The following is a 50,696-nucleotide window of genomic DNA, read 5'->3' on the forward strand; positions in this document are numbered from 1 at the left end:
AAAGTGAAGTGTCGGAAGCCAAGAAAAACAGATGACAAATGGCGACGGGGAGACGATGACAGGAGGGGGAGAGGAAATAATTATGAAGGGATGGCAAATGGCGGTGACAGGCATAAGTTGACGGCGACTGTGATCCCAATAACCATAAACCATATGCAATTTGGTGAGACGTTGCCCGTTGCTACTCATAAATGAGCTGCAAAATTCTGGTACATAAATAAATCTCCCATCCTTATCTTAACTCATCTTAAGCGAAAAAGACAGAAAAATGCACATTTAACTTCAGAAGTCCAAAAACGTCTGCTGAATTCAAGAAATCCCATTTTGGTACCATGAGACCAAATTGGGATTAATATGTGAAAGGAAAAGATCAAATTACCCTTCATTTTAAATATTATTTTTAAAATATCACAGCCCTTACTGGCCGGCCGGTCACCGGAGCTCCGGCGACCAGCCGACAATTGGTCGCCGGAGCTTCGTCAGTCGGATTTTTTTTTTTGAAAATTTTTACAACTTCAATATAATGGTTAACAACTTTTGTAATGCTATTAACAACTTCAATATAGCAATTAACAATAGCTTTTCTGAGAAATTCAACAAACTCCGGCGACTGGAAACAATTTTTTTGAAAATTTTTACAACTTCAATATAACGTTTAACAACTTTTGTAATGCTATTAACAACTTCAGTATAGCAATTAACAACAACTTTTCTGGGAAATTCAACAAACTCCGGCGATCGGAAACAATTTTTTTGAAAATTTTTACAACTTCAATATAACCGTTAACAACTTTTGTAATGCCATTAACAACTTCAATATAACAATTAACAACAGGTTTTCTAGGAAATTCAACAAACTCCGGCGACCGGAAACAATTTTTTGAAAATTTTTACAACTTCAATATAATGGTTAACAACTTTTGTAATGCTATTAACAATTTCAATATAGCAATTAACAACAGTTTTCTAGGAAATTCAACAAGCTCCGGTGACTGGAAATAATTTTTTTTTGAAAATTTTTACAATTTCAGTATAACGGTTAACAACTTTTGTAACCCTATTAACAATTTCAGTATAGCGGTTAACAACAGGTTTTTGAGTTATATAATTTTTCAAAAAAATCTGTTGTTAACTGATATACTAAAGTTATTAATAGCGTTACAAAAGTTGTTAACCGTTATACTGAAGTTGTAAAAATTTTCAAAAAAAAATTATTTCCAGTCACCGGAGCTTGTTGAATTTCCTAGAAAATTTGTTGTTAATTGCTATATTGAAATTGTTAATATAATTATAAAAGTTGTTAACCGTTATATTGAAGTTGTAAAAATTTTCAACTTCAGTATAACGTTAACAATTACGTTTTTTTAAAAATTTTTACAACTCCAATATAACGGTTAACAACTTTGATATAGCAGTTAACAACAAGTTTTTAAATTCAAAAAGTGGCATTTTTATAACTTCAGTAATGCCTTTAACAAACTCAAAAACCTGTTGTTAACCGCTATACTGAAGTTGTTAATAGAGTTACAAAAGTTGTTAACCGCTATATTGAAGTTGTAAAAATTTTCAAAAAAATTATTTCCGGTCGCCGGAGTTTGTTGAATTTCCCAGAAAAGCTGTTGTTAATTGCTATACTGAAGTTGTTAATCGCATTACAAAAGTTGTTAATCGTTATATTGAAGTTGTCAAAATTTTCAACTTCAGTATAATGTTAACAATTACGTTTTTTTGAAAATTTTTACAACATCAATATAACGGTTAACAACTTTGATATAGCAGTTAACAACAAGTTTTTCGAAAAATTCAAAAAGTGGCATTTTTATAACTTCAGTAATGCTTTTAACAAACTCAAAAACCTGTTGTTAACCGCTATACTGAAGTTATTAATAGGGTTACAAAAGTTGTTAATCGTTATATTGAAGTTGTAAAAATTTTCAAAAAATTGTTTCCGGTCGCCGGAGTTTGTTGAATTTCCCAGAAAAGCTGTTGTTAATTGCTATACTAAAGTTGTTAATCGCATTAAAAAAGTTGTTAATCGTCATAGTAAAATTGTAAAAATTTTCAAAAAAATTGTTTCCGGTCGCCGGAATTTGTTGAATTTATCAGAAAACCTATTGTTAATTACTATATTGAAGTTGTTAATGGCGTTACAAAAGTTGTTAACGGTTATATTGAAGTTGTAAAAATTTTCAAAAAAATTGTTTCCGGTCGCCGGAATTTGTTGAATTTCTCAGAAAACCTGTTGTTAATTGCTATATTGAAGTTGTTAATGGCATTACAAAAGTTGTTAACGGTTATATTGAAGTTGTAAAAATTTTCGAAAAAATTGTTTCCGGTCACCGGAGTTTGTTGAATTTTCTATAAAAGCTGTTGTTAATTGCTATATTGAAGTTGTTAATAGCATTACAAAAGTTGTTAATCGTTATATTGAAGTTGTAAAAATTTTCAAAAAAAAAAAATCCGACCGATGGAGCTCCGGTGACTGCCACCGCCAAAGGTCCGGTGACCGGCCGGCCAGTAGGGGCTGTGATATTTTAAAAATAATATTTAAAATGAAGGGCAATTTGGTATTTTCCTTTTACATATTAATCCCAATTTGGTCTCATGGTACCAAAATGGGATTTCTTGAATTCAGCAGACGTTTCTGAGCTTCTGAAATTAAAGGTGCATTTTTCTGTCTTTTTCCCTTATCTTAATTATCGGAAGGCATTACTTCGCCACATGACATCCAAAATTTGAATTCTCGTTTATGTTCACAATAAGGTGATTATGTTAAGTATCTCTAACAGTCCTGATAAAAAAAAAATCTCTATATAATTTTTTTTAGAAACAATAATTTATGAATATTATGCCTCAATTCAGATATATAATACTCAGTTGATATCTATTCACACCGTAAATGAAAGTTATAACGTGGGAGAAAAAGAATTGTTGAGAATTGAGATATGAAATAGGGAAAATTTTAAAGAAAGAATGTTGAATTTCAAAATTTCCAATCAGGCTACTATACTCATAAAAAGAAAATGACTACACTCAAAAAACAAATGATAACATATTTTTTTAATAATTTCTATTTTAAAATTTTAAAATTTAACAGCTATTTTTTTAAGATTTTCTTTTGAAATATCTAATATTGATGTGATATGATGGGTAACGGTTGGGAGTGCGAGTGGGGGCGGAGGGAAAAATTCCAAAAGCCGAAAATTAAACGAGAAAGGAGGGAAGAGAAATGCGGAGAAAAATAAGAGAAATTTAACTATAACTACCAATTTAGAGAATTAATTTTTTTGTTACCAATTTAATTTAGAGAATTAATTACTCAATCATTCCTGAATTTGATATTGTATGTATTCATATATCGGGATCCCTTGCAACATTTTTCAAATTTAAGAGATTATTGGGCAACTAATTCTCCAAACAAATATTTATGAGAAATTTTCCTAAAAATAATGTGCCATCACATAATATATAGAAATATGAATACATACATAGACATGGTGCTTAGGGACAGGGCGTAATTATAATTATAATTATGAATAGAGGCATTGTTTATAATTATGAATTTTATATGTTATATTTTTATATAATACTAGAACCTTCTCCACGCTATGCGATGTGCACAGGATGACACATGTTAAAATAGTTGATACTACTGAAAAATAATTTATGAAAATTCATCTTTTGTTATTAATTTTTGAAAATATGATTTTTCTTATATATGATTTGGACAATAAAATATAAGATTTAAGTATCTAATGTCAACGGCTTTACTAAATATTGATTTCACATAAATTTTTTTTAGTAAAACTACCCATAATGTTATTCTTCTTGATAAAATATCAATGTTTAGTTCGAAAGAAATGTGAAAGGTGCAGTCACAATTATTGTGTCATTAAAATAATTAAATTCACAAAGGTACAAAACAAAGAGGTTGAGTGTCGGTCTCAAGAGAACATATATTACATAAATCAGATGGTAAGAAATTCTATGAATAATTTGTTTCTCGAACTCCATTTGCATTTTTTCCTAATAGCATTTGTAGTGCCCCTCTACTATCAATTTCATTGTATTAAGGGGGTGTTTGGCAACCCTAAAAAATGCTTCTAAAAAGCTTTTTCAGTAAAACGAGACAAACTCGTTCATATATTTACTTCGTAAATCGTAAAAGTATTTTTAAAACCAGTGTTTGATTTCCATCTAAACACTCCCTAAGCATCAATTAGATAGCCATTTAATTGCCTAACCCGACCCATCTTGACATCATCAGGTATTACAAAATTTCATAGTTAAAGTAGATGATCTTGATGGGCAATTGCAATTTAAAAAGGGCGGTTTTCATCTTGTCTTTGAACTTATTGGGTTATTTTGGCATCATATTATAACAGACTTGCTGTATCTTAGAATTTTTTTTTTTTAACCAACATCTTTGATTCTTATTTGCAATATTTAGTTTTACTTTATTATTTTTGCTCATAAGATTATATTAAAAATTCGCACCCCAAATAATCAGATTTATGAACTTAAATTAAGAAATTTATGCCCCAGCTTACAATTAAGAGAATTAGGTCGCGCGTCCAACTTTTAAATTTTAGGAGAATATATATATATAAATATATATACACCTCGTATTTTGATTAAAGAAAAACGGATTGGTCTAACTCTTCTCAAAATTTGCTTAAACATCATTTTGTTTCAAGTAGTGCATTTATCATACTCCAGCAATTTGGTCGTTGTAATAGATATACATATATTATTTTTAATTTAGATATTTGAAATTAAAAGTATAAACCACCTAATTAATTATGAGATTGATCCACCTTTCCTTCAAAAATTCATTTATTTTGGCTTTTTGGCCATTGCCAACTTAATTCCTTCAATATATATGGTAAAATAAATAGTTATGAGAAAATGGCACTACCGGCAGCTGCTAGCTAGCGCTCAGGGGAAGTCACTCTTAACCATTGTTCCATTTCATTTACAGTAAAAAATCCCACTTAACAACAATATAACTGAAACAAATTAAAAGTCCTATATGCTCTACCAAGCGCATACTTTGATCTTGTGGCTGACACGTGGGCCCGGGTTTATGATTTTGATTTCCATGTAGGGGGTATTTGCAAGTGTTAAAAATAAATAAATAATAGAGAGAAGTTCTAAGAAAGTGAAAGCTCAGTGCTAATTTCTTGGATGTCGTCTTTGCCACCTCCCAGACTCAGCTCCAACTGCAAATCATCAGGCACCCATTGTTTTTCTTCCCGCAGCATCGCTTCGTTAAGCTTCACACACATATCATAAAATCAATAATGCTCCAGTTTTCCAAAAACAAGAAGAAGATAGAGATCTCAATATATATATACTCCTCCGGTCCTTATTATAAGACCCAATTTGACTTTTATTTGGTCCTAATTATAAGACCCAATCCATTTTCTCTCTTATATTTATACATTTTTTCCAAGATAATCCTTCTAATAATGATAGTTTTAGCCAATATACTTAATTAGCAAGGATATTTAGAAATAACAACACTTATTTATTATAAATAACCAACTTAACTTACTTCCTTAATCTCCTCAAATAAGTCAATTGGGTCTTATAATTAGGACCGGAGGAGTATATATTTATATTATTGTTACCTGGATCCGAAACGGGGTTTCAAAGTTATTGCAATGGTTACTGTGATTGTGAGAGTAGTGGTTGAAGTTTGAATGATGTGGAGGATCTGGTTTTGAGCTGGCATTACTCCAAGCAGCGTGATGATTGGTGGGTAACCTTCTGAACTTCCATTGATGAGCGTTCATCATCTCTAATGGAGGCCACCTTTTTTCTTGCAGATTCATAGGTTGATGATCCAAGTGCCATTGATGTGATTGCTGCCTGCCACATCTCAAGACAACAACAAGAGCTAATTAACGTGCGTAGAACTGATGGATCAATAGACTAAAAATCCTTTATATATGAACCAATGTTTAAGTTACTTTACTATACGTACCAGGAATCATCAGGAGGCTTTGTGTGTGGACGTGAAGATAGGGCGAAGGAGGGCAGATAGAGACCTGGGCCGACGACACTAGTTTGGTCATTACAATTATTACTGGCCAGGATGATTCCCCCGTTTCCCATCTTCAAATATTGGTGATGAGCGTTTCGAGACTGATGATAATGCGATATCTGAGACATAAGACCTTCCATTTGGGTTGATGGTGATCTGTATCTTCGTCCAACAACTGCATAATGCAATATATTCCTAGTTTATGTAATATAATTTTACTTGCTTTCTCTCGTAAGATGAGAAAACATAACGCGGTCTTCCTTTTAACTAATAACTTTATAATTGGAATATTGGTATGTTTTTTAACCAATCAGATAGTCTGACAACTTTTCTTAATATATATATATGAAAAATGTCAATAACATCTTGTATAAAGGACAGACGGAGTAGTTCATCAAAAAGCTTAATGTAGGTGAACTCGGTAATTTGGAAATAATAAGAAGCAGGAAACTCCTGCACGGGATATTTCTGTTAAAATGTACGTAAAAATAAAAAGCAATAGAAAGGAAACTTTGATTTGTTTGGCCTAAAATGGAAAAGGATATGTACACGACAATCTCACCTTGCCCGGCCTCATCAAGTTTCTTGCTTCGATACATCTGAAACAAATTAAATTTCATAAACATAGAATCACTACGACGAAAAGAATTAACCAAAAAAAAAAAACAAGAAGAAAATTTTCAAATTAAGGCAAAGCTGATTCAAAAAGATAGATAGCTCTTTCTTAATTATGTATTTTGGACGAAACTAGCTCAAATCATCTAAAGGAAAACTTTTGTAATTTGTGTTATATACCTGCAAGTGACTCTTGACATGAGCAATGCTAAGCCCTCTCACATTCATTAGCTGAAGCACCAACTTTGGTGTGGCTCCTGCACAAATTTATGCAGAAACGTAATAAGTTTCATAAACAATTTACAATTACGACGAAGGTTGCTTTTTCACGTACACTGTATAGAGATAGCTGCAAGATTTAATTAGAATATACAAATCCTTAATTAAGTATTTATCTGTTATCAGATTCGATGGAAGACGACGAGGATGTCATATATATACAGTCAATAAAAAACTACACACGCACCTATTTTCTTTGTCTTAAAATGAATTGATGAGATCGTACTTACTCTCTTGACCACCAAGCCTTTCAACAGCTTGAACAAACGAGAGATGAAGTTCAGGAGTCCATCGAAGGCGAGGCATCTTTGATCTAACATACTGTCTCACCGTTCTTCTTTTTCCGTTCCCTTCCCTCGATGTGCTTCTATAATTAGTTGAAGCACCTTCTTCATTACTATCCTTTGCTTTCTCATCATCATCATCATCATTCTCCTCAGCCATGATGATATCACAGTCGTCTGTTTCGTTGTTGTCTTCTATGCTCGCTCCTTCATTCAAATCAAAGGACGAGCCTGTCTGAGAAGATCCCAATGATGTGTCCTGGGCTTCCTGTTCCTCATCAGTACACCTGCTGTTCTTCTTGTCTTGGATCTGGAATCCTTCTGATGACATTCTTATTATTCTGTAATAATTCTCAACAGATCACCCTCGGGGCTTCCCTCCTCTTAGCATATCACTGGGAGACACAGAAGATTATATTTATAAGAACATAAATCTCTGCATTGAAAGTTGGCAAAGTGTAGGACAGAGTAGAGACGCACAGGCTGTAGTTTTTACGTTTAGCATGAAGAATTATTAGTATTGTAGCTCTGATGACAATCGTGAACTTGAATACTTTTTAAGTGCATTCAATATTCTTGTATGCGAAATGCTACAAGTAGATGGGGGACATTTACTGAATATCCCTATTACATATACGTGTGCAATTATATCATTTAACCTCACAAAAAGCAGTGGTTGAGCCATTTAAAGATTAAGAATTCTAGTATATAAAGAAGGCAAACCAACTTCTGTAACCCTAGCTGGAAGCTTCTGCTAAAATTTGGAATCGGGTGCAATATATGTGTGGCAGATTCTGATTTCTCTCAGCGGCCACACACACACACACACACATGTAGACGTATGCATTCAAGCTAAGGTTTGTTGACCATACACAATAATGATTCATAATTCGAAGAAAATACCATAATTAAGCAATCGGGAGAGAGATAGTCATTCATCAACATAAAAGATCTTTTATATATGTGGACTGAAAATAGCAAATAGGGAAGGAATCAAGGGTCTATGATTTTATTCACCGTTTCAGTGGAAAATCTGCACAACGCACCTGGGGTAAGCAATGCAATCCAGACCAGAAAGAAATCGGAGGAAAAAGTTTACTTTGTTAGGAAAGATAAATATGTGGGACTTGAATCACAAATTCAAAAAGTGGCTATCTGAGACAAGTTAATTATATATCAAGTAGCTTGGTAGCTAATTAATTTCAGTATTCCATTAAGTAGTAGTGTTGCAGAAGAACCATCTAGCTAGAACGAGAAAGAAAAGAAATTTCACGGACCTATATGGTCGGGAACACACCTAAAAGGAAGATGAGGAGAGGAAGATGAGGAAGAAAACCACAAACAGGCGGAGGAACATGATCTAATCGCAGCATGAGCAGGCTTTTCCCAAAAGAGTGCGAAGAAATCAAATAACAAAAAGCCAGCGAATGGACTTTGGTATCATTTATGGTGTTGGTTCTCCTTCATTCTTCGCTTCCAACACTATTGAACGCATGTGCAACACGTATCTAAGCCCACAAAACAAAAGTAGGAACGAAGGAGACAGAGAATTAGTAGAGGAAGGAGAAAATATAATATATACCTGGTTTTACGAGTCGAAATGATTCAGAACATCTGGAGTATTCGTCAAGTTTAAAGTTATTAGAAAGACTTTGTATGGTTCCAAAGGAGAAAAAGAAAAATTAGAGAATTATCAACAATGTTGCTATTGACAGGCTACTTGTCTCTGTGAGTTGAAATAAAATCACATAATGTGTACAGATGCCAAATGGTCCCTGGATTGTACGGTCGGAGATCATGTGAGAACTCCTAATTGACAGTTGTAAAAATCTCTCGCTTCCTCGTGATTATTTTAATTGCTCTTGACCCTCGCCAAGCTAGAGATTTCTCTCTTCGTTGTCAAAGCGATGTATGTATATTTTTTTCAATTTGTCAATTTCACCAAAGTAGCTAGTTATAATTAATTTCAACGCTGTATGTGTATGTATATTGTAGGGTCCATTCCCCTCATCAATCTTTCAATTTCTTCTCACCTAAACTACGACTTTCTTTCCATTTCAAAACTACTATTTTCTTGTCCCCACGTGAAATTTCGCAGCATATAGCCTTTCTTTTTCCCTTCTTTTAATGTGTTTTATTTGCCTCTCTTATGCATATATGTGTAACCCTGACGTGTGATTTTTTTTTTTCTGGGGTCAGTCTTGAAGAATATTAACGATTGAACAACCTTTTTTTTTTTTTTTTTCTGGTCAGAAACGATTGAACAACCTTAATAGTGGAGTAATCTGTGGGGAGCTAAGGGGGTTGCATCCGAATAGTCAATCTTGGTGGGATCAATATGTGCATTAAAAAACGACATAATTAATTAGCTTTTGCAGCACTTTCAAAAAGCAGCTTGTGCCTTTATGTGTAAATGATTGGTGTAAGAAAATAAGTTCGAGTCCGACCAATGCATGTTGCAGTCAACATAATCTAGGATTATATATATATTACTGACCTTTGCAAAAGAACCAGTTATCCGCAGGCAATATTATTTCCCCTTTTAACGCAGAAAGTCTCAAAAGTTAAATATTATTGCTGAAAAGAGAATGAATTGAGACTATATACATCACCTACTTGTTTGACATTTGAACTTTTTCCACGAGAGGGAAGAGCTAAAAGAAGAAAGGGGAATGGAGGAGGTGAAATTTTTATCAACTTTGTTGACTTGCGATGATCCATGTACCCAACTTTTAATTTTCTCGAATATCTCACCATATATATGCGGTGTTCAGCTTAACGACGTCTTTGTCATATTCCGCAGATAGTATTAACACGAGTGATATCTCTTCAGGCTTAATTAGTTTGTTACAGAAATTATAATATTTGCCCTGGCTAGTGTTAGTTTCTTCTTACAAATACAGCCGGTTTTGTTCTATCCTGTAACATGCAATTAATATATAAGCTATCAGACTGGCGTTTGAATACAAAGATTCCGTTTTTGGGGTGTATTGTGTTGGATGTCGATCCCCATCTGTTATGCTTTTTTTTTTTTGTGGGTGACATCTGTTATGCTTTGCACATACATATACATACATACTGACACACACGCGCACATATATATATATTCAAAAAGCCGGAATTCAAGGAGAATTAATTATTATAGCGAGTTTGCTGATAGAAGTTGGGAAAGGTGGATGAGCCATACCAGAAATTAAGTAGGAAATCAAACAAGAAGAACTTGTTTGCTCAATTTAGTATCCTGAATCTGATCTCAGGGAACAGCATAAATTAAGGAATCGGTTCTCGAATTAGGTTTGGCTAAAACACACCAAACTCCAAAGAATTTGATCATTCTGCATGACATTTGTCGATCCTAAGGGGTTTCGGAGGTGTGGAATGGGAGGGAGATAAGAGGACCTATCAATGAGATTAAGAAATTGATTACACTCCCAGTCCCTAATGTAAAACCTATTCAACTAATATAATTAGATTAACAAAATTAGATAAGTTAGTCGATTATAAAAAATATGATATGTTTTTTCTAAAACATACTATAATTATTTTCCTTATGGGGTGTTTGGATTGCTCAATAATCACTTTTAAAAAGCACTTTTCGGTAAATCGAGGCAAACTCTTTTACATATTTATTTTCTATGTCGTAAAAGCACTTTTAAAACCATGGTTTTGTTATTATCCAAACACCCTTTTAATATCCTCCTCCTCTCCTACTTAATTATAGTTGAAGGAGTATGCATAAGAATAATTAAGAAAAAATTAATAAATGTAAAAAATAATTCTAACATTTAAAACCAAATTCAATTCAACAATTAGATCCTATATTAAAAATTGGAAGAGTATAGTATATAGATAGCTTGAGAATATATATATATATATGTAATGTCGGTTTTGTCTCCTTATGTGTGCAAGAGTTGACATTATTTCTCAATTATATTAGGAATCTATGAAAGAACTAGACGTCTTAATCTTCTAGTATTTTAATTTGTTGATGAAGACTTGCAACCTACCATTCCATATGGATACTTCAGCCATCTACAAATAGAAAACGTATCACTCACTAATTAACTATTTCGCATGGACCCCAGGAATCTGATATTATCGTCAATAAAACATATAAAATTATTTACTTATACTAAGGGAGTGTTTGGATAGAAACTAAACCATGGTTTCAGAAGTACTTTTACGGATTACGAAGTAAATATGTGGAGGAGATTATCTCGTTTTGCGGAAAAGTGCTTCTGAAACCACGGTTTTGAGACACCCAAACAGGCACTAAAATGTGGCTCCCTTTCCCATTTCGTGTTTGTTGTTGACGTCATGCTTGGATAAATAAGATCAAGGGAAAACTATGTTGACTTATAATTGATTTAAAGACCAGTATATCATTAATATCACAAAGGGATTATTTTCTACTCTCTTGACTTCGATATATACATATGTAAGATGTTGGCGTCGGAATGTATGTGCTTTGTTAATCTACACACACACACACACACACGCACACACACACACACACACACACACATATATATATCCCTGTGGAGAAGAAATTAAATTGATGAATGAATATGAACTGACCAAATAAGATGGGCTTATTTTTCCTAATCTGATTTTTTCATTGCGGTTCCAAATATTTCCTCTTTCCTTCCCATCTTCCTCTTCTTTTTTTAACCATTCGATTAATATTTTAATGGTTAAGATTTAAATCTTTTTAAAACTATTATTAAAATATTAAATTATAAAAATAAATAAATGATAAATCGCAAACTCTAATAGAATTGAATTATAACGTTTTGCAAATGCATTGAATATTTTTAATTTTTTTATAAATAGTTTATAAAAATTAAAATCTGAATCGTTAAAATATGTTAATCCAATTATTAGAACAAGAAAAAAAGAGGAAAAAAGACAGGAAGAGAAAAGGAAAGGTTTTGAACCGTGAAGATGCATTTATTTGGTTTTCTTTCAAAAAAATAAAATAAAATATTAAATGTATTTATTTTGATGCAAATGATAATCTCAATTTAAAATTTATACTTACAAGATTTGATGATAAAAAAATTATAATTTCAGATATAATAATAAATTTTTTTATCATAATAAAAAAATTATTCTTAAAAATTTTAGGGAGAATTACAATAAGGTTTGAAAAAAGAAAAATAATTACAAAACAAATTTTACAGGTTTTCATTTTCTATTCTGAAATTTGTCATTACAGGCTGCTTAGACTGTTATTAAAATTTTTTAGTAATTATTTTTCTTATTTGAGACCTCATTATAATTCTCTCAAAATTTTAAACATTCCAAATAGCGAAATTTTTCAAGTGTAATTTTTTTTTTCCGCAACTGAATTTTCCATCAGCCTTGTAAGGCACGAGTTAACTCCCCGTGCAAGGGCAAATAGACAGGCTATCGAAACAATTTGTTTTGGTTTTTATCGGACAACTTGTTTCGGACGTGGACTGACAATTAGTGGGCTTATGATCCCAAAGTCATGGGCTAACATGGCCCATTTTGATGAACAAGCCTACAATTAGTTGTTTCCCTATTCCGGCCCGCCACTCATTAGAGACAAATAGACACATGCTAGTGTATGTATAGTCAGAGCCCAGAGCTTCTATTGTAGTTCCAGTTCCAAAAGACAATTCCCTTCAATTAGGATCTAAGGGGTGTTTGGATGAGGCAAAACCATGGTTTGGAGAATAGATTTTAGAGAGAATAGATTCTGAAAGAATAGATTTTCTGAAAGAGTGATTCTGATAAAGTGAGAGTGTTTGAATAATTGTTGTCAGAAGTGCTTTTTGATATGTAGAAATTACTAAAAAGGACATAAGTTTAAATGATAATTACATGTAAGATATATTTCATAATATATGTTTATTTGAAGTAATAAATTTTTAATAATATATATTTTGGCAACATAATAAATAAGACATAAATAATATAATTAATAAAAAATTAAAGTGTATATATATTAATAAAATAATTAAATATGTTTTTAGGAAAATGATTTATTTTGCCAAAAAAATATTATTATTTCTTAAAAATTTTAAAGATGAAATCCCATATTTTTTTTTTCACAAAATTAAATAACCACACAAAAAAATTTCATATTAATTGTCTTAATAATAGAGGTTGCAACGAAATATATTTGTACAAATAATTTTTTTTAACAACACATTACATTATCTGAAAAGAAAAAAGAAAATAAAAGGGACATGATTATTCTTGTATATAGTGAATAATTTGATCTCTTATGGAGTCACAAAGCCGAGCCATGTGAAACGAAGATTCTATTGATGAAGGTATTAAGACCTTGTCTATATATTAACTCTTTAATTAGGTTTTACATTAATGACCGGAACAATAATCTTACATTTAAGACCAATATTAAATCTCCAATTAGGTCCTACATTAAAAACTGAAATAATAAATTTATTAATTTTTTCTGCCAACATAATAAACAATGTATAAAAACATATATTAATTACTATATCCAGTTGTAAATGTAAGAATTAGTTGACTAATTTGAGTAAATTAAAAAAATAAGTTAAGTTAGTTATTTATAATAAACAGGTATTGCCTTTCCTACAATATCCCTATTAATCAAGTTTATTGGTTATAACTTAAAAAACGATAGACAAATATGAGAAATAAAATAGATTGAGGTTTTATATTTAGGACCAAATACAAATCAAATGAGGTCTTATATTAAAAACAAAATGTGGTAATTGTTGATATGTGTATATATAATTATAAAATATAAGATTATGTTTTTAGAAAACTAAATAATTATTTTCAACAAAAAAAAAACCATACGTAGGGGGTGGGGGGAGAACCACTCAAAAAGCAAAAATTTTTAGCTTATTACAAAACCTTGGTTTTGATAGGCAAACCATGGTTTTATCATAAAACCATGGTTTTGAAAAATTGATAGGTGTTTGGGTAATTTTTTCCCAAACTATGGTTTGAGCAATCACCCAAACACCCCCCCTAGCCCAAAAAAAAAACTAATTCCCCATAAAAGAACAAAAGTTCAAATTCCAACCGAAAGATATGTCTACGTTTAGTATCCAACAGCATCTCAAAAAAGATTGACTCTAATAAGAAAATATTTGTGCTTAATAAAAAAAAATTAAAAATAATTTTTCTTGACTAAAAGGAGTGTTTTGGTGAAAACAAACTGTGATTTTAAAAATAATTTTACAGTATACAAAATAAATATGTAAAAAGAATTTTATTTCAATTTGCTCAATTTGTATGAAAGTATTTTTTTAAAAGTGCTTTTAAAATCAACTAAATACCCTCTAAACCATTAGTTTGGATATTGGATTATAGAACAGTTTACATTTTTCTCAATCGGATTCTCCTCTCTAGAAATTGCTTTAAATGAAGAATTAGAAAGTAGTCAATTAATTTAGAGTTCTTGAAATGAATGATTTTTTGTTTTCAGTTGCTAAACCCACTGTGGGATGTTACCAGTTCACCAGTTGGAGCTACATTTTATTCTCCATCTCTTTTGCTTGTTAGTGAGTACTACTCATCACATCGTCTTCAAAAGGATATTATTAATATTTTTTCATGAAAACTCTCGCAAATTACTTTTTTATCCTTAATATATAACCCAATTGAAGAATTAATAAAAATGATTTAATTTCTGCAGCAACATTTATATCAAACGCGAAGATAATTTACTTAAATATTTCAGATCAAATGATGCCATCTTACTCTTAAAAAAAATCATCATTTTCCTATTTCGTTGCTGTATCATTAAAAATATTAAATATAAAAAATTTAGTTTATCATATCAAATCATCATCGTCATCCTATTGTTTATTTGCAAAGTTTACTTAAATATTTTGATATTTTCTTCACTATGTATTTTTTTTTTTGGAATGAACATTTTTTACTTGACCAAAGGGATTAGCATCTTTTCATTCCCTTCTTTTTTTTTTAAGGAAAAAAAATCCTCATATGAAAGCGATCAGTTAAGATGGTACGTGTGGGCGCTCAACCAACGGTTAATTCCCAACGACCGACGCTGGCATTTTATGTTGGCAGCGAAGCCTAAAGAGGGACGCACGCAAGCACAGAGACGTATACGCGCGCGCGCGCGAAATGTGGGCCCCCGTCAACGGTTTCACGCTCGACAAAAGCGCGTCCGACTCTCCGACTTCTTCGGATGTGGGCCCATCTCTACCACTCTTTCTGATCATCCTCTCCTGGCCGCCGATCAGATTCTTCCTGTGGGGTCCCTCTCACTCAATCGCTTCTCCTGCGGTTGATTCTTTGGGACCCATCACTTACTAAAAGAAAATTTCCAAAAATTTCTAAAAGAAGGAAAAAAATGGAAATGAGATGGAAAATTTACACACATCTTCTGGGGTGGCTGGTGGGGGTGATGAGAGAGAAACGAGAGGGGGTAAGGGAGAGAGACGGAAGCTCAGAAACCCAGAGAGAGAACGCCCAGATGATGGTCTAAGAGAGGGTCCTCTCAGATCATCGTGAAAAAGGCAGCAATTAGAAAAAGATTCTTTTTTTTTGGGACCTCTTGCTGCCTTTTTGTTGACTCTCAATCACCCCCAGCGTGCCGCATTGCATTATCTTCTTCTGTTTATTCATCATCGTCCTCCATTGTTAACGTCCCGTCACACGAAGTCATCTTCCTGCATGGTATTTTCACTTTCTTAATCAATGGTTTCCTGCTGTGCCCGCCTTTTTCCCCCTTTTTCTTTTGTTTTCTTTTTTATTCTGATAACCAGAGACTTTGCTTGGTGATGAGGTTATTCCTTCTTTCTTCTTTGTTATGGTATTGGTTGGTATCTGACTCATCCTTCTTCATTATTGTTTTTCCTTCTCTGGTACAAGTTCATTTCATCTGGCTAATTTCTTATTGTGGGTGAAATTTTCTTTCAGCTCCAGCCATACTGTGGAGGGCCATTGAAAGGAAGATTTTGAGCCGGGTTATGCCTTTGTTGAACAAGCTTTAGACGAAGAAGATAATTATAATCATGAGGGACCCTGATGTGATCTTCGGAACCAGTTGCCTACATTTCTTTTGCTTTTCGTAAAATAGTTTGTAGTTAGTGAATTGTTTTATTGGTTGCGAAGTACGGGTAGATTGAAGGGGTATTTGTGTAGGAAAAAACCTCGCGATTCTATATACTTAACGTCTAGCAAATTGGCTCTTACAAAGCAATGGGTTCTAGATGTGGCTCATATGTATTATGGAGCAGAATTTACTCTGCTTTAATTTGTCTGTGGGGTATTCATGCATGTTGGTCGCTTAATGACGAAGGTGATTTTTAGATACGGTCCCTTTTTATTCCTTTTCGAAGCAACATGTAATGTATTTCCTTTTGACGTATGATTTTCGTCTTATCTGGAATGAAAATGCAGTAATGGCTTTGTTAAAGTTCCGGGCTAGAATAGATTCTGATCCTCATGGAACTTTGGCTAACTGGAAACCAGATGATCTTGATCCTTGTGACTGGGTGGGTGTTCAATGTGTTGACACTAAAGTACAAATGCTGTAAGTTCCTTTTGTTTTCGCTCAAGATTTCTGGCAAGGCACAGATATTTTTGAAGGAATAGAAATGCATGGAGCAGTGCATCCCTGTTTTTTGGGGAACTAAGACTGTGCCTCCCTGTTTCTTCTTTTAGGAACTTAAGTGGGCTATCTTTGGAAGGTACACTGGCTCCTGAGCTTGGGAAACTAAGTAACTTAAAATATCTGTAAGGATTCGACAAATATTTCCATGCCTCTGTTTCTGAAGTTTTGATGATTGGAACTGTCTCAAGACAATTTTTATACTTTCCAATTTCGTAATCATGCCTGTATTTCCTTTCACCCGAAATGAAACTTCAAGTTTGTGCTGTGTTGTAGTTTTTTATATTAGATTGCCGCAGATTGGTCCCAATAAACACTTTTCATTTTATTCTCTTCTAGCATTTTGCCACTTTGCCTTTCCTTTCCCATCTTCTAGATAATGTAGTTTTTTAAAGCTTTCATGGTGGCAGTTTTTTTCCTTCAATCATGCAAAGATTTGAGCAATTACTATTTTCGAGCGAAACAAAACTATTACTTTGCTTGTTTATTTAGTTACTGTTAGAAGGGGTGTATATGGACACTTTTGAAGTCCATCATCGTACTTATTTTGTTGGACATGAAAATATGTAGTTCGTCTGCTTTATTGGTTCAATTTTTTGATTTTTTGATATTTTTTGATGCCTTATCAGCGTATTTCCTTATTTTGTGATTGATGTCCTCAGACAAAGATTAAGTTAAAGGAATTTGATAATGATATTTCATTTGTGAACAGAGAAACCATAGATTAGTATTTTCTTTCCACTCTGTTTTTTCCTGATCGGCTTCCTCTGTTTTTCTTAAAGGGTATTATGCAAGAATAACTTTTCTGGCACCGTTCCTAAAGAGCTTGGAGACCTAACTAAGCTGGAGCTGTTAGATTTGAGGGACAATAGCCTGACTGGAAGTGTTCCGGCAGAAATTAGCAAGATGTTGTTTCTAAAAGAGTTGTAAGCTTACTCTTTTTTTGGCACGATGTTGTTCCTAAAACTAAAACATCATATTCAAAAGCATTTTTTATCTTCAATAAAACAATGTTACCCCAGGTCCCTTTTTGGCAACAACATTGAAGTCACTGTTCCTCAAGATCTTGGGAAGGTGGAATTACTCTCTAAACCACAATTGGTCGACAATCATACATCTCATCAGACAGCTGAACTTGGTTGCATGAATAGAAAACTTGGACACTGGTTAGTGTATCTTCTTCTTCTTCTTCTTCTTTTATTTTTTTATTAACTGACATAGTGACGTTTATTGTTTGCCTTGTCCTCCAAAGCCATTGAGAGATAAGGACTTTTTTCTCACAGACCCGGCGATGCATAATGTGCCTATGAAGAAAAGATGTTTAAGTTTCAGGTCGATTAAAAAGGAAAAATATTATTACACAAAAAGGGGAAGATCTTAAAGAGTCACAGGAATGAGTTTAGATGTGAAGATTATCAGTTTGAGCTAATATGTCATCATAATCGGTGTATCTATATTTTGGATAGTATTTTGGACAATTTTATAGTTATTGGGAGTTCATTGCATGTATTGGGTTAGATTAGGGGGTTAAAACGTTGAAAGTTAACGAATGGATTGTTGGGAGAAGAACTGATTAGTTGGTGGTTAAAATAGATGCTCTTAGGCATCACCTCAGCATTGATGGAGTTTATTAATTGAGTAAGGAACTTAAGAAATGAATACTTTGAGTTCTCGAAGCAATGATCTACTACCCTTGCATGTATATTTCTTCTCTAGCATCCTTGATAAATGGCCTGTTGTCCCATCGAAGCTTCCCCCACAAGATGTTCTATAGAGAACAAAATTCAAGCGGGCAATGTTTGATGGAAAATCAAAATATTAATTAACATTTAATATGTTAATAATTGATAAAAATCCAAACCATTAATCACATGGCTATTGAAAATCCATGATGTACTAGATCCATCTAAAGTTGGACATGGAAAAATATGGGCTCAAGGTTTTGCCATTTCCTTTGAAGAACAGCAACCTCAACTGTGACAATAATTTGATTCATTGTCATATGAGGAGTTGCAAGTTGATAACTGAGACATGGCTATATTGAGCAGTCAAAACAAAATTTTTGAGTGATATTATTCTTTTATGGAGTTTCATCTACTGGAATTTATGATTACACCTAGTTTGTTCATTCCTATGTAGTTAGCCAAGTTTACATATGGTTTTGAATTTGCATTGTTTGAAGCTTATGATGCATGGCTTTGGCAGCGTGTGGCAGAGCAATTTCAAAGAATGGAACATGAGACAATCGCTTGTCATTCCAATTAAAGGAGCAATTACAAAATGCCTCAATTCCTTGACGCTGCCATTGTGTGTACATATCTCTGTTCCCATTAAGTATCTCAAGAAGTATACATATGTTTTGTTCTTTCATTGTTCTCTAACTACTAAAACTGTCCACTCTACTTTCAAGGTTCAAGCTACAAAACTACCATAACTATGAAGAGAACTGCTTTGACAATCAGCCTAGTGAGTGGAATACTCATATCTGAATTTTGGACTATTGAGTGATAGAAATTTATGATTCATATTGAGAATAAACATATTCTTCGTAATATGTATGTTCAGGTGAGTCAGCAGTTGCTCAAATACGTCGTAAATTACTTGATCAGTCCAGCAACCTTGCAGCGGCACCTTTTAGTGGTGGGTCTGCAAAACAGATCATTAGTCTCCCAACTACACTGAGTAGTGGAGCTTTTCCAGCCATATTAAATACCAGCAAGAATCAAAATCAGTCATCTGCGCCATTACCTTCTCCTGCTTCTTCTGGAAATGAAACAAATCAACAACCTTCAGCTGAAGATAAGGCATCTGGAGATGCTTGGAAATACATAATTATTATATCAGGTGTGCTTGTGTTGGTCATTGTTGCTGTTGCCATATTTTGCCTGTGGAATAAGAGAGCAGTAAAAGCAATTAGGCCATGGAAGACAGGATTAAGTGGACAGTTACAGAAGGCTTTTGTGACAGGTAAGTTTTGTTACAGAAGGCAATTGAACCCTTTTGTTTTATATTTTGAGCTTTTCACCTGGTTCAACTGTTCACTAAATTATAAAGAAAATGACAATGTCATTTTGCATTGTAGCTCTTGGTTTCAACCACATCTTTTGAAGCTGTTTGAGGGTGTCCAGGGAATCTAAAATAAAAAGTTCTCAAGGGAATCTTGTCAAGGGAATTTACTTATCTTGAAAATTGACTAAAGAAACTAATTAATTTTGATAAAAAATTAAAACATCTTTGCATGATGTACATCAATTTTCAAACTACCCCTATAAAGCTCCTTGATCTGTAATGATGGCCTATTGCAAAAGTATCATATGTCCGAAACCTCTAATGTGTATACTGTCTTACCCGTTCAATTTATACAAATCAAACATAATGAATAGAATTTGACTCTCTGCATTTTATGATAGTGAGTTTGCGTCTTCTGTTATAATATTTAATCCCCAATTTTAGTTATGAGCTCAGTCAATGGCTTTCAATAATGTGTGGGTTTTCTCATGTTAGAAAGCAGACATCACTGTTCACCATGGTGACGAGTGATAACTTTATCAATTGTTTCATATCAAATCCAGGTGTCCCTAAGTTAAATCGAGCAGAGTTGGAGGTGGCTTGTGAGGATTTCAGCAATATTGTTACAAGCTTGCCTAATTGCACCGTATACAAGGGAACCCTATCCAGTGGAGTCGAGATTGCTGTTTCTTCAGCTCTGATATCTTCTGCCCAAGACTGGTCAAAGAATATGGAGATTTCCTATCGAAAAAAGGTTTGTGCCTTTTAAAGTCCATGGAAAGGAAGTTCGATAATGACTCCTAATTTAATTGAGAAGATGGATCTCAATCCTCAATCCCTTCTGCTGCTAATTTTCTCTTTAAATGACGTAGATTGATACCTTGTCTCGGGTAAACCATAAGAACTTTATCAATCTTATCGGCTACTGTGAGGAAGAAGAGCCATTTACTAGGATGATGGTAACTGAGTATGCTCCAAATGGATCCCTGTTTGAGCATTTGCATGGTAATATTCTTTCTTTTAGTGATTTTTTTGTTGGGTATAGGGCAAGTCTGAGTATATTTATTATTTATATCCTTTTTGCTGAATGACCAAATTCTGTGGACTATTGAAAAAATAAAAAAACCTTAGTTGAGGGGCTTGAACACCTTGATTGGAACGCGAGGATGAGGGTTATTATGGGCGTGGCTTATTGTCTTCAGTACATGCACCATGACCTGAATCCACCAATAGCTCATAGCAACCTCGATTCACAATCAGTCTTGTTAACAGATGATTTTGCTGCAAAGGTACACCCGTTTGTGTCTCCCATGTACTGTTTTTAGGGACGTACTCTTTCTTTCTTTGAGAAGTTAGATTTTATAACTCTTCTCTCTATTTTAAGAATGAGCGCTTGTTTCCTTAAAATCAAAAGATACTACATTTATCTATCCTATATAATTAGTAATTACACTTATTTTGACCAAGACAATTTTATATATATATATTTTATACGATATAACAAGTATTAAATATATATTGGACCACTATAAAAGATTCAGTTTTCTCAACTTGACTGATAATACAATTGTTCTTCAAAAGTATTTTGGTCCAATTTCAGTTTCAAGGGATAATTGTATACCCCAATACAAAGGAGAAGATAGGGTAATACAGGAACTTTGCGATTTACCCTTTTCTTGATTACTTTCATTAGTTGTTGAATCCTAAGCAATTGTGCATTTTATATTCTATTGTTCGCTTAGGTTGCCCAGGTCATGTTTACCCCATCAACTGAGGATAAATCAAATTCAAAGAATTCTGAATTGTCATTCAACTCTGATCCTGAAACGAACGTTTATTGCTTCGGAAAATTGCTATTCGAAATCATTTCTGGGAAATTACCAGACTGTGAAGAACAAGGACAACTCGAGAAGTTGGTAAGCTTCAAATGCATCAACTGATCCTTTTCTTCTGCTTCCCATTGTTACTCCTTTCATTTTTAAGATCTACTGTTTAAATCTGAACCTACATTTATTATTGTCTATATAATAAAACAATTCGCGTTAACTTCATAGGCTGGTGAATTTTCAAATGGTAAGAGAAGCATCAGTTACATGATCGATCCTTCCCTTGAATCCTTCAAAGAGAAAGAACTTGATGTGGTTTGCGAGGTGATCCATCAATGCACCCAACCTAATCCAAGTTTGAGACCCACAATCAAGGATATAACCTCCAAATTAAGGGATGTTATTGGAATATCACCTGACCAAGCAGCCCCAAGACTTTCGCCGCTTTGGTGGGCCGAGCTAGAGATCTTGTCAGAGGAGGCAACATAACTTCTGTTTGACTCAATGTAGTAAAGTCAAGTGACCAGAGCCCAATACATCTTCCAGTATATATGTACATCAATATATATATTTGCGACCGAAATTTTATATTGTCCTTGTTGCTTTGTAAGTCCTTATGGTTCATAACATGGCTATTCATGCTGTAATGAAAGTGTGTTATGATGTTTTCATAGCGGGGGTGGTTTAAAATGCTTTTTTTTTTTTTTGTTATTTAAGTTGGAAATGTAAAAAAGTGTCTAACAATTTTTAAATAGGTCTGTCAGTGAAACGGGTACTTGGTTTATGATTATCAAGCTCCTTGTCCCATCTCCAAAACGCGCACCAGAAAAGACCGACATAAATTAATGAAAATCCTGCATAGTGTTATAGATACAGGGTTAGATTATTTGATTAAAAAAATGCATCCTTTTGACAATAAATAAGATGAAATTAGAGTTTTAATCCATTTAAGATAGACGTGTGTATCAGAATTATTCAATATCAGACGTCCCAGAGAAAGAGAGTTGCCCCCCCTCCCCCCCCAAAAAAAAAAAAAAAGAGGAACTAAATTTTATTTTCTTACGTGTTTGTACCCTACAGAGATAAAATTAGAACGACAGCATGTCTCCTCAGGGATGTCAACAAGAATGCAATCGTCATTTTTTTTTTTTTGAGAAAATCCTTTAAACGTCATATGGTTTCGAATCTTATGGTGCGCCAGCTGGATTGAGACTTTCATGCTGGTCAATGTTAATATTCAATCCACCTGCCTCTGTTCTATAACGTCACAGGGCCGGCATTTGATTTGGATAGGGAACATGGGAACGTAGCTCGGAGATTTTTTTCCCCTTTTCTTAGCTGACAAAAATTGTACTCTTAGCCAATCACCCATTATCATATCTAGGGCGGCCCATCCCAGTTTTGGTTTCGTTGAAAAATTATATTACAGAACTACGATATTCCAAGCTTTTTCAAACCCATTACTCTGTATATAGTATTCACTGTTTCACTGATGTTTGCGATATGCTAACTGCAACAAAAGCAGCAAAATTAATTAGCTGAAACAAGCTAAAGCCTAAGGATTTACAATTGTATGGCGATCACTACTTGTCCTGGATATTCAGTTCGGAAGCAGCCAGGTGGACGTTCATTCCCCATTGCCTGAGACGCAGATACAGAGAAAGAGTTGCAGCCAAGAACTGCACGCGCTGCAGTGGAGTCAGAACATCCAGCGTCCCCTTCAGTGTCTTGAGCCTCACGCAATCCGCCGCCTTCATCACCTTCTCTAGCCCACCCATGACCCCCTTCAACGCAACTTCCACCAGCCCGTCCGCCACACCGTGGCCGTGGCGGCTCGACAGTTTGGCCAGCTCCGCCATTTTCCGGTCAGCCATGGCCACCTGCAGTCTCTCCATCTCTCTCTCCACCTTCTCCTCCTCCACCCTCACCTTCATCCTCAGCTCCTCTATCTTCCTCCGCTGCTCCTCCGTCATGGCGGCCAAGGCGGTGCCGGGCTTCCTGACCAAAGCACTGAGGAGGCGGAAGGCGGCGGAGGGCTTCCATCCGGTGAGCCAGGAGGAGTAAGCATTCTCCAGAGGAGTGAGCCACGCAGGGGAGAAGAAAGGGAGAACGTCGTCGCGAGCCGAAGCCCATTTCACAGTGTAGTATTCCTTGAGGTGGGTTGTAACTGTAGAGACCAAAACCTGCAGGTGTTGGTCGTCCTTCACCACGTGGTTGCTCTGTTTAGAGACTTGCACCTCCATGAGATGATGAAGGATGTCTTCAAGTTTCAGAAGCCAGTCACGGTAGAAGTCAGAGAATCCATGGTGGAGCTGCGTTTTCATATTGTGACAGAAATGTTGTGTAGAGTGTGTGGCGAGGGTGATTTGGAGAAGAGATTTAAGGGAGAAGCTAGAGCTAGTGTGTGTGAAGAGGCGAGAGATGATGACGAAGAGAGACCAGATGGAGAGAGGAGGAGAGGCCACGCCTATAAATGGGTGTGACTGAGTAATTGGTGCATGGATTCCGCGCAGCAATTGCCTTTCTGCTCTTCACTTACGAACTAAAAACAGCATGCTTATATAGTTCCAATTTCAACACTCATGCATATATATTTATTTTTTTAACCATCATGCATATATATATACATAGTTGTACTATTTTGTTATGCGAAGTGGAATGCATATATATTGAGCATGAAAAGGTGGTAAGGCCGGGTAGCTTGCCCCTGAATTCTGGGATAAACTTCTATTTACTTCAATTCTATCCCCTTGCTTCATCGACTACGCACATTGATGTCCGTGTCGAGTGTGAAACATAGATTCTATTCTATGGAATTATGCTGAGGTGAATGTGGGACGAAAAAATAGAATCATTCTATATATATATATATGTATGTATGTATATGTATATGTATGCATATAGAAACACAGAGAGAGTGCGTAGGTAGTGTTAGAGAGGATGGCCTTTGCTTTTAGCGTAGAGGCAGAACTGAGAAGGAACATATGTGCAGAGTGCTATTCTAAGTGCCTACACCACTCACCTGAACTCGGAGACGTGTCTCTTTACCACTAACTTCATCTTCAACGTGGAATATCGGCCTTGCCTGCCTCTGTCTGGGTTCCTTCTTACTTGAAGGAGAGTAAACCTAGCAAAAAGGTGCAGAATATTCAATTCAACATATCCATCTGCTTTGACACCCAAAAAAAAAGAAAGGAAAGAAGTTCAAGGCGCCATTTATCAACAAACTCAGTTAATTATATATATACACCAAATTATGTACTTATCAATTAAGTGCACATATGTAGTGACATCCACATAAGTATATATATTCGAAAGAATTTAATCCGTAATTTGATTTGAAATTTCAGTATATTATATATAACCGATATACGCTTGCATTTTCGTCCCAGAAGAAGAAAAAAAGGTTCTGCGCCAGATTCGGATTGCGTCTTCAAAGGCAAGTAGTCATCTATCATTTATATGCGAGGATGCCTTTTCCCTCCCTACTAAACCAAAAAAAAAAAAAAAAAAATCGGCGTTACCTTGTAAATATTTCATGCGAAGAAGGATCTGGATTTTTAGTTCTACTGCTTATCAACGTCCTTAAGACTTGAGAAAACCCAATAATAAGTTACTATTCTTATTTACCCAATAATAAGTTACTATTCTTATTTAGTTAAACTTGGGTTTTTAGCCATTAATTGGTAGTGTGGCGCCACCGCCAATATGAACCTGAACAATACATAGATTTCCTTTCCAAATTAAAGCGATGGATTTTCAATGACGCGGATGCAAATGTCACTCCCTTTGTCAAGGATCATTGAGGAGACAAACCACATACGTCAGTGCGTGTGTGCGTACGTGGAGTTGTGTGTATCACATTCAACCTCCATGAAATTCTGTTGACGTGTGGATGAAATTGCACCAACCTATGTAGACATCATATTTTGACACATTGTTGTGCATGCAACACTTCGCTCCCGCCAACTGACACGTCGCCCTCTCATATATGTACTCTTCTTTCTTGGATTTGGAGGATGAAAAACAAGTTTAGGTTATTTTAATCTGTTATGTTATACTACTCCTCCGATCCAAAATATGGAAGCCTTCTTATAATCTAATTTACACTACAAAATAGGTCTTATATTTAGGACAGGAGGAGTATCTTTTATCTTAATTATAAGACCTTATTTGTAATCTATAAACAAAGTTTTATAATTAGAACCGAAAGGTAGTATATAGTTTTATTTCCTTCTAGCAGAATTTCGTTATTACAGTTGGTTGACGTTTGGTCTCTTAAATCTGTACTAATATCAGTCTAATGTTCGTCTCTTCCCCATATTACGATATCGGTCTGCCATACGTCCAGTGTATATACTATCTCAGAACTAAAATCGGTTCCAGGAAAGCGACTGATCACTGATTTGTTTCTTAGAATGAAGAGGACGTGAGCTGATACCGATGACAATTGTGAATCAGATATTAACAATGCTTCCTATTCAACTTGCTGAATGTACACTTGTTGGCCATACCCACCAGATGGCCTCCTGATTATTGGGTCACTGAACAGCTTGTTATCATTATTATTAACAGATCCAAACCTGCTCACAATTACCCCATATATATGTGTGTGTGTGTGTGCTTACTAGGCGTTTCATATGTTTCATTCTCTGTATAATGCAACTTGAGACTTTGACCTTCCATGTGTGTGTTGAACTCTAGCCCACGTGGGATCCACATGGCCACTTGATGTCCAGCTGCTTTCACTCCATTGGTGGATTATATTCCTCTGTTTTCATTTGTGGTCTCAAGCCCTATCTATTTGGTCATATGGCAATTCCTTTGTTGTGTGATTCCAATTTATCTTGCTACTTGTTTCTCTCCTTCTCATTCATTTGCACAGCATCACAATTCAAATTGAATTAGATGGCACATTTGCACTTGCCAACTGGATCAATATCTGCATGCGTATCTGTTACTTTCAGGTGTAAAATTTTCCAAGTAGTTTTATTCCGTACAAGCACCGGTTATACGATTATCGTTACTGGGCTGAGAAACATTTGGGTATATAATTATTTAAAGCAATTATTAGACTTTTATTATTTGCTTCAATTGACAAAGCAGCTAATCTACAAGTTCCAATGTGGAAAGTGATGAATCCTGAAAAAGAAACTGTCATCTGAATCGCCCAATTCTACTTCAACCCCGCTATTCAACATTTAATTAAAGCACTAGTTTTTTGTTTTGTTCAAAACTTAAAACACCAGTTGAAAAGGCAAATTATTTACTAGATTTAAACACATAACAACCATATTACCAGAGGGATGAATGTATGGGAACTCATCAGTTAGGCTCAGAATTATTGGGAAGAATAAAGACCAACTCAAAGATGAGAAGTTTAATTATTCTCGTAACAGCCACCGGAAAATCTGAATTGTGTCAATCTCTCCTTCACTTCTTTCGCAATATCCATAGAAAAAGAAATCCAAGAGAAATTTAGTAAATTCCGCAGAATAAATGAATCCAACTATTGTAACAGCCTCCGATTATTTACCATATTTAGAAGGGGGAAATAAGAATTTCTGAACCTGCTTAAATTTCCATATTAGGATTTCTTTTTCGGGCCTTGACTTTTTTGGCAGGATATGTAGGAAGTCGTATATCAGACTAGAAAGAGAACAGCCAACGCTTTGATCTTTCATAGCACAAGAAATGGAATAATCGCTTCTGATGGGGATGTGGTTCCAGAAAGTAGCTTCCGAGGGCTTTGAGATGGAATAACCCCTCCAATTCGTTTCTTCTGCTGCCACATACTCAGGAAGGAAATGCAGATCTGCAGAATATGGCTTAGCTTTTTTTTTTTGCCCCCTAAAGCTTGAAACCCATTTCGCTGTTCTTGCATAGCTTTTATATATGGAAGCGGGAAGAATGGAGAAGCAGGGCAAAATTCTGATGCAGAAATATGAGCTTGGCCGTTTGGTAGGCCAAGGCTCATTCGCTAAGGTATACCGTGCCAGAAACCTGAAAACTGGGAAAATTGTTGCTATGAAGGTCATTGATAAAGAGAAGGTTGCGAAAATTGGCTTGAACGACCAAATCGAGAGAGAGATCTCTGTGATGAGAATGGTGAAGCACCCCAACATTGTGCAGCTTTATGAAGTGTTGGCAAGCAAGACCAAGATTTATTTCGCCATGGAGTACGTGAAAGGTGGAGAGCTTTTTGCCAAAGTTGTCAAAGGGAAGCTCAAGGAAGACTTGGCCAGAAGGTACTTTCAGCAGCTCATTGGAGCTGTGGATTTCTGCCATAGTAGAGGGGTGTACCACCGTGACCTGAAACTAGAGAATCTTCTTCTAGACGAAAATGGGGATCTTAAAGTTTCAGACTTTGGACTGAGTGCGTTGTGGGAATCCAGAAAGACTGATGGGCTTCTACACACCATGTGCGGGACTCCATCTTATGTAGCCCCTGAAGTGATCAATAACAGAGGCTATGATGGAGCAAAGGCAGATATTTGGTCGTGTGGGGTGATTCTTTTTGTTCTTCTTGCCGGCTTTCTTCCTTTCCAAGACAAGAATTTAATCGCAATGTACATGAAGATTAGTAAAGCAGAGTTTGCGTGTCCACTGTGGTTCCCACCTGAGGTAAGGCAGCTTCTCTCCAGAATCCTTGATCCAGACCCAAGAAGAAGAGTAACTATCTCTAAGATAAAGCAAACACCATGGTTCAGAAAGGGATATAATCAGATTGAAGCTCCTCTGTTACTACAATCGCCTTCTTGGAATAATGAGTTAAAGGCCAAAAACGAAGCAGAAAGATCCATGAAACCGCCTAGTCTCAATGCATTTGACATCATATCTCTGTCTTCAGGATTTGACCTTTCTCCTATGTTTGAGAAAGACAAGATTCCAAGACACGAGGCTAGATTCATCACCACAAAAGAAGCCTCCACGATCGTGTCAAAACTGGAGGAGATAGCTCAGGCGGATAGTAAATTCAAGGTTTTGAAGAAAAATGGTATAGTGTCATTGCACGGGAACAAGGTAGGGAGGAAGGGGCAGCTTGGTATAGATGCAGAGATTTTTGAAGTAACGTCGTCGTTTCACATTGTGGAGGTGAAGAAAACCGCAGGAGACACATTGGAATATGTAGAGTTCAGAGACCGCAACTTAAAACCTTGTCTAAAGGATATAGGGTGTGAATGGCGAGGAAGCGAGCATGATGGATAGGGTTTATCTAAATGCATGCCTTTCAAGTTTCTGCAAAAGTTGCTAACTTAACTGGCTCCTAATTTGAATAGTGAAGAGAGATCTCTGTAATGAGGAACATAGAGGATTGAAAAAAAAAAATCTGGGATGATCACACTCTTTTTGGTCAATGGGTTTGGTTTGGTCAATTTTTTCAGGAGATTTTTGCAGGTTTTCTTCGATTTGAAGCTATTCAGAACCCACTGTATAGGTGATCAATGCTTCAGCTACAGTTTTGTTAAGGTTGAAGTTTTGTTGATTCCTGGAGGCCCTGGAGAGAGACTGTAATCTTTGCTCCATTTAGACACTTCAGTCTTTACTTCCTGTTCATGATAATTTCTCGTTTGCATTTAAATAATAATAATAATTAAAAAGGAGCCTTCTCTTTTATATCCTGTTTTTTGTTTTATTTTCCTTGCTACATTTTTCTGTCCCCTGAGTATAGTTAGGCCCTACTGCGTGTTGTTAAATTTCTTGGTTCACAAAGACGAGTTAAGCCTTCTTTGAATAATATGGAATATCTGAAGTCTTCTTTTTTTTTTTTGGTGATATACAAAAATGAACCAAAATTTGAAATTGAGGGGTTGGGGTGGGACAAAAGGACACGGATTCCTAAAACGGCATCAAGTATGTTTTCAGCACAAGCACAAGCATTTGTCTTCTAGTTATCTCTTCGACGAGGTGTTTGGATCACTAGTAATTACACGTTGATAAATCTGATTTTGAAAGAAGTGATAAGAAATCTTCTTTATTAAAAAAGAATAATCTATTTCAATTGTCAAATTCTTGATAGTATAAAAAATAACAAGCAGTTTCATTTCAAATTGAATGAACTAGGATCATCTCTTGTCTAAAAGTGAATCCAATGTGAGAGAACAAAAAGTACAAACTTATATAAGAGATGATACGTATATGTGTTGATGCCTCTTAACCTTTTTTGAAAAGGTAAAAATTAAAAGGACAATTATCAATACATAGAAGGATATAACTAACCATAAAGGCATACCTCTTGCCTCTTAGGGTCTTCCCATTAATGTCAATGTGTTTTGCTTTTGTTCCGTTGCCATAGACCGCCGTAAGGCATATGGAGTGTGAACAATGGTTTTGTGACCTGCACGTCTTTGTGCAAAATGGTTGCTCTCTCTCTTCTCTCTAATGAAAGTTTCTGTTCTAATTATCTGCAAAATGAAAACACAGCATCTTAATTCTTAATTTACTTTATATATATGTCAAAACTATTGGCTGATGTTATCAATGACTTAAATTGGAAGTAACAGAATTCATATTTACATTAATAATTAACCTTTTATATTCTACAATCCAAATTTCTCCTTTGACCAAACAACTTGAGAAAATAATAGAAATTCCTCAAGTCCACGCCCAGAATTCTGCATTGCACAGGTCAATTATGCTCAGTACATCTGTGAATTTGGACATATACACTCGTCTTGCATGAAAATATCAAGATAAAAAATCTGTGATTAGGATATACATACATATATATATAGAGAGAGAGAGAGTCTTTCCTCTTTGTTTGGTAAATCTATAAAAACACAGCTCAGACTCATCACCGTATCTATGAATAAATCAAAACTTGAGCTTTTCAATTCTAAGAGCGTGGTTCTACCTAATCTGAGGAAATTAATACTCTGCTTTTCCTTTGCTGTCATTCCATCACGAAACTACATCAGCAATTATCATTTGAGGGATTGAATTAATACGATATGCCCGACCAAGAAATTAACAAGCAGCAGAAGTTGAAGAATGCACGCAAGAGTCTTTGTCAAGATATATTACTAATTTATCTTGTGATTCACATTAGTGACAGAGCATTAGTAGAAAAACATGGGGATAATGTAAGACTTTGACGACACATGTTGTTTGACCAGCTAGCTGGCTCAAAGCGAGTAAGCCAACACTGATCTGTTCCTTTTCTTGTAAGCACAACTTATCCCTTCATTTTCTACCCTCATTTTTCCTCACAACCAGACTGGTTTGTTTCTCCTGGGGTAATCTCCGTGCAATTTTGGACGGTGGATTTGATAGTGATTGATGGTTGTTAAATTAAACTTAAAGTTCATGAATGGAGACTTAATCAGGCACCAAGCAGGTGTGCCTTGTTTGCATATACCCATAGGGCTTAACTCAACTAATCCAATGAAATTGAAGATATTAATATTATCTTATATGCCAAATTTGTCCTTTCCACTCTTATCGTGATCACTTTTGCCATGACTATGAACACTTTCCTTTCTTCTGTCACGTAATGATATACTAGAAGTATCCATAATCTGCGTCGTTTAGCGACTGAACAGTCAGTCAAGCAGAATGATCAGAGGACAAACCTAAATAATATTAAGATAGAAAAGATTTTTGTTGTGATTAGTGATGGCATTTTCGCTTTTCATAGTGATGATATGTAAAATGACAGAACATGATCATTTACTCATCGTTTATTCCTATATAGTTGGTCATAATGATCATACTTTCTTTTTTTTTAAGTTTAAATGAGTTGAGTCCCGGTATATAACGATCACAATTTACCAGTCTATTAAATTCCTCTTGCTTTGGTTATCCAACTGTAAATGCCTATAAAAGAAATGGAGAAATATACCCCTTTTTAGCTATCTGCACTCCAGTTCAATCAGAGCCAGACCGTTCATCAATCCATTTTTTGGTTTGTATTTTTATAGAAAGGCCAAAAAAAAAAAAGTGACTCCCATCTGTTAATAACATGTTAAACGCCGCTCATTTCACTGGTTTCAGATTGCAACCCCACGTCGAGAAGGAAAATTGATTCCCACAAACTAAAATCAAGTATCGAAGCCTCCCTGTCCCAAATACACTACCTGCAGTGTAATCTCATTCATCCATTCCTATGAATTGGACATTGCACAGCAAGTTTGCCATTTCTAAGATAAGTCCCAAGTGGTCCTCAATGCAACTCTCTGTTATCTGTTTTGGTGCATATTACCAGATAAATCAATCAAGTCTTTCTTGAATTGGCGGCGTGCACGAGCTCTCTCGCCCCCTTTTGACCTACAATCTCTCCATCACATGCCCAAGGATAATCACATTCTGAGGCTTCGTAATATTATGCAGCTCGTGTTTGCCAGAAGAACCTAAAATTGGACAAGACTTCTAGTATTTACCATAGTCTCTGTATTGTTCTTTGCATCCTGATTCACATATTTAAAGGTGAACTGGAAAGGCAGGCATGTTCTGAGTGGACGAATATTTTATTGACCTTGTAATCTTTCCTCGTTGTCAAATTTATTTGGTTGAATCACCTGCAGTGGTTATCATCATGAAGGTTTGAAGATGGCCATGATCTAGCTGTAAAGTCTGAATATCCTTTTCGCATATTGAAATTAGGAATGAACTCATGTGCCTCGTATATCAGATTGAAGAAATGAGGCTACAAAATCAAAATTCACTGTTTTAGAAATGCATTTTGTTCTCAGATGGAAACTCAGCCAAATACTTACCCTCAGCATGTTCTGTTGTTCTAATAGTAGTTCGGTGGTGATTTTAATGGGTCACCAAAATGGAATGCTTGTGTTAGTTAGGGCATCACCAACGAATATTATTGCCAAGCAGTGGCCAAACAGTTTAACATACTCATATTAAAAAACAAAAAGATCTTTAAGACAGCTTCTCCAAAAGCAATGATCTTCCAAATACACTTATTGCCTAGGCATTATACCTAATCAGGTTCAAATGTCTTTGTTCCATTCGCCCAACATTCCCACCTTTCGTGTAGAAATTAATTAAATAGAGAATTTAAAGCGGGTAGCATCCTTCGGTATTAATGTCTTATTTCCTCTAACAATGGAGCTGGGAGTTTGTTCTCCGATTTTCAATTTCAAAGTAAGATTATATGAAGCATTCAAGCAGAACCCATAGATAAACCTCATGGACCAGCAGGAAAGATCATTGTTATCTCGTAATTATATGGAATGAGTGACGGAAATAAATTATGAAAGCAGACAAAGAGCAGTACGCCCAGACGTTTGGAAAGCAGTCCATGCTCTATAAGAAATTAGCTTTTGTGCGTACAATTATAAGACATATAGTAGCGGCATCTAATGCTCCACTTTAGGGGCACGCCTAGAAGAAGAAAATCTTGGGGGAAAATTTAGCATACACAATCTACCAAGCACAGAGTGAAAAAAAATAAAAGAAAGCATACCCCCCATTGTCTTCTGTTCTACCACTCTTTACAACCTATTCGGTATCCGAAGGTATGTAATGTGGAGGATCAATATCCATAGGTAGTTGAGGCGGTTCAGTATCTGTACCAGGCGTTTGGGAAGAAGTAGCAGGTTGCTCAGTCATCAAGTTCTGCAACCCCGGTCTCAATTCAGTGTCACAGAATTGGTCATACTCTGCTTTATCCCCTGCTTTTTTCTTGACCTCCAACACCACCAAAGAAGGTGTTAATTCAAATATCTCTGCAGCAATTGTCAATGGCCCTTTTGCGCCTTCTCTCGAACCCTCCAAGTTTACTCTGCAATCTTTCTTCCTCACAGTGAAGCTGACCAGTCTGGCAATTTCCTCCAATTTTGATATAATCTTTGACACTGGTGCACCAGACACAAACCTCGCCTCATCGCCCTTCTCCTCAAACAACCCAGAAAGATCAAAACCCGGAGAAAATGATATTATGTCAAATGCATTCAAGCTCGCGGGTCTTGGAAGTGAAGCATTTCTTCTTCTAGTCTCTATCTCGGAATCAGATTCTGATACGGAGTAGTCCGACATTGATTCTATATCATCAAACTTGTCCATCTTATCATCAATATTACAAAGCTTATCATCCTCCACATAGAACTTTATCTGTTTAAACCCTTTTTTGAACCACCGGTTCTCCATGATCTCCGGAATTGAAATTCGGGTTTGCGGGTTGGTATCAAGAAGACGCGTGACCAGCCGAGTGAGATCGGGTGTAAACCACTTGGGACATCTGAACTCACCCCTGTAAATCTTCTTGTACATTGCCATGATATTCTGATCATGGAAAGGCAAGTAACCAGCCATCAAAACAAACAGAACAACCCCACAAGCCCAAACATCAACCTTTGCCCCATCATAACCTTTTCTAGCCAACACCTCAGGGGCAACGTAAGCAGGAGTCCCACAAAATGTGTGGAACAACCCATCTTGCCGAATTTGATCAGAGACAGCACTCAATCCAAAATCAGACACCTTGAGATCCCCATTCTCGTCGAGCAACAAGTTTTCAGGCTTGAGATCCCGATGATATACCCCTCTCGCGTGGCAGAAACCGACAGCGGAGATCAATTGCTGAAAGTACTTCCTGGCACTTTCCTCTCTCAATCGCCCTTTAGCTACTTTATTGAATAGCTCACCCCCACGAACATATTCCATCACGAAATAGATTTTGGCCTTGGTGGCCATGACCTCGAACAGCTGAACGATGTTGGGGTGTCGGACTCGTCGGAGGATGGAGATCTCGCGCTTGATGTGAGCGACGAGGCCGCTCTTGAGGATTTTCTCCTTGTCAATAACCTTGATGGCGACCCCTTCGCCGGTTTTTACATTGCGAGCATGGTAGACCTTGGCGAACGTGCCATGACCAAGAAGCTTGCCGACTTCGAAGCGACCCAACAGGAGGCTATTACCGCCGACCTTCTTGTTGGCGCCGCTGGTGGAGGGCTTGCTGGAAACAGCGTCGGCCATTGATGGCGAAGGATGCGGAGTTCAAACTCGAAAGTTTGAATGTTTGTTCAGATAAAAAAGGAGAGAAATGAATGAAAGGAGGCGTTTTCTAGTGATAGGCCCGCACCATTGGAGCTGTCATTTGGGTGTGTGGTTTTTATTTGTGGGGGGCCTTTTGTTATGGAAAAACATATTGAAGGTACCTATATTTTTTCTCAATTTTTAATTTAGTACCTATGTATTTTTTTCATTTTAATTAAACATTTAATTTTATCTTTTTAGTAACATTAGCTCTTATAACTTTGTTCTATTGATATTTTTAGTCTCTACATAAGGATTAATGATGTTAATAGAGCAAAATTAAAGATTTAGTTAAGAACAAAAAACACATAAATACCAAATTGAAAATTGAAAAAAGTATAAGTACCTCCAATATGGTTTTCCCTTTTGTTATTAAAGGAAGAAACATTTGGCCTCTTAGAGAGAGGAAGGAAGAGATGCGCTTGTGAGAGAGAATATACCGCCGTATTATTGCTTCCTTCTGTTCCTCTTCTACTTTTTTCGAATTTTATGATTGCGCATCATTATTTTTCCTTATTTACCTTTCTCTCCCTTCTCGCTATTGTTCCGACAAATGGAAAATTTTTATGACAATTTCTTTTAAATTTGCCTCGAACATTCCCTTGCATTTGAGTTCTTCTTTAACTTAACCCAATGGCAATTAGTCATATGATTAAACATGATTGCTCTTATAAGACTAAATTATATATAATCCCTGTAAACTTTTTATTGGATATAAATAAGTTCTTGATTTTTAATATTTAATAAAAAAATCTTAAACTTTTAAATTTATACAAAGAAACCCTACTATTAATTTACCCATGTTTTACAAAGTCTTAAAATTTAAGGAGCTAATTACATATAAGTTAAAATTTGAGGGGACTGTCTCGCTGAAAAATAAAATGTAAATAGGTGTATCGTCGATAATATATTATCTTTAGTCCATTAAATAATGAATAAATTAATAACAAGAAAAAGCAGTGCTTCAGTTTTTAATTTTTTATAATTTCACTTGATTTTCATTTAAGTTTCTGTAAATTCATATGACGGGTAGAAAAGGAAAAAATTACAACAATCAAATTAAAAACAAAACAAAATCATAAGGAGTTGATGAAAAGAAAAATAAAACTCCAAAGGTCTTATTAAAAATAGCTGAAATTACCAGCACAAATAATGAGAAAACTACACTGACCTAATTAAAAATTAAATGAAATTATGAGAACTTGTGGATTAATGTTCCATTAATAAAAAGAAAGGTTATTTGATCAAGCTTGAATGTAGAGAAGGGTTTCTTGTCAAATTTTAAGACATATAAAGGCTCTCTCAAACTACTACTCCTCTGGTCCTTAATATAGGACCCAATTGTTAAGTTAGTTTTGGTCCTAAATATAAGACCCATTTCTTATATTTATCAGTTTTCTCTAAATTACCCTTATGAATACTCCTTCAATCATAATCAAATAGAAGAGGAAGAAAAGATATTGAGAAAGATGATTATGGTATTTTAGAAAAAACGTGTCACATTTATTATAATTAACTAACTTACCTAACTTCCTTAATCTAATCAAATTAGTTAAATGGGTCTTATATTAGGGACCGGAGGAGTATTAAGCTGTTAGCAGTAAACTTGCGTGAATTGCAGGCCATTATTTTGTCTCATATCGGGCTTCATAATTTAGGCAAAGTCAGCATACAAATCCCCGACACTCAAAAAGTTAGAAACTTTTCATATATTTCGTCGGAAAAATAAAGAAGCTTTGGAGGGGTGGATGATCTGATTTTATTAATTAGGTAAGAGTTAATTAACAGCTGAGGCCGTCCTCTCCTGGTTTGTTTCGTTTCATACCAGGCTTAGCCTAATTAGTAATTAGTGTCCACATTTCTGATTCAGTACTGTCAAATGTAGTGATTATGTTGACCTTCTCAAGCACCCCACCTATTTTTCACCCTCTGAAGATAAAACGTCATTCAGTTCCCGTCGTCTTGCTTTCAAATTCTGTATATATGACGAAATTAATGGCTATGAATTCTATTGTGACCTCCAAGCCTCCAATAATAGAACACTGGTAGGGCCGTAAGGGCATGTTCTCCGGGCGAATGCCGTAGGCTCATTGGTGGTTCCTGTCCAAAAATCCAATCGATGTACGACTTATATGTACTATATACTTCATCTACTCGTAGTACAATATCTACTGGTATGCAGGTTGCACAAGACATTTGAAGCAACGACCATTTGGTAAGTACTTATGCATTGATTCCGTTTTTAAGTTGGTTACCTTTTTTTTTTTTCATCTTGGATCATTTAATTTTATTGGGTTAGCACTATTGGCTCTTATATAAGGGTTAATGGTGCCAACATCGACTAACCATATTAACAAAGCAAAATTAAATAATTTAATTAAGAGTGAAAAACAAGCAAGTACCAAATTAAACATTGAGAGAAAAAAATATAGGTGCGTGTAAAATGATTGTCCCACCATCTGAGTAAAACAAGTTTGAGCTTAGTTGCCAACTATAGCATAACGATCCTCTTAAAATTTTAAATTACTTTTAACATATTAATTTACACAATCAATGAAAACTAATCAAAGTCATAAAGAAATGCGTTATTTTCGTGTTTACCTCATCTAATACCGAAAATACGAGAATGATTGGTTATTAATTTTTAATACTCATTGGAGATATTTTTAGAAAACATTTTATTAATCACACCTTGAAAACCAAAGATGTTTTATATTTTTAAACATGATGCTTCAGTGCTTCACAAAAAAAAAATGTCTTGTAACCTTAAAAGGAGTGACTAACTTCTAAAAATGTTAAGATTGAGATTTTTTTTTCAAAAAAAAAAATTATAATAACATGAGGTATGTACGTTCCTTGTTTGACAAAAGAAGTCGGCTCCCATGACTAAGAGTTTGATAGCACAAATGAGGTGTTAACTGTCCTAAAAATCTAGGGCTATCTGCAACATTCGCCGAAATCTTAAATCGTCAAATTCCACAGCACATACTGTTGATATGATATTTGTAGAAACAGATAAATGAGCTGGACCTTGCTTGGACGCCGGAGTCCTACATAACGGCTCCTTTTCCTGTTTTCCCGCACAACCAGAGACTCCAAGAACAAGCCAGAACAAGCTTACGCCCACGTCATCATCAGCACTCGTTGTAGCTTGTGACGCGCTTCCCTCCTTCACTTTTACTCCACACATCTGTTTCGCGTCCACGCGTACTCCACCTGCTGACGTGTAACCCGGACCGACATGAAATCTAGTTTTACCGTACTGTGATCTGCTGCATCGCCACCGTTGACGCTGTCATGATGCAATATTATAAGTGTGATCACACGGTTTTGGTAGCTGGAACTCCCAATATGCCGAGTCGGCTGGCTTATTGTAGTAACCACCACTGGGCAGGAGATGGCCGCCGCCACACCCTGCGGTTCCACGCAAAGCAGAAAGGAAGTCACGTTGATGCTCGGTCATGATTCCATCACACGCTTCCGTTTAATTATTATTATTTGTTTTTTTTTGCCAGATTGGTGGAGAAATAGGATGGATTGGACATGCGGGTTCTTGAACACGGAGAGGATCAGAGGAGGCTTCTTATCTTGTTCATTCTCTCCTCAGCGAGGGATTTTGATTTTCAATATACGTAGTGTTGTGTTAGGGAGGTTGTTGAGCAACTCTGGCATGGAAAAGTTTCCAAATTATTTATTTAATTATGAAAATAATCAGGTGTTTTGTAAGCAATATTCAAAAGCCTCCATCATCCTGAAGATGATGACTTTTTATTTAATTTATTTTAATTTAACTGAAGCACGAACTCTTTCATGGTTGATGCCAGTTGCAAGAATCCAGCTTATATGTTGGGGGAGGGGGACCAAAGCTCCTCGTACATCTTTTTTTTTTATTATTCCTTTTTTAACTGCAAGTGGTGATGTTTTGATTGAAAAGAGTCCAGATACAAATGACACGTGTCCAGGGGCACAACCAGCATGTATTGTTTACGGGGGAGGGATCGCCGGCTGCATGATTGAACCCAAGTTGCATAGTTTAGACTCGTTTAAAATACTACCTCTTTTAATTATAAAACTTTGTTTATAATCTACAAATCCACAAATAAAGTTTTATAAATAAGATTAAAAGTAGTGGCTTATAAATAGTTTTTAATCATAATTTACAGAAAAAAAAAATTATCTTGATTTACGTACGTGTCTCGTGCATCAAATTATTTGTAATTACAATTAAAGGCTTTGGAGGTAAAAACAAAACACCACACCCTGAGAGTCTGAGAGATCAGATTCAGAATCTCCCTCGCCTGTGTCCTTATCTTGTCATTTCCTCTAGTTTTTGTGCACTTGCGATATACAACATTGCCCCGTACATGTACTTGACTAGGTAATAAAGTAGTGCGGTAATCAACAAATTATTGTATTTAGTAAAGTGAAAATATTAAAAGGCAGATCTCCCCGGGATTTGGGGATTCACTTTCTCATTCAGACTTAATTAATTTTGAGTGCCAAATAAATTCACATTTAGATTTAAGGTTATTTCTTTATATTTTTAATTTAAACATGTGTGAATGTAAGAGTCATATTTGAAAGAGCTGCTGCATTTAATCTATGTATATAAAATAATATTCAAATCTAATTCAATAATACCAGATATTAAATACTCCTCCGGTCCTTATTATAAGACCCAATTTGACTTTTTATTTGGTCATAATTATAAGACCCAATCCATTTTGTCTCTTATATTTATGCATTTTTTTCCAAGATAATCCTTCTAATAATGATAGTTTTAGCCAATATACTTAATTAGCAAGGATATTTTAGGAATGACAACACTTATTTATTATAAATAACCAATTTAACTTACTTCCTTAATCTCCTCAAATAAGTCAATTGGGTCTTATAATTAGGACCGGAGGAGTACTTCATTAAAAATATAAAATCTAAAAGAAGAATAATATTTCAAATAAACTTTGATTAAAAACAATTTATTATTATTTAAAAAATGAATAATTATTTTTTTTGTTGCCCACCCAATTCATCAGAGCTTTACTCTGACTACATCTGGATCCAACCTGCGTTGCGCACCTGGCTGTGGTGGGTGAGTCTCCCAACGGGAATTTCTGCATAGGCTGAGGCTCAAACTCTAAACCTCACTTAAATGATATCAAGCTACTTACCATTTGGACCAACCCCGTTGGTAATTATTGTATTTGATTATATAAATCTCAACACAATGATTTTCAATAGCTTAACAAACACTCATGAGAAGGTAGGCCCAAACATTTGGAAGCCCAAATTTGCACCAACTGGGAGAAAATGACTTTGCGATGGTCTTTCAATGGGCCCACTAGGTTGATTAAGTATGGGCCCATAATAAATGCACCCATACCAACGCAAACCTTAGGACTTGGTGGGCGGCGCCGCGGAGGACACCGCATTGCTGCTAATGCAAAAATATTAGCAGCTCAGAGGCGGACACCGGGACTTATGAACCAACGTTTTGCTTTCGAGATAAAATTATATATATTATTATAAAACCAAATCCAATCCTTAGAACATCCAAATCAATTGGAGCTCAGTATCAAACGATGTCGGGCCCGCATGTCATCCCATCATCTCCCTATTTGGGTAATCCTACTTTCTGTGCTAAACACAATGTAGATTAATCAATGGGAATTGGTCTAGCAAAGAAAACTAGTTTTTCACAACTTGTTGAACTAAAATTTGAATTCCTACTGAGAAATATATCTATATTTAGCTGTTGACAGTGTTTCAAATAGAATTGCTTCTAACGAGAGTATACCTATGTATGATAAAAAAAAATTACAAAGTAGATCTTATATTTAGGATCAAAGATTACGCAATAATAATCCTTTGACCATGATGGATTGGTAAGAAAAGTGAGAAACTGAAATAGTCTAATCTTCTAATAAAATTATGGAATTTGTAATAATTACATGTATTGTTAAAAACATTCATTACATATTAATGCCCACTAATTAGAGGATAGTAAATGGCATGAGAAAACTATTTTTCTTATTTTCATTAATAATTCATCACCAACGAGGAAAAAAACTACTGTATTACTCAGCACCTTTTGGTCCTATGATGATATGAAAACTAAAATGAGAGTACAGAGCTTGCAGATACAGAACATGTTTGAACAAAATTCAGCCGATGTGCTCCAAACTTGAACTTAAAGACATGCTTATTAGAATTTCGAAAATGAAAACGAGTGATAAATATGGATATATAACCAATCCACTAATCCCTCTTGGCTCCCTAAATTTTTGTGAGGGAGGAAGCTCAGGAGTTACGTGATTATTAATTCATAGCCGTTACCACATGCCACAAATAAATGTGCGTAAATCCATGTGGCTCATTATGGGGCTTGGAATTAGCTTCTTTGTCCACCTTCTCATTATGCCAGACCTCGTCCATACAAACTTACTCCCTCCTCTTCCTTAGACATCAAAATCCAATGTATCGATCAGTCCCACCTTTGACAGCCATCGACAGATTCCTGTGGGGCCAGCAGGCACAGAATCACAAGACTAGTACTATGTGGCGTAACACTGGAGGATCAAGTTTCATCGATGGATTTGTGTTACCAAATGAGCAGGCTTTGAACTGGACACACGCTCAGGTCCCTGCATTGTGCTTCACAAACAGAGTTTCAGGGAAGCACGACGACGACGATACTGTGGGAAGGAGAATTAGTAGGAAACGATCTCGCGTATCTTTGATCAAAGGACAGTGGACGGATGAAGAAGACAGGTATGTAGAACTTTAAACACATGACTTGTTTGTGTTTGTAAGTTAGCATGTGTTTTAGTGGTATATGTGTTGTTTTCTTATTATACATTCATTTCTCTGTAAACTCTTGAGATGATCGTGGATTGGTGAACAGGAAATTGGTGAGACTGGTGAATCAGTATGGTGTGAAAAAATGGGCTGAAATAGCAGAGAAATTGGATGGAAGAGCGGGTAAGCAGTGTCGAGAGAGATGGCATAATCATTTGCGCCCTGATATTAAGGTCTTTTCTTCCTCAATCCTTGTCTCTGGGTTCGAATTTTTTAATGTTAAATTGCAAATTCCCTTGCCTTTGATTCTGCTACTTTTTAGTAGGGTTGCATGACTAATTGGGTGTCTTGTTAATTTTTATAAGTTTAATCCCAATAATATATTTAGAGTTAGAGTGTGCTTGGGGTGGAGTTTTGCCGTCTTCAATCACATGTGAAAACGTGGTTTACAATGATGAAACGTTCTCAATATATATATATATATATATATATATAACTTTTTTTTTTTGTCTTTTTGAATACTATGTATAAGACTTTTTCAACTAATTATCATGTGTTTGACTTTAATCAACGGGTTAGCAAATATTCCTAAGATTACCTATTTTGTATCATTTCCCGCCAACGAGTATTTGACCTTTCATTAATTAAAGAGCATCTGGATATAGATATGCCAAGGATTCGGATTATTTGCTACCTGATACGATTTATTAGGTGGCGCCTATTGCCTTCAAGGCTGAATGTTGTATAAATGTTCGGCTATAGAGAAAATTAAAACACGTACATGAACAATCCTCTTCATGGTTCATCTGGTTTCAGAAAGACAGTTGGAGCGAAGAAGAAGAGAAGATATTGGTGGAAACACATGCCAAGTTGGGGAATCGTTGGGCAGAAATAGCAAAGAGCATTCCGGGAAGAACAGAGAATGCGATCAAGAACCACTGGAATGCTACTAAAAGAAGGCAGAATTCAAAGAGAAAGAAGAAAATCACACACACAACACACAAAAAGCCACGTTCCTCTATACTTGAGGACTATATCAGAAGCAAGACCCTGATAAGTAATAACACTGTCCAGAACAACATTGAAGAAAACCAATCTGAACCCCCTTCTGATCAGTCTGCTGTTGTTAATGGCGACTCTATAATATCTGAACCGTATGATGAGGAATTGCTCTTCTTGCAAGGTTTTCTTGCCGACAATCAGAATCAGAAACAGTATCTTGCTGATGTTGAGCACTCTCAGAATTCTTCTTCAACTTCCTACTTGTTGGACTTTTGTCAAGCTGATGGTGAACAGCGTCTTATCACTGATGTGACTGCTGGGCCTGGATTTGTGTATTCCATTTCAAACCCATATAGCAAAACAAGCTTCTATGAGAATGTCCTCGCTGAGGAGGCTGTCACTCCCATGAAACACTCCCAATCAGATCTTTATCTCTCTTACTTGCTCAATGGACCACCCTCCTCACCACTTCTGTGCGGGCATGGAAATCAAAACCTGAACATGAATTTGCTTGTGGGGTATCAGCCGGAGATGGATTTATTGGAATTGGTTTCTTCTAAGTTTTCTACAATCACCAACAGTGGCATTTGAGTTCGAGCTAGCGTTTCAGTCTATTGTTGTTTAGGTTGGCATTATTACTTCCTCGATCAGTTTAATGACATTCCCCAAATGCTTTTTGACCACGAGCTTGTCATTTTCACTAGCCTCGTACTATTAAAAAGAAACACTAATGTTGCTTAGTGTCAAATATAAAAGACGAGTTTGAATCAAACAGTGATACATTGAATCACTAGTGAGGGCCACATGGGAGATTCATTTGGAGTTGTAAGCGTGGGTTTGGTGACAGTTATATAATAATCCCACATCTCAGTGTCTGAGTTTGATATTACAATGCAAAGTTCGAGGTGTGAATGGAAATGGAATTTTGGGTTTGGATGCTAATGGATTAGGTGATCCGACCCACTTAAACATATTTTATAATCACAAACCAACACAACAACAGCAAGAGGGAGAAACCAGTGAGATAGCCTCTAGCAATTTGGAACTAGTGGAGGAATCTTACCTGCCAACCTCCAAAATCCATCATCCTAATATGCAGTTTTTGAACCACTCTGCCCGTGTCTATTCTTGTCCAGCTTGTCCCCTAAATTTGAAATTGATGTTACTTTTCTTTGGCGCTTGATTTGTCATTACATGAAACAGGGGATGTGTTTGGCTGATTCATACCAAGTAAATTATAATATCATTAGAATTTAGTAATCATTCTTTGAAATATCCCATAACATGATTTGTTTAAAAATCCAATCTTGACTAGCGAAGACTTGAAAAGTTGAGGTGGAAAGACTGGGCATTATAAGGTCAAGGTAGGGCGTAGGCACATGATCTGTTCGCGTCAGAGAAACTATGGACGATACAAGGGACTGTCCCTATTCGTGAATGACACTTCCACGCACTTACCTTTTCTCATTTCAGTATTGATTCGTTAGAACTACCGATCAGTCAATTTGTTTGTTTGGTTTCTCGCGTAGCAATCCCAACCAATCAACGAAGGCGTAGTTCATTAAAACCCATTTAAGCCCCTTCAAAATATCAGATCAGAGGATCCATTGTTCTGGAATTTACCATTCATTACTGTCAAACTGTTACTTCTGGTTTGGTATGAGAAGAAAGCTGAGCTATTTTTTATGACAAAGATGCACGTGTTGATGGGATCATTTGTCTCCGTTTATTTAATAAATATAGTTTTCTAATTCTGGACACAGTTGCAGAGAAAGAAACCTCAGTCAGAAAAAAAATTAAATTATTATTGAGCCTCGAGCAGCTGCTGGAGAGCATTTAAAAAAATTCAGTGTGAACCAAGGGAATGTGTTGCCCATTTTATATGACACTTGACATTATTATATCATATATCCAATTTGAACTGAGTGACTTTCTCGGAGTGAATGGAAACAGCTAGAAGTTACTTGAAACAAATATACAGGTATTAATACAATTAGGTGAAGTTGTTCTTCCCCATTAAATTCCTGGAGAGAGTTAAAAAAATGATAAATCTTGTTTCTGGTTTTGTTCATGCTCCAGTTTGAACTAGTAAATACGATCTCTCTCCTCTATAAAAGAGAAATGGAAATATATGTGTGTAATAAACTAGTAGTTTATGTAATAAATCCATGTGACTTTAATCAAAGCGAATCAAAGGCAAGCTTGAACAACTTCCCTTTTTTTTTTTTTGGGTAAATATACTTGAACTTTATTCGCTTGTAATGAAGCTCCTTTTTATAAGAAAAGATAGTAAAAACTTTCGCAAAGAACCTACCAACCCATGACAAAAACAAACATGTACCAATCTTCTTGAATGGACGATAAACTCCTCCCTCCTAAAATTTATTCATTGTTCTCTGGGCATAATACCAATCTCTATGAATCTCCCCTCTGTTCTATCCATGCATTCAATAAGAATTTTAAAGCATGTCGTTACTCATCAATATCAACAACAAAAAATATCAATGTCAAGTATAGAGCGAGTATATAACTCATTGTTCGGATCCGTATATCGATCCATACAGTCACTTAATTATGATAAATATCAGCATAGTGCGAGGAAAAGTCTTATTTATTTATTTATTTTTATTAGAGCTGGTACTCATTTTGACAGGCTTTGAAGGCATTTGGTGCAATCTTATTAGGGAAGAAATGGGAAAAATCGCAATCACCGCATGAGCCAGCGCGATGATATTAAACGCCCACTGTCATATGAGATCAGGGGCGTCGTCAGGCGGAGCATGTTGCTCAGGTTTAGCAGTCAACCCCCTTCTCTGCAAATCCAACTTCCATTAACTTCCCTCTCTTTTCTCCCTCCAACATGATGCCCTTGTTTCCCGCTGTAACCTTCAAGCAGCACCAACTCTAATAATCCTTCCTCTTAGCTTTCTTAAACCTGCTCCATACGATCTCTCACAAACAGGGGCTATGGGAGGTAAGGTTATGAGCTCCAATTTTTGTAGATTTTGGATTCTTCTGGCGTTGTTTGCTGTGGTGGATTCTTCCTGCAACAGCACCGACTACGAGTTGGTCTCCAAAGCCTTTCAATCTGTCGCTGGCTTTAATGTTTCCTGGTTCCATACGCAAGGTTTAAACTGTTCAAAAGCTTCTCAGATTACTTCCATACAGCTTGCTTCCAAGAATCTGAGGGGGGTTATTTCTTGGGCTTTCATCAGGAATATGTCTGACTTGCACGTTCTCGATCTTTCTGGGAATTTTCTCCAAGGCCATGTACCTCGCTGGTTTTGGACATCTCCCAACTTATCAAAAGTTGATCTTTCTAATAACAAGTTTGGAGGGAGCATTGAGCTCGAATCCCCCGCAGGAAACTCCCCGTTTTCATCGGTTCAGAGTCTCAATCTCTCTCACAACAGCTTCACCAATCTGCCTCAACTCTCTGGTTTCTCAAACCTCAGAATTCTCGACCTCTCGCATAACAATTTGAGGACTCTGCCCACTGGGTTTCGAAACCTCACCGGGCTACACCATCTCGACCTCTCAAGCTGCAATATCAAAGCAAACGTAAAAACCATTTCTGTTCTGCGCTCGCTGAATCACTTGGACTTGTCGAACAACACTTTCAATGGCAATTTCCCTTCTGATTTCCCTCCTCTGGAGGAGCTCAAGTTCTTAAACATTTCTTACAACAACTTCACGGCACTGGTTCACTTGGACAAGTACAAGAAATTTGGCAACTCAGCTTTCATTGACGCCGGAAACAACTTCGCTCACAATACATCTAGTACCCCCAGTCTTGATCCGCCTTCTCATCATGCTTTAAAAGCCTCGACGAACCACCACAAACACAAAACTCTGGTGGCGGCTGTATGCTCTGCTTCAGCATTTGTGCTGGTTCTATTTAGTATATGGGCGTTTTGCATTTACAGAAAGAAGAGGCGACTGGCGAAGAAGAGGAAATGGGCAATCTCGAAGCCAGTGCCTCAGGGAATAAAGGTGGACAAATCGGGGCCTTTCGCATTCGAAACCGAGTCAGGAAGCTCGTGGGTAGCGGATTTGAAGGAGCCATCGTCGGCACCCGTGGTGATGTTCGAAAAGCCGTTGATGAACCTTAGCTTCAAGGACCTGATAGCTGCCACGTCACACTTCGGCAAAGAGTCGATGCTGGCGGAGGGAAGGTGCGGGCCCGTGTACAGAGCCGTCGTCATTCCCGGCGACATCCACGTGGCGATCAAAGTTCTGGAGAATGCAAGAGACGTCCATAGCGATGACGCCATCGCGCTGTTCGTTGACCTGTCTAAGCTCAAACACCCCAATTTATTGCCACCATCCGGATACTGCATTGCAGGTAATTGCCGTACCAATTTCTCAGACGTTTCAACTTTCAAATTTGTTAGTATTTTTCTGCTGCCAGCAGCAGAATCCTTTGAAAATTTTTAACTTTCTCGCATTAAATGCTTTTCTTTAGCGTTCCGTTCCTAGTGAAATGTCAAACTCGGTAACCCCCTTGCGTAACCAATCTCAAGGGTAACCAATCTCACCTAAATCCTGCACTCGCAATTTATTACCTTTAGGCATAAATTTTGTATAGTCTATTAAAAAAGTTGCATTATTAGTCTGATTTATTTTGGCAATAATTCTGACAAGGCCACCAAATTCACCATGAATAGTCATTCATTGGTTTTACATTGTGTTGGTGATGCTGGTTCTTTTTCGTTTTTTCCATATCAAATGGTTGATCCAGGACATTTCTCATGTGTTAGACGGCACGCAAATAATAATAATAATGGAAGTGTAATGTCAAATGTTTATATTTCTTTGTGGAATTTTAGGTAGTGAGAAGCTGATTTTGTACGCGTTTATGTCCAACGGCAATTTGGGTAGTGAGAAGTGTAATGTCAAATGTTTATGTTTCTTTGTGGAATCATAGGTAGCGAGAAGCTGATTTTGTACGAGTTTATGTCAAACGGCGATTTGGGTAGGTGGCTGCATGAGCTGCCAACGGGGCAAACCGACGTGGAGGATTGGACCGGTGACACGTGGGAGATTCAGAACGGCTCCGGATCGCAGGTCTCATCCCCACCGGAGAAGATGAACTGGCTGACACGACACCGTATTTCCGTCGGGATTGCTCGGGGGCTAGCGTATCTTCACCACGCGGGGTCAAAGCCCGTCGTCCACGGCCACCTAGTGACTTCAAACATCTTGCTCGGCGACGACTTGGAGCCCCGGATCGCCGATTTTGGGATCCAAAGCATCGGGAAGGAGCAGCAGAGCCCGACCTGCAGCACAGAGACGGACGTTTACTGCTTCGGGGTGGTGCTGATGGAGCTGTTAACAGGGAAGCCCGGCACGGCGGAGACGGTGGTCCGGGTGAGAAAGGCGGTGAGGGAGGGGCAGGGGGAGCGCGCGTTGGATGAGAGGCTGAGACTGAGCTGCGAGCGGGAAAACGAGATGCTGGAGAGCCTGCGAGTCGCGTACTTGTGTACGGCCGAGTCGCCCGGCAAAAGGCCCACCATGCAACAGGTTCTGGGTTTGCTCAAAGACGTTCACCCACACGCCCCGAGTTGACTCGCTCCCCAACCCGTTCCTCTTTTTCGAGTTCCAACACAGTAGCAATCATGAACCACGCTCTTTGGGAGCGCCTGGAACGCCGCCTCGTTAAAGTGACGAATTCCTGATTCCACGTTGAGCGGGAGTTGTTTGTACGGGCAGGGAGTTCGCGTGGTGTTGGCTATGGAGTTTTGGATCATCCTGGTTTGTTTCCTAATGTATTATAATATTTTTTGAAAAGAAAAGGAGAGGGAAAAAAAGACGGGAAAAAAAAAGTGGGGTAGGAAGGATAGCTTTTGCGAAGGATTCTGATAAACCAAAAGGTTGAGAGAGGCGTTACGCAGCATATATATATTTTTTTCTTTTTGCTTTGAGGAGCATAAGACAGGGAGGGTTGCTTCATTGTTTAATATTGCTTCTCTCTTTCACTTTGGGTCTTTATGCCTTTTTTTTGTTTTGGTTTAAATTGAGTGGTGGGTTTGTGATTTCATGTGGCAAGAGAATATCCTACCTTTGCCTTTAGTCCCAAAAAGAAACAAAGAGGAGGGAGGATAGATAGTTACACCTAAACTTGGCCATATTTGCGGGTTATGCTTTGTTTTCTATATTCACACCCGAAGGGACCATTTACTTACATTGCCGTGTGCTACCGGAAGTGCCGCTGGTTTCGTGTCGTTTTTTGGGGTAAATTCTTGTGATTTGTCAATACTGGAGGCTGATCCTGATTTGTTGTTTCATTGGTCAATGAGTCAACTATTTACAATTGTTGAAGCTACCTTGGAATTTCTTTCTTCGGGGTATTAAAAAATTGATTGGGGTCTTTAAGACGCCTAGAATTTGAGTGATGCAGTGTCTCCCAGCATGGAAATTTCCATATACTTTTATATTCTCTCATCATTTCAGGTGTACCTTTTGGATGGGATTAAGTATTGTTTAATTCATATAGTATAGTCCCGTTGGTTCAACTATAGAATGTACTGGTCGGCTCTGTGAGTCTATATTTTGCACCTCTAAGTCAACATTTTTTTTTTTTTTCACACACACACACACACAGCGTTGCTCTAGATGTGCGTATTAAACCACGACAATCTTTGCACCTGATCATTCCCTGGAAGGGGCACTCCTGGGTCCTAGGCTGCGTTTGAGATAATATGGTATTCCAAATTCTATGATGTTTGAAGTGCCCACACATTGAATTGTTATGATTCAGCTTAACAATTTAAAATCTTTGTTTGACTAGTAAAGCCGTTAGAAATTCTAATTATAATAATCATATACTGGCACACATGTATAATTGTATATGAACAAGCATATGAACATGTATAACGACGAAGACGCTGTTGGGAGTAGTGTAAATATAACTTTAGGAGATGAGGAGGATAATCTCTGGGAGGTATCTATTGTTTTTTCAAATAGAAGTTGAGTTTTTATTATGAGATTGAATATACTGTGATTTCTTGTGAGGGATTCAGTAATCGACTCAAGCAAGATCCGATGATTGGAAGTTTGGAACATTGGATACTCAGAGAAAAGTTCTCAGCCCAGAAAAAGGGAAAACGAGCAAGAGATATGCTTTGTTTAGTTTTTCTTTAAATTTTTGGCCTCTCTCTGATGTGACGTGCCCCTGTTGGGCTTTTCCACTTTTCTTTATATCTCATCAAATTATTGATGAGAAATATTAATCAGCATTAATATTTCAAATACGACTATACGAGCATGGCATTTGGATGATTGGTATATATATCATTCACAAGCCAGCAACCAATAAACCACTTACTCGTAGGCTAAAATAGATTTTATTTTTATTTCCTGAAAACCAGATACAAATAACCAAGTTGAATAACAGGCTAAGGGGGTATTTGGGTGACTTCAGAATTACTTCTCAGAAATACTTTTCTGTAAACCGAGACAAATTTCTCTATATATTTACTTCGTATACCGTAAAAATACTTTTAAAATCAAGGTTTTATTCTTACCAAAATACCCCGTAATACTCGTAGCATTTCTTCTTCTTGTTTTTTCCTTTTAAAGATGGAGGGATGAAATATCTATATGGCATGAACTTTGTAAAGGCTCACTATTTGATGCCGACAGTGCAACTTTAATTTGTCACGTGTTCTTTTCCTTTGATACTGGCAGTAGGAGGGAGGAGCATTTTATTCTGTGTGGGGGCAAAATGGGATGCCTGAATCTTTAATTCTCTTTTCCAGAGCTGAATGCAGCTGAGCCTGTCTCAATGTTGATTCTCCAAATAAAGTACCCCCTCGCGCCTACCCCTCACTCGCATTTTTAATTTTTTGTTCCTCCCCACTCCATCCCACCCCATTAAAATTATTTTTCACTTGCCTTCTATCTATTCTTAATATAAAAGTTATATAATTAGTTTAAAAGGACCAATAACCGTGGAGAGAGCACTAACCAAATAGATTACATGGACCAATAGAACCTCATTGTAGATGCTGAAATGACCCGATCACCAAGGCACTGTGAGATTTTAAAGGATAGAATTGATTGATTAGTTAAGTTGATTGTTTATAATAAATGTATATTGACTTTTCTAATCTATTTTCATTAATAATGTGTATCAGAGTTGTTTTTTTGGTGGGAATTCTTAGAGTTAATAAGGGTATTTTAGAGAAAAAAATCATAATTTTGAAAAGAAAAATAGATTAAAGTCTTATAGT

General features: G+C 36.3%; 7 protein-coding genes across 9 annotated transcripts; 4 read left to right on the forward strand and 3 right to left on the reverse strand.

Annotated features, from left to right (window-relative positions):
• Nucleotides 1-4,901: 4,901 nt before the first annotated feature.
• LOC114722980 (transcription factor NIGT1-like) lies at nucleotides 4,902-8,860 on the reverse strand. 3 transcript variants are annotated; one of them, XM_028909115.1, is made up of 7 exons: nucleotides 8,810-8,860; nucleotides 7,174-7,622; nucleotides 6,845-6,921; nucleotides 6,612-6,648; nucleotides 5,990-6,224; nucleotides 5,634-5,874; nucleotides 4,902-5,276 (listed from the first exon to the last, which is right to left on the reverse strand). In XM_028909115.1, exons 2-7 carry the CDS (start codon nucleotides 7,556-7,558, stop codon nucleotides 5,154-5,156), a joined length of 1,098 nt encoding a protein of 365 aa, XP_028764948.1. In that variant the 5' UTR covers nucleotides 7,559-7,622; nucleotides 8,810-8,860; the 3' UTR covers nucleotides 4,902-5,153. The 3 variants fall into 3 exon arrangements, with proteins under 3 accessions (XP_028764948.1, XP_028764946.1, XP_028764947.1); XM_028909113.1 differs by lacking the exon at nucleotides 8,810-8,860 and adding an exon at nucleotides 8,525-8,741; XM_028909114.1 differs by lacking the exon at nucleotides 8,810-8,860 and adding an exon at nucleotides 8,505-8,741.
• A 6,816-nt stretch (nucleotides 8,861-15,676) lies between these two features.
• On the forward strand, nucleotides 15,677-22,427 carry LOC114722832 (protein MALE DISCOVERER 2-like). The gene is made up of 14 exons (XM_028908946.1): nucleotides 15,677-15,900; nucleotides 16,144-16,525; nucleotides 16,627-16,759; nucleotides 16,891-16,962; nucleotides 17,620-17,763; nucleotides 17,860-18,003; nucleotides 19,043-19,144; nucleotides 19,248-19,303; nucleotides 19,403-19,804; nucleotides 20,410-20,600; nucleotides 20,719-20,851; nucleotides 20,978-21,135; nucleotides 21,589-21,762; nucleotides 21,901-22,427. Exons 2-14 carry the CDS (start codon nucleotides 16,426-16,428, stop codon nucleotides 22,159-22,161), a joined length of 2,070 nt encoding a protein of 689 aa, XP_028764779.1. The 5' UTR covers nucleotides 15,677-15,900; nucleotides 16,144-16,425; the 3' UTR covers nucleotides 22,162-22,427.
• An 828-nt stretch (nucleotides 22,428-23,255) lies between these two features.
• On the reverse strand, nucleotides 23,256-27,466 carry LOC114722896 (protein DOG1-like 4). The gene is made up of 3 exons (XM_028909018.1): nucleotides 27,362-27,466; nucleotides 24,695-24,799; nucleotides 23,256-23,984 (listed from the first exon to the last, which is right to left on the reverse strand). Exons 1-3 carry the CDS (start codon nucleotides 27,464-27,466, stop codon nucleotides 23,256-23,258), a joined length of 939 nt encoding a protein of 312 aa, XP_028764851.1.
• Nucleotides 27,467-27,582: 116 nt separating this feature from the next.
• On the forward strand, nucleotides 27,583-28,881 carry LOC114722898 (CBL-interacting serine/threonine-protein kinase 20-like). The gene has a single exon (XM_028909020.1). The coding sequence runs from the start codon at nucleotides 27,583-27,585 to the stop codon at nucleotides 28,879-28,881; it is 1,299 nt and encodes a 432-aa protein (XP_028764853.1).
• Nucleotides 28,882-32,821: 3,940 nt separating this feature from the next.
• LOC114722789 (CBL-interacting serine/threonine-protein kinase 12) lies at nucleotides 32,822-34,720 on the reverse strand. The gene has a single exon (XM_028908881.1). It carries the CDS (start codon nucleotides 34,600-34,602, stop codon nucleotides 33,127-33,129), a length of 1,476 nt encoding a protein of 491 aa, XP_028764714.1. The 5' UTR covers nucleotides 34,603-34,720; the 3' UTR covers nucleotides 32,822-33,126.
• Nucleotides 34,721-41,137: 6,417 nt separating this feature from the next.
• LOC114722899 (transcription factor MYB119-like) lies at nucleotides 41,138-43,124 on the forward strand. Its single transcript, XM_028909021.1, has 3 exons — nucleotides 41,138-41,433; nucleotides 41,567-41,693; nucleotides 42,277-43,124. Exons 1-3 carry the CDS (start codon nucleotides 41,138-41,140, stop codon nucleotides 43,051-43,053), a joined length of 1,200 nt encoding a protein of 399 aa, XP_028764854.1. The 3' UTR covers nucleotides 43,054-43,124.
• Nucleotides 43,125-45,160: 2,036 nt separating this feature from the next.
• Nucleotides 45,161-49,031, forward strand: LOC114722963 (calmodulin-binding receptor kinase CaMRLK-like). Its single transcript, XM_028909083.1, has 2 exons — nucleotides 45,161-46,807; nucleotides 47,390-49,031. Exons 1-2 carry the CDS (start codon nucleotides 45,430-45,432, stop codon nucleotides 48,028-48,030), a joined length of 2,019 nt encoding a protein of 672 aa, XP_028764916.1. The 5' UTR covers nucleotides 45,161-45,429; the 3' UTR covers nucleotides 48,031-49,031.
• Nucleotides 49,032-50,696: the final 1,665 nt, after the last annotated feature.

The sequence above is a fragment of the Neltuma alba genome, unplaced genomic scaffold, assembly GCF_004799145.2.
Source record: "Neltuma alba isolate B1F8T4 unplaced genomic scaffold, ASM479914v2 tig00012116_pilon, whole genome shotgun sequence".
Lineage (NCBI taxonomy): Eukaryota > Viridiplantae > Streptophyta > Magnoliopsida > Fabales > Fabaceae > Neltuma > Neltuma alba.

Excerpts from the sequence above, each read along its gene's own strand:
- LOC114722789 (XM_028908881.1), bottom strand. The coding sequence starts at position 34,602 with ATGGCCGACGCTGTTTCCAGCAAGCCCTCCACCAGCGGCGCCAACAAG.
- LOC114722963 (XM_028909083.1), top strand. The coding sequence starts at position 45,430 with ATGGGAGGTAAGGTTATGAGCTCCAATTTTTGTAGATTTTGGATTCTT. Across the intron at positions 46,808-47,389 it reads ATCCGGATACTGCATTGCAG|GTAGCGAGAAGCTGATTTTG; the intron begins GTAATTGCCGTA and ends GTGGAATCATAG.
- LOC114722898 (XM_028909020.1), top strand. The coding sequence starts at position 27,583 with ATGGAGAAGCAGGGCAAAATTCTGATGCAGAAATATGAGCTTGGCCGT.
- LOC114722832 (XM_028908946.1), top strand. The coding sequence starts at position 16,426 with ATGGGTTCTAGATGTGGCTCATATGTATTATGGAGCAGAATTTACTCT. Across the intron at positions 16,760-16,890 it reads GACACTAAAGTACAAATGCT|GAACTTAAGTGGGCTATCTT; the intron begins GTAAGTTCCTTT and ends TTCTTCTTTTAG. Across the intron at positions 18,004-19,042 it reads AATAGAAAACTTGGACACTG|CGTGTGGCAGAGCAATTTCA; the intron begins GTTAGTGTATCT and ends TGGCTTTGGCAG.
- LOC114722896 (XM_028909018.1), bottom strand. The coding sequence starts at position 27,466 with ATGTGGCAGCAGAAGAAACGAATTGGAGGGGTTATTCCATCTCAAAGC. Across the intron at positions 24,800-27,361 it reads AAGCGATTATTCCATTTCTT|GTTTACTCTCCTTCAAGTAA; the intron begins GTGCTATGAAAG and ends CCTTTTTGCTAG. Across the intron at positions 23,985-24,694 it reads AGACACGTCTCCGAGTTCAG|CTCCACCATGGATTCTCTGA; the intron begins GTGAGTGGTGTA and ends ATGAAAACGCAG.
- LOC114722980 (XM_028909115.1), bottom strand. The coding sequence starts at position 7,558 with ATGTCATCAGAAGGATTCCAGATCCAAGACAAGAAGAACAGCAGGTGT. Across the intron at positions 6,922-7,173 it reads AAGGCTTGGTGGTCAAGAGA|GAGCCACACCAAAGTTGGTG; the intron begins GTAAGTACGATC and ends AAATTTGTGCAG. Across the intron at positions 5,277-5,633 it reads AAACCCCGTTTCGGATCCAG|CTTAACGAAGCGATGCTGCG; the intron begins GTAACAATAATA and ends ATGTGTGTGAAG.
- LOC114722899 (XM_028909021.1), top strand. The coding sequence starts at position 41,138 with ATGTATCGATCAGTCCCACCTTTGACAGCCATCGACAGATTCCTGTGG. Across the intron at positions 41,434-41,566 it reads TGGACGGATGAAGAAGACAG|GAAATTGGTGAGACTGGTGA; the intron begins GTATGTAGAACT and ends ATTGGTGAACAG. Across the intron at positions 41,694-42,276 it reads ATTTGCGCCCTGATATTAAG|AAAGACAGTTGGAGCGAAGA; the intron begins GTCTTTTCTTCC and ends ATCTGGTTTCAG.